The sequence below is a fragment of the Peromyscus leucopus genome, chromosome 12, assembly GCF_004664715.2.
Source record: "Peromyscus leucopus breed LL Stock chromosome 12, UCI_PerLeu_2.1, whole genome shotgun sequence".
NCBI classification, from domain to species: domain Eukaryota; kingdom Metazoa; phylum Chordata; class Mammalia; order Rodentia; family Cricetidae; genus Peromyscus; species Peromyscus leucopus.
Genome location: NC_051073.1, coordinates 46835556 through 46907400, shown reverse-complemented (window position 1 = coordinate 46907400; position 71845 = coordinate 46835556). Strand labels below are relative to the sequence as shown.

Here is a 71845-nt window from a genome sequence, read left to right as displayed (position 1 = left end):
GAACTTACCCTTATACGCTTTCCACCCATCATTATTAAAACATATCTCCTTAGTTTCTATTACCTAAAGACCCTAGCACATTCTCTTCTAAGCTGATAAACTCATTAGAGGCCAAATATTAATGAATAATAATGCCTCTACCGCCTGGAAAATAATTTGCATTTAAACAACTTTTAGTGCCTGAATGCAAAGGGGTAAGTGATGGGGGAATTCTCAGCAGGCTCTAGGCCTGGGCCAGCTAGGGCAGCCACAGAAAGGTCCCTGAAGAAAAATCAAATCACAGCCCATACCTAGCTATCCACCCTGTCTCGGCAAGATGAGCCTAGCCATGTATATTCCTCAGAGCATGCATGCCACAGCTAGGCAGGGAGCCAATTAGAGGTGCTGGGAACATCTTAACTTGCATAGAAATAAGCCTGTCATTTGTGATATATGTACACACTTACACATAGTACTATCGATTCCTCCCATTAGAGCTTTGATAGCTTTTCATCTAGCTTTCAATTCTGCTGGCGCAAAACACTTCTTGGGAGAGAAAAAGAAAACTGTATGGGCATAGGTTCAGTCAAAAAAAAAAGAAAGAAAGAAAGACTAGTTGGGTAGGGGGTCAGATATGGGGACACAAATGGTAAGCATAGTCCTCCAGCACTGTCAGACAAGAGTCATCTGAACAAATAAAAAGAAGAGGGATTTAGCCACTCACAAGCACAGATGGTAATCTAGATTATTCCGTCTCTAGGGGACCAATACTTACACTTGACCTGTCTAGAATGCTCCCAAACTTTCCAAGACAGCATGTTGGGCCAAACATTTTGCCTAGTTTCTCCGAACCAGCTCCAGGTGGTCTGGCCCCCATGATTGTTGAAAATGAACAAGTTTTCTTTCCAATTACAGGAGAGGATAGCTTTCTTCTGTTCTCATCCACACAATGCCACACGGGCTTCTGAGTTTGCCACCGGGTAGAATGGGTATTGATCTGCCATCCCTCCAGGGAACCCTGACTTTTATTTCTTTCATTCTCTGGACAAGGGTGTTGCCTACAGAAGCTTTACAAGTTTTATCAAAATGTCAGGAGACAGTTTCAGTGGAAACTCAGGAGACCGTTAGCACAGATTTCAGACACTCAGTTTCTTGCCAGATACATAAAAACGCACCTTGTAATTACCAAAAACCCTGCCTGCAAAACTGAGTCTAAACTGACTAGAGAGAGCCCCGAGACTCCTCATGCCACTTGGAAGTGCATGTTGGTGTCTGTCAGAACAGACAAGGGATCCCTCCTTCAGCATGAGGTGCTGGAGACCCAGCTGCCTATAGAGAGGCCTCACTGTGGCTGACGTGCTTCAACGACTGAGTTCTGTAAAAAAGCCCAGCTGACATCTGCAACCTGCAGAAGGAACCAGATACTCAGCAGATGAGGAGAGCTGAGGGTCTGCACCCACTGAGGAACTTTCCCGCCGAAACAAAGGGCAGAGAGAAGCCGAGGAGGACATCTGAACACTTCATATCCCGCCGAAGGCATGCACCTGCCTTCCTAGGTTCTACTCTAGGCCAGAGGCAGTCACGTGTTTCTATGGAGATCCCTTGGAAGACTCACCAAAACCAAAACCGCTGGGCCCTCCCAGATGCCCCCTTTAGGCGATTGGGTGCAGCAGAAGAATGGCATTTCAGGCAAACTCTCAGGGCTGCCGTTGACACAGGTGCCACCCTGGGGAACTACACTCTCAGGTCACACTGTGTCTAACTGGCTTCCTGTCCCACTGTGGTCAAGGAAGATGTGGTGGTGGAGAGAGGGGGACGTTTCAGTTTCTGCATGGCGTGTGGGGCCGCCATGTCCATGCTCCCTTCAATACAGATAGGAAAGGTTAAAGAGCCGTGGACCCACCAACCTTTCTCCCAATCCCAGATCTGAAGGAGTCGCATCGGGGAGAGTAGTCCTCCTTCATCCACATTGCTTTTTCATCCACATTGCTTTCACAGTGACTCTCTGACAAATCTTGTGTGACCTGGCCCACAGCCACAGCCACAGCCACTGGCCCAGAGTTAGAGATCAGTAGATATACCTGGGGAACTCATAGATGAGTCACCTTGGTGAGGTGCTGTTTTTGATAGGGTTTTTTTTTTTTTTTTTTTTTTTTTTTTTTTTTTTTTTTGCACAAGTGAACACAGCAGGGCAGGAAGGACATGCTCAGAAAGCCTTGATGCAGACAGGAAAAGGAGTCCTCTATTGCCTCTATTGACCTTCTTGGCTGCTGGTGGTGAGAATTCAGCAGGAACTGGAGACAGGACTATCAATCTAAAATGTAGACAACTACTCTATAGTCAATTACAATGAACACCTGTGGTGGTGTGAGTGACTGGGACTCCCATAGGCTCATAGGTTTGAATACTTGGTCCCAAGTTAGTGGAACTATTTGGGAAAGAATAGGAGGTGTGGACTTGTTGGAGAAGGTGTGTCCTGGAGGGTAGTGGGCTTTGAGCTTTCAATAGCCCATGCCATCCCCAGTTAATCACTTCCCTCCTGCCTCCAACCCTCAGATTAGATTTAAGCACCAGTTACTGTTCCAGAGTAATGCCTACCTGTCTGCTACCATGGTCCCCACCATGATGGTCATGGACTAACCACCTGAAACTGTAAGCCCCCAACAAATTTCTTTTATTATAAGTTGCCTTGACCACTATCTTAGTTAAGGTTTCTATTGCTATGAAGAGACACCATAACCACGACCACGGCAATTCTTACAAAGGAAAACATTTCATTGTGGTGGCTAGCTCACAGTTCAGAGGTTTAGTCCATTATCTTCATGATGGGAAGCAAGGCAGCATGCAGGAAGACATGGTGCTGGAGAAACATCTGAGAGTCCTTACATCTTGACTCACAGGCACATGGATGTGCTCTGTCTCACTGGGCATGGCTTGAGCATATATGAGACCTCAAAGCTCACCTCCACAGTGACACACTTCCTTCAACAAAACCACACCTACTCCAACAAGGCCACACCTCCTAATAGTGCCACTCCCTTTGGGGCCATCTGCTTTCAAGGCACCACAGTCAGGGTATCTCTTCACAGGAATAGTAAAGTAACCAAGACAACATCCATGCTGCTTGTCCTAGAAAACTTGACCCTCAGCAGTCTTTAAAGTCAGATTTTTTTCTATAGCTTAGCCTTAGAATAGGAGCATTAGTAAACTAAAAAGTTGCCATGGTTTGGGACCATTTGAGGATGTTTGCGTGTAAAAAGAAGGAATCAGGGAGTTTTATTCACCTGGGGATATCTCTGAAGAGCAGGACTGAGGTTGAACACTGCACAGGACATCTGTCAGGAAAGATGACATGTTTATTTATATTCTTGTGCTTCCTCAGGGGTCAGCTGGGGCTCCGTCTTCTGTTTCATCCTCATTCCAGGACCCAGCCTGAGGGAACAGCAATCCTCAGGGTCCTGCTGATTGCCACGGCAGAGGCACACTGCATGCTAGGGACTGAAGCTTCTCTTCAGAAATAACACATTTCACTGGCTATGACGAGCAGTTGTGCAAATTCGTATCCACCTGGTACCTTAGACTATGGCTTTAATTTGGGAACGGGTCCTTTGCAGTTGTGTATGGTTAAAGGTTTTGAGGTGATATTGGACTTAGAGTGATCCTAAAACCAGTGACTCGTGTCCTGATGTGAGGAAGAGAGGACATAGGGACAAAGGGCATGCACAGAGAGGGGCAGAGACTGGAGCGACGCAGCTTAAGTCAGGAAAAGCCAAGGCTGCCAAGGACCCCCTTCCGGCACCTAAGAAGAAGCAAGGGAGGGTTCCTCTCCAGCCCTCAGGAGGATCGGGGCCCAGTCAACACCTTGACTCTGGACCTCTGGCTTCCAGAACTGCACACAGTGGTCTCTGGCTTTAAACCTCTCATTTATGGTAATTTGTTTTGCCAGGCATAGGAATCAACATCCTTGCCAAAGTGAGTCTGTGACATCACCATTACCCAAAGAGTTGCTGCAGGGGTCGTCCCACAGGCATGATGGCTTCCTTCAAGTCCTTCCTCTATCCCTCTCTCCTGTGCCCTGGGCCAATGGAGAATTTCACCTGCACCAACAGCCCCTTTCCTCTGGTTTCTGTTTGAGATTCACCAGTAGTACGAGTTGGGGATGGAAAAGAAGTCAGAATCTTTCTTATACCCTTCCTCTGCAAAGCCAGGCTGGCTCTGTTTGCGGTGAAGGTCATGGTTCCTGCCACGCAACCCTGCCTGCAGTTTCTACATCTCCTCAGGTGTCTGCTGACTATTTCTTCCCTGTGTCCCTCCACAGCCAGGGTGCGACAGCTGGTGTCTACAAACGTAACTTGCCTGTCTTCTTGGGGTTCCGTAACTCCACCCACAGGCTTGTCAACGGGCCTGTTATTAATCTCCCAGCAACTTCATTGAAGCATGCCATCTGTTTTCTGCTGGGACACAGAAAACACAGGAACAATGTACGTCAGAGGTGACTGCGCATCTCCAGTGGACAGTGACAACCTTGTTGAGCAGTGTCATTGAAACAGAAGAGGTAAAATCAGAGTGGTAGGCCTGTAGATCCCCTGGATTTTGGTTCTCCCTCCTTCTGACTGAGGCAGGATCTAAGCTTTGGGACAGGGTTCAAAGGGCAGCTTACTAGCTGTGATACAGAACTCCCAGAACCTCACTTTCTGTTCATGAACAGTGGATATAACTATACTCTTTTGGGGGGCATGTTGTGAGAATTAATATAGGACCTATAAAAAAAGAACCTATCTATAATGAGCAGAATGATGTCCCCTAAAGACTCCTAAGCTCAAATCCCCAGGAGTATATGGGTGTGTTAGTGTTAGCTGGTAAAGAAACAGAGACTGTGTGGGTGAGAGATTGCTTGCAGATCTTAAAAAAGAGAGATTATCCTAGGTTACCAAGGGGGCTCCATCCAAGAAAAAGGAAGAAGGTGGGCTTAGAAATTAAAGACATGGGAAGAAGAGGGAAGGCAGAGGCAACAGGAGACCCTAAGGAATCAGTGCGCAGTGCTGAGTTCTGAGATGTTTAGAGATGGAAGAACTCCAGGCTGCAGTCAACAAGGCAGCAGAGACCCTGATCCCACACATGCTGAAGCCTGTCTGCCACCTAGATGAAGCTAGAAATAGATTCTTCCCTGGAGTCTCCAGAAGGGACAGCAGCCCAGCCAAGGCCTTGTTTCAGCCTTGTGAGACTCAAGCAGTGAGGCCAGCTGAGTCCTTGGATTTCTGTTCCTTGGATCCTCCAGATAATACGCGATTTTAAACCCTTGAGTTCATTGCTCTTTGCTACCACAGTAATGGAAAGATAAATACATACATCTTGCATACATCAACTACATGTGTGCTATCTACCCTCAAAACACAGCGTTAGATACCAAAGTGCGTCTAGACCCCAGACACCACCAGCTCTCAGAGCCTGTATGCACTTTGATTTTAAAGTCTACCTGGAAGGTGACTTTCTGGTGCTTTCACACTTCTATGGCTATAAGGGTCCCCACATGAATATTACCAGCGGCAGGAAAAGCAGAGGCAGGAGCAAGAATCACTACACTGCCATGGCCAAGGAAAAACCAAGCATCTGCTGGTGTCTGCCATGCAGAGGGAAGTGCACCGAAGCTCGGATCACCACCTCAATGGCAGGAGAGACCTCTCTCAGTCCTATGGCCCTGTGTTAAAGCAGCTTCTGCTCCAACTAGTTCCTCTTTTGAGACGAGACTGACATGGAAGTTGGTAGATAGAGTGGGCATCAGCTGGGGACCAAAATCCAGCAGAAAGGAAGAGAAGAGGGTTCTGTGTCTTTGAAACCAGGGTGCTCCACTGCTCCCACACTTGGATATCAGAACTCCATATCCACTGGCCTTCAGACTTTAGCAGAAGTCCACCAGATTCTCAGATCTTCAGTTTTGTACTGACAGTTACATCATTGGCTTCCCTAGTTCTGAGGAGTTCAGACTTGGGATGAGCTATGCTATCAGCTTCATGATTCTTACCTTGCAGATGGCCTATCAGGGGACTTCCCAGAATCTACAATGACATAATCCATCCCTCTAATAAATACCCCCATCTATCTGACCATCTATCCATCCATCATTCCAGACAGCTATTTTTCCTACCTACTTATCTATGTACCTACCTACATATACGCATACACAGAGTAGGCTCTATGTATCCATGGTTCTGCATTCACGTTTTCAATCAACATGTGTGGAACACTCAGAAAAAGTATTATGACTTTGTAACTAGGTACAGATATTTTTCTTCTCATTACTTTTCTAAAGAATACAGGATAACATCAATTTACATGTTATATCCATTGTATCTACTATTGTAATCAATCTAGAGATGATCAAATAAGTTACATGCAAATACATTATTTGTGTTGAGAAACCTGTTGCTGAGCAATCTATGAGGCTGGATGTCTCAGCAGTCCCAATTTGGCAATGAAAGCCTTGAGGATTCCTGGAGAGCTTCTGGTCTAGTTCATGTCGGAAGGTCAAAGAAGTGTGCTTCTGATGCAGTGAAGGTTGGCAGCAGCAGCAGCAGCAGCAGCAGCAACAGTAGATGCATTCACCAGAAAGGAGCAAAAGCAGGTGGGCAAAGAACCACTGTTTTTCCTGTGACCTGTCTATAAGTGGGCTGTAGTCTAAAGGTGTCACCCACTCTACAGGAGGGTCCTCCCTTCCTAGTTAGTCCTTCTTAGAAATACTCTCACAGATCTGCCCAGAGGTGTTTTTAGCTGATTCTAGATCTAGCTCAGATGAATCATCATAAATGGTATATTTTCATATAACTCATACACACTCTCCATTTTTGGCTACCCTGTCCCTATCATGTGAGCCATTCTAATAAATCTTCTTTGGAATATATTTATCCTGTTGGTTCTGTTCCTTTAGAGAACCTTGACTAATACATCATTCTATATAAAGGACCTGAGAACCTATAGGTTTTGAAATCCTGTAATCAATCTTCCACAAATACCAAGGGATAAGTGTATGACAGAGCCTGTCCGGTCTGCCTCTCTGCATAACCCTGGCTAATACAGAGATACAAACATACCTAGGACAAACTCCTCCAAGCTGATGTGGTGAAAGAAGAGACACACATATAGAAATAAATATCTATTGACAAGGTGAACAGAGAGTCAGGGGACAAGTAATTGAATCTGTAAAGAAATGGTGAGTTATGGAAAAGACAGTAAATAGGGATAAGAAAGACTTCTTGAAGGTAATGTTTAATCTCAGCCTTGAAGGATAGTTTGGAGTTCATTGGATGAGGAAGAACACACACGTAGAGGGAACAACCTGGCTAGAGCACAGAAGCTAGAAAGCAGAAGAGTGAGCCAGTGAGAAGTGCCTGATCCCAGAGGAGAAGTGAGCTGCGATGACACTGGCCAGGGTATTAAAAATGTAAACCTCCTTTGAAAAGATCAGATGGGTTATGTAGAAATCTCAGTCACTAAATCATCTCCGGAATCATCACGTGATGTCTAATCTTGGGTGTCAACTTGACTACCTCTGGAATCACCTAAAACCCAAGCGGCTGGGAATGCCCGTAGGGATTTTCTTGATTGCACCATTTGAACTATAAAGACCCACCCTAAATCTGGGCAACACCTTCTGGTAGCAGCCCACATAAAAGGACATGGAAGAAGAATGGTTTTGCTTTTCGCCTGCTGGACTTTACACTTGATGGCAAGTTCATGTATCCTGATGCTATTTCAGTAGGTCCAATACAGACTGAAGACCAGCATCTCTTTAGGACCTCCCCGGGACTCCAGCACCATATTGTGACTGCTGCCACATCCACTCTCCTGGACTAAACAACTACTAGAAGTTTGGCCTTTGTATTGGGAGACCACCATTTTTGGAATGGCTTATAATCAGTCATGACCTTCGTAAGTCATAACACATACACACATAACACTGACAACACACATATATGGGGGGGGTCTTTACAAACATCACAGCTAGTAGAGTAACCACCTGTGTGAAGCTAGAAGGAAGTCCAGTTCAACAGAACTCGGTAGTCAGTGTTGGTTCAAACTCTGAGAGTCTGACACTGGGCAGTTGATTTCAGGCATATTTAAGTACAATACAATCTGGAAAAAAGTTTCCTGGTGTAACACAATCCCATATGCACAATGGGGCATAATTACATTGAAACTCTTTTCAAAGAACATGTCACTTCTTCCACGAAGATGGGTTCTGTAGATAGGCTACATGTGTTATCTTAAGGGCCTGGGGGAGGATCTAGTGTGGTTTCATTCATACAGATAATGCAGAGGACACCTAGGGTGTTAGCCACCTCCGGTCCTGCTTGTGGGAACTTAGGTGAACAAAGTATGGCATGGTCCTACGGAGAGCACAGAGGTCACCTGGGCTACTGACCAACTCCATTTTTAGTCTTGTGGGTGGAAAATAGATTATAGATTCCTTTGGAGAGACAATCCTGCTTGTTTAACATTCCAGGTTTTCCTAGTGATTATCTGTGAGCACAAGGATCTTTAAATGATGTCTTGTAACCCTGGCACTGAGGAGGAGGAGACAGGAGGATCCCTGGAGTTCACTGACCAGCCATCCTGGCTTATGTAGCAAGTTCCAGGCCAGACATGTTAAATATATATATATCAATCTTCATTTGAAAAATAATCAGAATGTCTGGGAAGATGTCTCACCTATAAACTTTTTTTTTTTCAAAATAGTTTCTGAGAAATGACACCCAAGGTTGTTCTTTGGTCTCTACAGGTAGGCGCAAACATATGCACTTGCACCCATACGTGCACGAACATGCATCACCCACACACACATAAGTAATTAGAAGCATCAAGACTAAGAAGAAAGAGAACACAGCCAAGAGCTGCAAACAGCTGATAAGCAGATCACTAATGAGTTGAATGCAGGAACTCAATGATGCTACTAAGGTCTGGTGCCAGGTAGGCTTCAAGCATAGTGCAAGAATCGGTTCACAGTTGTTTATGAACACTTCTTTATTCTCTCAATTGCCCTTCCTTGAGCAGTAACTGTGTGTCCGGCAACAAGAATGACCCAAAAGAGCTCTTTTTGTCTAGGAATGAGTTTGCACTAGCCAAAAAGACAGCCACATAAACAGATCACTTCAGTGGTTAACAACACGGAAACTAAGACGGCCATTTGACTTATGCTGGCCTTCTCTTGGGCTTTGGGCTTCTATGAGATCCTAGTAGGGCCATCAGGGAAGAAAACTGCATCCTGTCCTGTCCAAAGGCAATGTCTTGCTAGGCACTCAAGAGTCTGCAGCTGGCTTTCAGGGGGACCTGAGACAGCCCTGTGTCTCCCATGCCACTGTGTGCCTCGCCTACATGGAGCAAGTAATTTGTTACATGAAAGGCAACAATAAGTATATTACTGTATCAGCATGAGATTTTAGACAGGGTCAGAGGCAGATGTAGTGCTGGCTGGGAGGTAAAGGAAAGGAGATGTGTGGTTGAGACAGAAAGTGAGGGAGGAGGAACTAGTCACAAACTGGAAAAGAAGGCTGTGACTATTCCATTGGCCTTGGAGTACCTAGATTTCTGATGATAGCCCCTTCTCTGACCTTGTAACCAAGCTCCACATTCCTCATCTGTAAGGACGGAAGTGATTTGTTGTGCACACCAAGGGGAAACCACAGGTCTGACGTTTAAAAGGAAATGCACAGGGTAGATCTCCAGAGAGCACCCCCAAATGTCATGTGCTCTTTACAGGACACGCGCCCATTGTGCCTCTGTCCCTGTTTCCTCCTCTAAACTGGACATGACAGCACCCTTTCCACAGCTTGTGTGGAGACTCATTTAGTTAATATAGTTTATGTGTACTGTGTTCAGAATTCCTAATGTGTACCATCCCTCTTCTGCCATGCCGAGCTCAAAGTCTGGGTAAATGCCTGGATCCATTAAAAGAGAACTTTCAAGGACTTGAGGTTCTGAAGTTGGAGTTTAAAGTTATTTCAGAGAGATGCTATCAAATCTGAGCAAGTTGCTATGGATTTTTTTTTCTGGGATATCTCCCACCCCAACCCTAACATGTCTCATCTTGAATGCCTGAGAAGGACAGTTATCACCCAGGAGGCTCTGATCCACCTGACTTAAGCCCCTTCCAATATCTGCAGAAAAAGACTTAAGCACATGGCCCCAGTAGCTCCTAGCATAACAGAGCATCACTGTATCTCCACCTGGGCAGGTTGGGCACAGTCCTTTCCAGTCACTCTTCAGCTTTACCCAGTTAGTTGCTTCCAGGGACAGCTGACAGCCTTTTTTAGCCAAGCAGCTGCTCTCTGATACACAGTGTCCCTAATGCTCGAAGTCTGGTGGGTGATGACTGTTTTGCATCCCTATCAGCAGTGGGTAGATTAGAATCAACCAGTTCCTTTGATAGCCTCAGGATGTCTAGGGTCCCGTTCAAATCATTGCCATCATAACTCTAACCCTCAAGTCACAACACATTCATTATACATTTATTATATAATAATTTCCATTGCCTAGATCAATGGAAAGAGAAGAACACCTTCTAGTTGTAAGGAATTGATAACGTGGAGAAAATCTCTCTCTCTCTCTCTCTCTCTCTCTCTCTCTCTCTCTCTCTCTTTCACACACACACACACACACACACCACCCACATGGAAAAGTTATATACTAAAGGATGGTTGTTGAGTGCTGTTCTCTGAGCGTAACAGCCATGGTCGTCTTCAGAGCAGCTGTGACTACTTGTGACTCTCCAGGTAGGGACCACTGGGTGTGGATGTTCCCTCGTGGAAGGGGACTGTGAGGAAGGTCATCGAACCCTCCCTTGAGATTCCAGCCACCCCTCCTGAGCCTCTCAGTCAACTCTAAGTAGGTGCTAGAGTACACAGACTACAGGAAGGTAACAGAAGAATGAGGAAGACATCCATGCTGCGGTGAAAAGTTCAGCTGTGGTTGCTTTGAGACCTTCCATGCTGCTGGACCGGAAGTAACCCCTTACAGTAAGCTCAATAAACATTTGGTTCAAGACTGAGTTCGTTGGAATCCTCCTTTAGTTTTGTTGTTGGTACCCTATCTAGAAGGAGCGGGTGTCTCTCTAGGAAAATATCATGAAATAAGGACACACTGTCAAGCATCATAGACAGTGGCTTTTTTTTTTTTTTTTAATCCTGAATTGTATTACTGTCACACTGGATATTTAGAAGATGGCTCTGGTAGATTTGAAGTGGAATAGTGTGATAGCCAATATTACCCAGAGGATGGGCAGGATGTGCACCCCTTATTACTTAGATAAAGGCAGCTGTCAAAAGACTTCTGCTTCAGGATGAAGGGTGTGGCTTCGACCCACATTTAATTTTTTTTTTTTTTTTTTTTTTTTTTACATTTTTGTTCAAGAATTGAACCCAAACAGGGCAGACGTCTATACAAAGATGCAGACATACGCCAGGTTCTCTACACTGTTGGTAGTGTCATGGATCTGTCTACTCACACTAGGTCCTGTCTGCTACAATCCTTGTGTGTGTGTGTGTGCGTGTGCGTGTGTGTCCGTGGTTTTTGCCCTTCACGTTTTAAACTACTCATCATGCATGGAACTTGTCTGTCTAGCCCTGAATGGAGGGGGATGAAAACATTAGCCAACAAAGTAAGAAGAACGGACGAGGACCGCTTCTGGACCAAGTCGGGCGGGGAGAGCCCAGGGCCAGGGGCAGCCAGAGGGATGGAGCTCCTCCTTGGGGGCCTGGACCTGATCACAGCTCCCCCGCCCTGGGGCTCCTGGGCCGCAGAAGAGAAGGCGGTGCCTTGGGAAGGGGGACGTGGTGAAAGCAGAAGCAGCGCCCACTCCCGGAGAGGAGGAGGACTGGGGTTGGGCGGCTCCGAGGTCAGGGTGAGCTGGCCGCGGGAGCGGGGGAGAGCCCGGCTGCGCAGGGGCGCATGTGTCCCGCGCTCCCCGCTCCGTCTTGCAGGCCGGCCCAGGACATCAAGCCGGAAGAGGACTGGCGGAGAGGGTGGTGAGCCGGGAGTCCAGCTCGCCCTGCTCCCGGGAGCAAGCTGGGTCTTGGCGCTCGCTCTCTCTTGCCGGAGCCTGCCCAGAGCTTGGGTGTGAGCCTGGCGTCACGTCAACGGAGCAGAGGCGGCCAGGCGGGGCGGAGTGCGCGTGCGCGGCTCGCGGGGCGTGGGAGCGGGCTCGGGGCGGCGGTGGGCACGCGCGCGCGCGCGTCCCCGGGCAGCCTGGGCGGCCGCTGCTGCCTGTAACTGCTCGCTGCGGCGCTGCTGCTCGCTGGTCGTTTCCCTGGAAGGCAGCGGCGGCGGCGGCGGCGGCGGCGGTTGCTCCAGACACCTGCGGCGGCGGCGACCCCCCGGCGGCGCGGAGATGTGGCCCTTGGTGGCGGCGCTGTTGCTGGGCTCCTGCTGCTGCGGTGAGTGGCTCGGGGATCCCGGCTCTCGGGCTGGTGCGCAGCACCCGGGCGCCCCCGCAGGAGTGTGGGCTGCACCCCCGCCGGTCAGGCGGCTCCGGGAGAAGAGCAGAGAGGAGAGGAGGAGAGAGAGAGAAAGAGAGGTTGGCGGGATGCGCGGGCCCTGCGCACCCCGAGCGCCACCGTGGGAGGGCCCCGCGGGGTATCGGCGCCCCTGCCTCCTCCCTCCCCTCCGCTGCTCTCCTTCCGTGGTCCCTTTTTTGTCCCCCCCGGGGAGAGCGGGCTGTAGCTCCTCACTCTCCAGTGCGCACACGTAGGAAGACTGGGAACAACTGCAACTGTGCAAACCTGAACTGCGAAGAAAGCGAGGGGGGCAGCTGCCAGGGACCCCCCCTCCCCTCGTACCCCTCTCCCTTCTCGGTGCTTCCACGCAGCGTTTGGGGCTGACGGACTGGAGTGGGAGGATCGGGCCTCTTGTGATGAAGTGCGCATTTTTGGTGAAGTCGACCAGAAAGGCTTTTGCCCTACCTTGTAAGCACTGGAACAGAGGGGACGCGAGGAACCTAAGTTACATTTCCCAACCAGCATTTTTCAAAGATTTTTTTTTTTTTCTGGCCACGTATTTTGGTGGTGGTTGTTTTGAATCCTAAAAACAAGCTTCCTGGAAATACTTTCTCTCCTGACACCCCCGCTGCCGCCACCCCCTCCGCCAGCACTTTAATATATTCCTTATTGTAGATTAAAGTTGTTTTTATTTTTATTTTTTTCTCCTTTGAGGAAACGTTTTTTTTTTTTTTTTTAGAATTTACTCAGATGTTGCCAGTGGTCTGAAGACAGTAATAACGAATCAAAACACATATGCAGCAGACTGGTCCTTAGATGCCAGAGATGCACCCCACCTCCCCATCGTTTGTAAAGTATTTTTGCTGTTTATAAACGTGTACCTCCCCTGTAAAAAGCTGAGGAAAGAATAGGAATTTATGTGACCATATACTGCCCGCCAAGCTTCATATGCGTAGATTCCTCTGCGAACTTTTTTTTGTAAGATTCAGAACAGGCTTGAAGCAAGGATAACAGTAAATGTTAAATTTGCCTTAGGATGGTAAATTAATTCAACGTGAAACTGATGGTTAATCTCAGTGTGCCACTCATAAAGGCCGGCATCTGAGAGCTGTTTCCAAGATGCCCTTAATTCCCTGCTCACCACTTGCCCCTCCCCAAGCATCCTGCATGTTGTAGCTGGTGATAATAAAGATCTATGCTATCTAAATGATCGGTGTTAGGTGTTCTCCGATTTCAGTCATCTTTACGGTGCTTGTTGCCATCGCTGTGATTGTAACATTGTTTTCAGGTACCTGTTGTATAATCAGAGAGCTTTCACATTGAGCCAGGTATAAATTTGTAACAAAATGCCACTAATTCAGACCATGGAGGATGAAGCTTGTTTGTCTGAAAAGTAAAAATGTAAGCCAAATACTATGTTGTTTTGTTTTGTTTTGTTTTTAAAGCCTGACTTTCAAGTAGATTAAAAAAACAAAACTGTTAGAAAGGTAGTTATGGTGATAGGAATTGTGTTAGGCCTTTGTTACCAATAGTTATGATTAATTAATGCTCATTTTGTCCAGTGTTAACTCATTTGAATCTACAAGGAGTTGCAAAATTCAGAACTTATACTAGGAAAAAAACCAAAAAACCCAGAAAACCCAAACCCAAAATACAGGCATTATGCTTTTGACTTGTTAGATATATGTAAATCGGGAAGTGAATGTTTGTCAAAGATAAAATAGACTTTTGTGTGTGTGTCATATGTAGTAGGTTCAGAAGCACATGCATGAAAACATGCTCACAGTCTGAGAACACAAGCAGTCATGAAGGGACCCGGGAGACTAGATTTAGAATCTAGAATGAGTATGAAAGTCGTGGATTTTGAACGTTCGTTCGTGCTGGAGTTGATTTTGTTTTCAGTTTCATTTATGATGAAATGGGCCGCCAGGGGCCATGTCTTTGTAATCTCTACAGTTTCAGTGACCTCTGTGGTAAAAGGGGAGTGTGTGTGTGGGGGGACTTCTAACACCCTCTTCAGCCAATTAAAACCCAGTGCAGCCCTCTGTAATGGTTTACAGGATATGAAATGAATGTCTATACCCCTCCCCTGTATGTCCAGTCACACTTCCTTTAAGAGGATAGCAGTTTCTCAGTAGTCACTAAATAGTAAATACAACCTTCAGTAAATAATGTCAGTCGTATCTATGAACCAATAATTTCTTTGATGGATGAATGATTTTTCTTTGTTCAAAGTGACTTCTAGAAGTCAGGCATGCACATGATTGGGTTAAAATGTTTTATTATCTAAATATAGCCATAATGTAGCTGCTCAGGTAAAAGTGTTTTCTTTCCTCTTGGAGAGCATGATTTTAAGGCAGAAGTTGCCATTTTAAAGGAATAAATGCCTCCGTGCATGCCCTTGTCTGTGGAGCTGCAGCAGCCTGGAGCAGCAACCTGCTCATGCACTGCATTAAATGTCTATATTGGGACCTTCCTACTGTCGTCTGGGTCTTGACAGATAGCTTAACTTCATCAGAAAAGTGCTCATAAAAGTTTGGAAGGCCATGTTCTGAAGGCAAAAGAGGGGTACCTCCCTCTCTCCATTGGTACATGTTCTAAACACAGAATCACTGAAATTCATGTTTTTTTTTTTTTTTCAGCAGTGTGCTACCATTTGTAAAGAACTATTTTACCTGTCTTTGAGGTTTCTGTTGTTGTAGATTTTTTAGTTAAAATACAAAATGCTGCATTTTCATAGCCTGTGTCTCAGTCTAATATAATGCATACTCGATTATAAAGTTACTTTCACTTTGCATATGAGTGCAGTTACTCCTTGGAAAAGGAACAAGAATAATTGTGGATTCAGTTTTGTTAAACTCGCTGTAGTGCAAAAGTAGGGAACAGAGCACCCAGCAAAAGTGGTTCTTACTTCCCTAGAGCAGTGGTTCTCAACCTTCCTCATGCTGCAACCCTTTAATACAGTTCCTCATATTGGGGTGACGCCCCCCCCCACCACCATAAAATTATTTTAGCTGCTACTTCCTAACTGTAATTTTTCTACTGTTAGGAATCATAATGCAAATATCTGATATGCAGAATATCTGATAAGTGCCCGCCCCCAAAGGCATCACGACCCACAGGTTGAAAACCGCTGTCCAAGACAGAGGCTCCAGATGTGGAGTTTTCCCTCCTTGTGGTTGGTTGCATGGAATTGAAATTGAAATGAGAGGCTCCACCCTTCTCTGAATATTTCACTCCATACCCATGGTGCACTGCACAGGATTTAGAGTCTGTTCAGCCTCCAGATTTTGAGGTGGGGGAGGTCAAGAGAATTCATGTGCAAAAAAAAAAAAAAAAAAAAAAAATTCTTTGTTCATTTTTAGCCAGTGTGAGCCTATGCTGCACTCCACTAAATACTCTACCAGACTCTTAAAGGCACATAGTCATATTTCAGGCTTCAAACTTGTGTGAATCTTGGTAACTTACTGTGTGGTTTATAGAAAGGAAAAAAATGTTTATCTTTCAGTGGCACTTGGCGCACTTCAGGTCATGATAAGGTCAGACTGCAGGATGTTACCAGCTTCAACCTGCCCTCACCCCTGTAATTCTAGGTTGACTAGTTCTGTTCTTGTAAGGACACTTGAAGGCCAGTGAATTGCTTTGAGTCAGGCTGAATTAAGCCGTGGGCTTTCCACTGGACCCCTGACCTTTATTTTTAGCATCTACCAAGGAGAGCTTGAACTCTACCCTTCTCCCCTCCTGACTTCATTTTAGTCTCAGACCCAAGTTTTTCCTGCCAGAGGCCGGTTCTAAGGGCAGAGTTGTAGGGTTCCTTGATGCCAGCTGGACATCCATCATGGATGCATCAGTTGCCTCAGCAGCCATTGGGGCTTCTCAACCCATTCGTGAGCATCACTCCAAGCTGACAGTTCACTTCTTACTCCTCTGTGAAAAATGGTAGGGTGGTGTTCACCTCGCAGCTGCCCTCTGAACACTACTAAACCTAGCTTCATGGCCCCTTCTTTCAAATCACCCCAAAGAAGCCCCGTTCACACCCCCAAGGGGATGACAGTCTCTCTACCCCTCCTTCATATCCACCACCTCGGAGACCTGTTCTCAGAGCTTATTCCTCACTCTTACAGTCTAGATCTTGCCCTGGCCATTGATTCCTTCCCCTTAGCTGGCAGCCATTACCAACTTTTACCTCATCATACAGAAGAAAAACCGAAGCCCGAGAAGATCCAAAAAATCCTTGCCCTTGTCCTCACCTCAACACTTGTTGGACGTTTCTCTCTGCTTTCTGACTGTGAGGTTTATTTAAAGGCTCGCAACTTCTGTCTCCTCTCACCTCCCAAGTGCAAGTTCCACGTGGTCCCACTGGTCCATTGGCATCCTTACATAGAAAGCAGCTGCTTTCCAGTCCTCGGCTGGTTTTTTGAGTGTTTAACATCCGGGGTAGCATCTCCTTTGTCTGTATGAACCCTAACCCTGCCTTGACATCTGCCATGTTAGCATGGTGGCTTGCTTTGTTTGCTTCTCTTGCTTCTCTCTCTCCCTTGCCTTAGTCTCTCTGATTATTATCCCCATGAATATTGCCATTCCCAGGCTTATGCTCTCTGCTGTTGGCTTTACAAGGACCCTGTGTGGTCCGTCTTCTTTATGCCAACGATTTCAACGACCAGCGATGCCCCTGCCGGATTCCCAAGTCTTTATAGCTCTGACCTTTCCTCTGAAACCCAAAGTCATAAATTCTGGGATCTGCTGGACATGGCCACTTCATTGACCCCCTGGCGCTTTTGATGCTTAGACTGAAACCCTGAAAGGATAACTCCCCTACATCTTCAGCCTCTTTTCCATATAATTAATCTACAACCAGCTAGCTCCACCGACTATTTTAGTTTCCAATTTTCATTTTTCCTTTTTTATCTCCTCACCTCCCACATCTGACTTCTGTTGATTTTGCTGCTTTGATTTTTAATGCCAATTTTTTAGGCCTCCTTTCTCCTTGTCACTTACCTGGACTGTTTCAGTTGGTTCTTAATGGGTCTCTCTTCTCCCCTTCCTACCCCCAGTCCCCCTTTCATGGTGCTGTCAAGTGTTATCTTTCTTAAAGTTAAAATAAACCCGAGTTGAACTTTCTCTTGTCAAGTCTAAACTGTTCAACCTGACATTCAAGGAAGCCTTCGTGGATTTTCTCAGCCATCTTCCCAGTTGCCTTTCCTAGAGCTCACCTGAATTGTTCTGTTTCAGTTATTTTGTCCTCCTCTACACACTGTCTAGGTGGTTTAAGTCACATGTCCTTCCTTTCCCAACACATTCCTGCTCATGCTTAGGTCCCAGCTTTGGGATCTCCCTCCTGAGGCCATTCTTAAGCACACTCATGGGGCTTGTTTTGAGGAATTTTTCTATCCATACATGCTGTTGACTTGAGCTTTTTCTATGATAACATGCAGCTTTACAAATCCACAAACAGGTTGATAGAAACATTGGGGATTCTTCTGACAGAAGAAATTCCTTTCCCTTATGACTTGTAAACTTCCCCTCCCTCCCTCCCTCCCTTCCTTTATTTTTTTTTTAATATTTGCTTTAAAGTTTATGTTCATAAGGAAGGTATTGAATCATTTCTGGATGCTTGCAAAGACCCTTAGGATACCAGTCAAGCCATCTTCCTGCCTTCTGAGAGTAATGGAAAGATATGTAAAGCAGTACAGTGAGAGCATTTGAATAGGGAGCAAAGAGCAGGAAAAACAGCACTTGAGTGATGGCTGGTAGCAGGCAGGGGGACAGGAATTGTCACCTCAATGATACTATGATAAGAAGAGCACAGCTAAGTATGCGAGAGGTAATCCAGTGAGAGCCTCATGTTCGTTTTCTCATGAACTCTTCACACAATCTACAGCGAGTACTGCTGTTGATGCTTTGTAGATGAGAACACCGAAGTCCAAGAGTTAAGCCACTTGCTTCGGGTTCTACAGCTATGATGTAGGATCTGGCTGCAAGGTGGACGTGTGCTCTTAACTGCACCACACACTCTATGCCCAGAGAAGGATGTGGCCCTCCCTATGCTGGGCATCAGTATGTACTAAGGCATGTTTATAAGAACACATTTGCCTATTCATGGGGTTGCAGGAAGGTCCTTGTTGATGGGAGATTGCTTTGGAAATGAGGGTACAAGATGTCAAGCTGGAAAGCATCTCAGAGGACCTTGTTTGTTTTCCATGCTAACGTCCTTAGAATTTGGCTTGAGAACGAGGGTGGTGGGGTGTCACTGGGCAAAGGAGTACACATTTGCATTTAGAACAGTTATTTTGAGGACCGTGGAAAATGCATTGGCATTGGCATGGAACAGTATGGAAGATAGAGGCAGGGAGCCAGCTTGGAGGCCTGGCAGTGGTTCAAGGGATAAGGGTGAGGGTGTAATTCATTCATTCATTTAAAACTATTGAATAGGTTAGCTTAACAAGATTCCTCTGTGGCTAAAGAAAGAGATAGGAATCTAACTTGATTTACGGGTCCAAGTCTGGTTGACTAGTAAAATATTTTCGGGAGGTGAAGATTGGGAAATATAGTGTTATATAATTTGGGACATCATTACTTTTTAACTGATTGCACAACAGACCATTGAGTAAAGTCTACAGTTTAGAAGAAAGGTGGGGACTGTCTGAGTAAGAAAGTGTGCTGATTGTTAAACCTGTTGGAGTGAGGGGGAATACTTGGCAAGGGATTCCTGTCCATGAAACTCGTATGTCTCAGTTACTCTTCTGTTGCTGTGATGGGGCACCATGACTAAGGCAGATAATTTTTAAAAAAAGAGTTTAGTTGGAGCTTGCTTATAGTTACAGAGGGTGATTCCATGGCCATCCTGGTGGGGAGCATGGTAGCAGTCTGCAGGCATGGCACTGGAGCAGCAGCTGAGAACTTGCATGCTGACATCAGGAGGTAGAGAAAGAATCAACTGGAATGATTTGGGTTTTTGAAACCTCAAAGCCCATCCCCAGTGACACATCTCCAATAAGGAGGCCACACCTTCTAGTCCTTCCCAAACAGTTCCACCAACTAGGGACCACGCTTTCAAACATAGGAGCCTATGGAGCCATTCTCATTAAAACCACCACACATTAGGAACACTAATATTTAGTAAGAGCCAAAGACTAGACTTTGAAAGGTAGAGCAGGGTGGAGGAAATTTTCTAATCAAAAGGATTATTAACGGCGGAGGGTCAAAGTAAGGAGAAAAAAAATGAGGAACTGCTCCCTGGATCGAGTATTGTAGAGAAGTCAAGACAAAATGAACCTTGTGAAGGAGATTATTCACATGAGGTCATTGGTAATTTGAGCAGGTATTGTAGTGATAGTAGAGTAATAGGGCACAGAGTGACGTCCTGTTGACACAGAGTTTGGGAGCGCAATGAAGTCAAGAAATGCACACAGATCATTATCTTAGGGTGCTGGGAAAGAGAGATGAGTATGTGGGGCTTTTTAAATTTGGTGCATATATGTACAGTTATTAAAAGATAACTTAAACACTCCATAAATGGAATTAGAGGGTGTGGAGGCTGGCAGCTTGTGAGTCTTCTAGATGAGGGACTAGAGGCAGCCATTGAAACACGCTCCAAGTGAAGGAATTCATTTCCAGAAGGGAGGAAAAAAAAAAAAAACCCTATGGATAATCGAGGCTGCAGGTAAGTGTATGTGGGAAGTGTTCTGAGCTTCTGGCTCCCTGGAAGGACTCAATTAAGGAGGAAGAGATGGCACCTGGAGAGTACAGGCTGAGAAGCAGAAGGCAAATCATTTCAGAGTCATCAAAAGGGGAGAGATTTTACAAGGGATGTCTGTGAACGTTAGGGGCCCAGATGAGCAGTGAGTATAGGAAAATCTCCTGTTCTCCAGTAGCAATGTGTATTTTCTTAGAAACCTGCTAGGCAGGTTCATTTTCTGCCCTCCATAGCACTCTGGTCATGCAAAAAGAGCCACACTTGTGACCTTGTGTTGTATAACCTGCATATAGTCCCCAATATGAGAATACTAAGCACCTCAAGATAAGTCCCACTTTCTTTTTTCATTATCATATCCCTCCATCCTGTCAGTGTCTCATCTGGGTCATTCTTAACAACGACTGATTGCATGTCTTAAGTTTCTGAGCTGAGCACGTGTACTGTAACACATGGATCAGACCTCTGCCGCTGCACAGCTGTGCTCGTTGGCGCTGTGTTCATGCAGGTTGTGACATCCAGTACTTTTGGCGTTTGATATAAGTTAATTTCCCAGATTATTTGGTAATTGGCCTGTAACTCTGGCGTCATCCTTGGCCAAGTCTCCATGCTCCGTAGAATAGACTGCTACAGTACAGCATCTCTTATCTATGTGAATTTTCTTATGTTCATTTTTTATGGCCATTTACTCCCCAGGTTAGCCGGTTTTTCCTCACTTTGCTATTCCATCAGGAGGCAATGGGCAATAGATAAAAGGCCCTATCAGATGATGTTACTTAGTGTTTTCAACAACGTGTTTTCACATAAAGAAGTTGAAGTTAACCTCTGGAGGGATATTTTGGGCTACTCTTGTTTACCAGTTCTTGGTGTGAAGGTTGCCTTGGTTAACCAGGTCAGATTTACTCTTCACTTTATTGACAGCAGTTATTCTGCATAAATTGCTTCAGCTAGAAAATGCTTTTACTGCAGGAAGTAATACAGTACAATTAATACCCTGTGTATTCCTTGAACTATTTCTAGTCCAACAAGTTACAAAATTGTAGAGTGTTTGCCAGCCACCTCATTCTTACCTGGGGTCTTCTGGACAAAAAAAAAAAAAAAATCTCACAGGATGACTGAGCCATTCACTTGTGTCTTCTGGTGAAGAATAATTTTGAAATGACTCATAGGAATATAATTTTTAAACTTTGAAATGATTCATGCTGCTATAAAATGGACATACATCAGAATTTTAATTTTAATCCTTAAGGAACAAATCAGAAATTAGACAGAATCACTTTTGAAGGCAAATTGGTAGAGCAGACACATTTATAGGCAAGCAAGAAAGCGGAAAGCGTTTATTAATGGAAGCAAAAATTGGTCAGTATTTTTGAAGTGATGTTGTTTGGAACTTTCTTCCATGAGGCATAACTTGGCTACAAAACAAAAGGTCTATCTCTTTAGAAAAATCTTGTCCGTGACCCTCAATTCCAATAACCTAGACAGTTGTGGATAGCCAAGTTGAAGTCAGTGGAAGCAAAGCCTGTCTTGAGTCTGAAGATTGCAGAAGATCTGTGACATAGCGGCCAGAACCCACGGACAGGGTACACTGGGGACTTTGTCCATTTTAAAATCCCCACAGGTATTTTCTGATACTTGCTTTCCTTTGTAGTTGTGACATCACCTGCCCCACCCCCATCTCTCTTTGTTCAATATGGCTCCTCGCCCCGATGGCTCTTTCTCCAGGGAAATAACTCAAAACTCCAAGGGTGTAGAAAACATAATTGGACATTCAGGTTTGCCTGGAGCTTCCTAATATTTGGGTGGCTAAAAATCTAGAGAACTGGGAAAGGTGAGCCTTGAATGCCCCAAGGCTGCTTCAAGTGGCACATTGCCAGGAACATTGGGAAGGCCGAAGTCATTGCAGTAGATGGCACAGTGTCCAGTTTTATGCTGTTGCCCTGTATTTGTGCAGCATGGTGTTGCTTAGGGAGCATTTCTTAGATGTTTTCTCCCATGGGGCTCCCCGGTATTCTAGGAAGCCACCCACCGTGTGCTCTGATCCTCCTTATTAAACCATGCTCTAGTAAAATGAATGACTACACCCCAGAGTGTGCCAGGCAGGGGACTGGTGCTTGAATTTTCTTCAACACAGCTCAGATTGTATTCCAGTGTATGCCCTTATATTCAACTGGGTGGGTATTTATTAATAATCACACTCTTACAGTAACATCTTATGCCCTTGATTTTATTTCTGGTTTACATAGAAGGAGGAAGTATTAAAGATTAACAGAGTTAATGTTTTATCTTCATTGGTACTTTGGGTTTTGAAGGAAAAGTCAACAAGCTACTTCGATAAGAGCTTTGATAACCGGCCAAGTTCTGTCATACAGTTGGAGTAACTCTGCATCTTGTTTCAGTTGAATGGTGAGCCATGCCTTTACTCTGGCCACTCAGGCACCCAGGACAAGGCTGCTCCTGGTGCCTTACGCCATTGAGAAGAACTGATGAGTGTGCTCTACGCGTTAGCAGCATCTGCTCCTGGTTTCTTCTTTCTTGGCTTTTTGAGTAGTTTATGGTTTATTGGAGGAAGAAATACCTGTAATCTACATTTCAGAATTGTTCTGTAGATTCAATGAAATGTCAGCGTAGGAAAATGCCATTCAATTGTGTGTAATCCGTTCTGAGACTTGCATACAAAATGTCTATCGCTCTTCCTTTTGCAGTGGGAAATAGCCACTGAGAACATTTTTTTTCCCCTCGTTAGTATTCTGAGACTTTCCATCCTCTTGGAAAGATAAGATTTGATTCATTCGAGTTGCTTTGTATATTAAAGTATAATAGAACTGGCCACTTTTTTTTTTTTTTGGTTATGCAGCCTGAGTGTAGAGATAAATTTCATATCACTTTAGCAAGTTCCATCTAGAAGTGTATAGAAGTTGAGCTTGAATATAATACTTAGTTTTTTCTTCAGAATGTTCCCACAGTAAGGCCAGCATTTTCCTACATATATCAGTAAGCAGATATGATTACTTGAGAACTTTCAATACTCCTTGCGTTTCCCAACACAGTTGGTGGATTTCTCCCTCAAAAGCACGGTGATGTATACCTTGTATTATTAAGACCGAATAAAGAAAAGTTCCAGTCTGCCAGCTGGTGTGCAAATAACTTGTGGCTGTTTTTCACCTTGTTCCTGTACTGCTTGTATAAATGAACAGTTGAAGTATTTTTCATTATCTTAAGGGTTTGTAATACACCTAATATGATATGATATAATATAATATAATATAATATATAAAGATTATAATGAAATAACTTTGTGTCTGTTTTCCAGGTTCAGCTCAACTACTGTTTAGAGAAGTCAGATCTGTAGAATACACCCCGTGCAACGAGACTGTCGTCATCCCCTGCATCGTCCGCAATGTGGAGACGCAAAGCACCGAAGAAATGTACGTCAGGTGGAAGTTAAACAAAACGTACATTTTCATCTATGACGGGAGCAAAAACAACTCGACTGTAGAGCCTAGCTTTGCCAGCGCGAAAATCTCCGTCTCAGGCTTACTGAAAGGCGATGCCTCTTTGAAAATGAGCAAGCATAACGCCGTCGTGGGAAACTACACGTGTGAAGTCACAGAGTTATCCAGAGAAGGCAAAACAGTGATAGAGTTGAAATACCGTATGGGTAAGTGATGCGGTCTGTCCGTTCGGAAGCCTGTGTTGAAGTTTGATGGCCACCGTGCGTGCGCGCGCGCGGGGGGTACTGTGAGGCGGGACCTTGTGGAAGTCACTGTGAGGGATTAAGGCATTTCTCAGGCGGGTTGGGTGTGTCATCCAGTGAGAAAGCAAGCCTGACAGTCGTGTTTTTTTGTCTCTTCCGGATACACACACACTCGCTCTTCATTCTGCCCTTCCACTGTGTTGTGAGGTAGCACAGAGACCCTTACCAGAGGCTGGGCAGGTGCTAACACCGTGCAGTGGAGCTTCTCGGTCCCAGAACTAGGAACCAAGTTATAACTGCTTATAGTTACAGCCAAGTTACAACTCCGTTACAGCAGGAGAAAGCAGACTGAGTAAAACAGTAGGAGTTACCTAAAGGCCTCCTGTGTCCTGATGAAACTGAAACTATTAGAAAAAGAGCACAATAGTAACCAGATGGCTTGGTTCACATCTACTAGCCCCATCACTCAGGAGCAAGGCCAGCATCAGCTATATAACAAGTTTGAGGCCAGCCTGGGTAACAGGAGACCTCTTTTTAAAAAGAGCAAAAAGTGGGGAGCAGAAAGAAGAAAAGTGAAATAGAAATTCTTTAGAACCGAAGAGCTGACCATTGATAAATGCTGACACACTGGTTGGTGGCTTCTAGGAGTTCTGTCTTGCTTACTTCTCTGCTCTTCCCAGAAACTCTGCTTGCTTCTCCTTCTCTTGTGTGTTGTGTGGCTCCCCATCTTGGTCGTACGACTCTTCTGTGGAGGTAATAGGCGGTTCTGTTTGTTGTCATCAAAGGTACTTCACCTGAGTCTGGTGGCCCAAGACTGATCTCAGCACTACAGAGGCTGAGGCAGGAGGATTGCTACAAATTTGAGGCCAGCCTGGACTATATAGTGAGTTTCAGACAACCCAGAGCTCCAGGTCATGACCCCGCATCACCAAACCAAGATAATTTTTTTGCAAAAAAAAAAAAAAATGTACTTTTTTAGTATTCGATGAATTTGTGTAGTTCCTCCTGGTTATTTCATCTTTTTGTGGTCTTATAGACGTCGACTGTTGCCAAGGATCAGACTGTTCTAACCACACTACCCCGGCAGGGGACGAGAAGGAGAGAGGAGGTTGCAAATTAGGTAATCATGCTGATTCCTGAGGGCTTCTGTGGCCCACCCTACCACACTTGCCAGCACACTGGGGAAGTGGGGATCCACCTAAGCGAACTGAATTCAGTCTTGGCGATAGAGCCATGAAAAGAGTCTCTTTTCATGAATGGTTTGGTGAGTCCTGGACAGCATCGCTGTTATCTGAAGTAAACATTCTCCTTTCTTTTTTATTTATTTATTTATTTTTTTGATGTGCTGGCTGATTTAAAAAAAAAAATACATACAGAGAGTCCAAACAGTTTTAAAGAGTGCACCTTGAACTCTATTTAAACCACCAGCTGTATTACTGATCTCAGGCTTGATGACACTTTGAGAACCAGCTCTGGGTGGGATCAGGGCGGCTAAATTAGGTCAGCCACTTTCCATCTGTTCTCGCTTTTCAAATGACAAACTGTCTGGTAGCAGATTGGGAGGGGAGGTTGGCTTGATTAACTATTCTGACGTAGGATTAGAGATCAGGCCGCCTGAGTTACACACCCTCTTCAGGACTCACTGTTCACCTGTACCACGGTGGATGATACTTCCCGGAGACCAAGCTGCGTGTCTCCAAAATGAGGATGGAAATCTTGTTTTCTTGGGGTGTTTATTCTGTGTGTTTTCATTGTGCTGCCTGGAAGTCTGCTCAGGAGGGAGGGGATGGCTTAGGAGGCAAGAAGAACTTGGAAGATCCTTCTGTCAGAATCTCACACATATTGTTACTTTGCAATTGATGTTAATTTGGGTTAAAGAGCTTTCTTTTTAAATGTCTGTCTTTCAGTCAGTCAGTCAGCAGTGTACATAGGAAGAGGTCATCCAATACCTAGTTGGAGGCTTTCTGAGAGAGTGGATAGGTTCGTGGGAGTAAAAGAGCCAGGCATAGAACAGCGACTTTTGAGGTAATGTGGGTCACTGAGAAGAAAATTGATAAAACCCATGAGCTTGAGACTGAAACAGCCAGAAATGGAATGAAGGGAAGTGGGAAGGGGATCCCAGCATCTGAGGTGGAGACAGAGTTTATTTTGTGTGTAATTGTCTTATCTTTGATTTCAATATACCCCCACAGAACATAGAGACGGGCTTTGTCTTGTGCCATTAAGGGGAGAAAATTTTGTTGTAGGGAATGTAAAAATTCTACCAGAAGCTTGATGTTTCTGATTTTTTTTTTTAACCTATTTTAAAAATACACACACACACACACACACACACACACACACACACACACACACATATATGTAAAGAGCTAGTATTACATGGGAAGAATCAGAGACAGAGAAGTTCTTGCACCCTCAATTCAGCCTCCCTCAGCGGTTGCATCTTAGGTAGCTGTGCCACGGTATCAGAACCAGGAAGTCCACAGTTATCCCGTGTACACAAGGTTTTTCTCTCCTTTCGTCACACTTTGCTAACCACTGATGTGATTGCAGTTTGGAGCTGGTCTGCCGGCACAGCACCCCAGGGCTAGCCCTTCGGTCTCTCACCACACTTTCCATCACTCCTGACTGGCAGGCACTAACGGTATCATCCACATCTATGACTTGGTCAGTTCAGTAAAAGTTCATCACTGGAATCGTTAAGCGATGATCTTTGAAGGTGCGCCCACTCGGCAGGATCCCCGTGAGACAGTGGGTTCCTTGTGCTGGACTGTGTTTTATTTGTTTGCTTGTCTGACAGTGTAGCACACATGTCCACAACACATCTGAACCCAGTGGGTTTTTCACTAAGGTGTAGTCTGTGGAATTCTCATAACCTGGTTCGTCCATCACCTCTGTGAGACATTGGGATCCTCTTCAGTTTGGGATTACCCATGCAGTGTATGCCTAGTTTTTAATGAAACCACGAACAGGTTTCCAGAGCTGGTGTTCCCTTCACGCTGTGGTCAGCAGCGTGAGTGGCCTCATGTCTCTGCATCTTTGCTGGGATCTGGTGCCGCTGTTTTGCAACATTTTCTCTTTTTTAAAAATTGTGGAGTTTCTTAGTTTTTAAATTAGCATACAAGATAATTAAATATCATCATGGCGCTTTCAAGAGTGTGTTTTAGTAGATTCTCTTACCCCCTCATATCCCTACCCCTATTACGTCTGATCTCTTTGTAACTGCCCCCCCCCAAGTCTCTTTACCTTTCTCATGTCCCCTGTGTCCTTTTGCCTACTCCCCATCCTTTCTAATCACCTATTTGTATCATTTTTTTTTTTTGGTCTCTTTTGTAGCATCTTAGGCTTTACCTACATTTATACCCATATACCCCACCACACACACAAATCATTCTAGGATCTGCATGGGAAAAAGAACGTGGTTTTTTTGTTTGTTTGTTTGTTTTTTTGTCTCTCCAGAACCATTGATTTTTCTATAAGCTTCTCTGTTTTATATTTTACAGCTGAATAAAATCCTATTGTGTATATGTACCGTGTTTTTATTATCTATTCATTATTCATTTAGGCTGGTTCCATTTCCTTGCTTTTGGGAGTAGTGCAGTAATAACAATATACAAGTGTCTCTGAGGTAGGATATGCAATCATTTGGATATATGTCTAAGAGGTACAGTATAGTTGGGTCATACAATAGTTCTTTATTCAAATACTTTGAGAAACTTCCGTGTTTATTTCCATAACGACCATACTTGTTCGAACCCCCACCAGAAGTGATTACGGTTTCCTCTTTCCTTGCATCCTTATGAGGATCTGTTGTGAGATAGCTTGATGATAGCCATTCTGACTAGGATGAGATGGTATCTCAGAGTAGCTTTAATTTGCAATTCCCTGATGACTAAGGATATTGGACACGTTTTAGAATACTGCTTGGCCATTTGTGTTTCTTCTTTTAAAAACCATTCATTTAATAACCTACTTATTGATTGGCAGGTTTTTAACTCTTTAGTTTTCACTCTGTAAATTTTGATATTGGCCCCCGACGTGAAGGATAACTGTTACAGATCTTCTCCCATCCTGTAGGCTGGCTGTTTCCTCGGCTGGTAGTTTCCTTGTACTGTACAGAAACTTTAATGGTCTGTAGTTCCATCTGTTGATTTTTGAGCTGCTTCTTGGACTATTAGGGATCTGTACAGAAAGTTCTTACCTAAACTTTTATCTTGAAATGTATCCCCTATATTTCCCTCTAACAGTTTCAGTGTTTTAGCTTTGAAATTAGGGTCTTCGATCCACTTCTAGCCAAATTTTGTTTCGGGTTAGTGAAGTGGATCTGAAGATTCTATAGGAAGATACCTGGTTTGCCGATCACCACTCTTTTGAATAGGCCGTCTGTCTTTCTTTCTTCTTTTCAGCTGCATATGTTGGCACCTTTGCTGGTTTCTTTGTTCTGCTCCACTGGTCTCCCTGTCCGCTGAGTCCGTTGTGTTTGTCACCATGTCTCTGTAGTAGGGTGTGAAGTCATAACCACAACCCCAGCTGTGCCCTCCTTCCTAGGACTGTGTGGCCGTTTGTAGTCTTCTGTAGCTCCGTGTGGACTCTCAGAGTGTTCTTTTCTAGTTCTTTGAAGAACAGCCTCAGGTTTTGATGGGAGTCGCATTGAATCTGTAAATTACTTTTGATAATACAGACATTTTCATGATACTAATTTCATCACGCCAAGAGTATGGAATGGTCTTTCCATCGTCTAGTCTTTTCTTTGATGTCCTTTGTCAATGTTTTGAAGTTTTCATTGTTGATGTTTTTCACTCTCTTGATTAGTTTTATTCCTAACCATATTGAATGACAGAGTGACATATTTTTCCTAATTTCTTTCTCTCTGAGTTCACTGTAGGAATTTGTTAAGGCTGCTGTTTTTTGTATATTTATTTTGTACCTTACAACTTTACTACAAGTGTTTATTAAATCTAACAATTTTATGATAGATTCTATAAGGCCTTTCGAATCTAGCTTCATCCCATCTGCAAATGGGGATAGACTGACCATGTTTATTCCTTTCATATCTTTCTCCTGTCTCATTGCTAAAACTCCTAGCACCACATTGAATTAGAACAGTGAAGTGGGCAATACTGTCTCGTTCCTGATTTTAGAGAAAAATGCTCTCAATTTTTCCTGTTTACTATAATGTTGGTTCTAGATTTGTATATGTGCCGTGTGTGTGTGTGTGTGTGTGTGTGTGTGTGTGTGTGTGTGTGTGTGTGTGTGTTCGTGTTCTTAATGTCTTCAGGACTTTTTACCATGAAAGCATGCTGAAATTAGATATCTTTCTGCATCTTTTGACATGATGATATAATCACCGTCCTTAAGTTTACTTATATACTGTACACTTACGATTTATGTGCATTGAACCACCCTTGCATCCCTTGGATGAAGCCCACTTGGTCATGATGTAGGAGCTTCTTAATGTGTTCTTGAATTTCAGAAATTTGAAGTTTTGTATTTAAGTTCCTCAGGGAAATTTTTCTGTAATTTTCTTTTTTCTTTTTTTTTATGTCTTTGATACCAGAATAATAATGACTTCGTAGGATGAATTTAGTAGTGTTCCTTCCCTTTCTATTCTGTGGAACAAATTGAGGACTATTGGAATTAGATCTTCTTTGAAAATTGATAGAATTCAGCAGTGACCCCAAGTTATCCTGGGCTTTTCTTTGTAGGGAGACTTTTGATTACAGTTTCAATCTCATTACTTGTAATGGGTCTATTTAAGTTACTTATATCTTCTGTCTTTAATCTTGACAGATAATATGCATTTAGAAATTCATCTATTTCTTTTAGATTTTTCTAGCTTTTTGGAGTATATGTTCTCAAAACATTCTTTAATGATGTTCTGGATTTCACTAGAATCTGTTTTAATATCTTTCTCCTATCTAATTTGATTGATATGGGTCTGCTCCCTCTTCATTATTGTCAGTTTTGCTAGAGGTTTATCAATTTCACTAACTTTTTCAAAGAACCACGACTTTGATTGACATTGGATATTGCTCTTTTAATCCCTATATCATTACCTTCTTCCACAATCTTCCTTGTTTTCTATCATCTTTGTGTTTGAGGTTATCCTCTTGCTTGTTTAGAGCCTTGAGGTGCATTGTTGTGTTTTTTTGAGATGTTTCTAGCTTGCTAATGTCAGTGCTTATCACTGTGTACAAGGTAGTCTTGGGACTGACTATCTTGTCTGTGTCTGAAGGTTCTGAGAGGTTGTATTTTCATTTTCATTTGACTGTAGGGATTTCTAAATTTCCTCCCTGGTCTGAAAATTCATTGTCTCTGACTATTTTTGTAGTTTCTCTTCCTGTTGATTATTACTTTTATTTCCTGGTTATCTGATAAGAAACAAGAATTATCACAGGTTTTGTTGTTGTTAAAAGTTTGATTTGTGACCTATTGTGTAATCATTTGGGGAGATAATTTCACGTGTTGCTGAGAATGTGCATTCCTTTTCTGTTGGATGGAATGGTCTGTGTGTGTCTGTTAAATCTGAAATTTCTGTGCTTAGTTTTAGTTTGGAAGACCTGTCTAACTATGACAATGTGATTTAAAGTCTACTGCTACTATATTAGGACTTATGTGGCCTTTTATGCCTTTTAGTGTTTGTCTTATGAAATTGGGGGTTCTGGTTTTTGATACATAAATGTGTATAATTGTTATAACTTCTTGATGGGTTGCCCCCTTCATTAATATGTATTTTTCTCTATCACTTCTGCTTAGTTTTTATTTGGAGTCCTCTTTATCATGTGTAAGGATAGCTGTGCTTCCTTGTTTCTAGATCCTGCTTGCCTGCTAATTTGTTCTCCATACTCTGATAATCTGTTTCTGACCTTTTTTGCGAGCTGTGTGCAGGCTTTTTTCCTCCCTTGGGATACAACAGATAATAGGTTCTTGTTTTTTAATCCATTTGGGTAGTCTGAATCTTTTTGTTAGTGAGTTGAGGCCATTAATAGTTAAAGTTATTACTGAAAAGAGGTCTCTATTTCCTAAGAAGTTGTTAGGTGATGTTCTGTGGTGCTCTATTATTGGCATTTCTTTCCTTTCCTCTTGTTAGTTTTGGGAGGTTGCTGTATTCCATGTAGTTAATTCTCTCCTCTTCCTTGCTCATCTTTTCCTTTCATAGAGCATGTATTTTCATGTGTTCTTTTAAAGGGAGGCTGCCTTTCTTATTTTTCCCTATGTAGTTTTCCTTTAAGAATATTCAGCAATACTGATATTGTTGGCATTAATTGCCTTAATTTATCTTATTTCTTCACAATTTCTTTTTTCTTCATTTTGTGTTTGAGGTTATCCCAACCTACCAATCATCTATAATGGGATCCATTTTTTTTAGATCTTGTTTTTTTTTTTGTCTTGAAATCTCTTTATCCATTGATTTTAAAATATAACTTTGCTAGGTATACGATTCTTGGTTCACAGTTACTTTTAGAACTTAAAATTTAGCATTTTTGCCCTTTTTGGCTCTTAGGGTTTCTGAGAAAAGGTCTGAGGTTGTTCCAGTATTCCCATCATCAGATTCTAGTTGGTCTTTTTCTCGTACTGCTTTTAGTGTTGCTTCATCACTTGTACTTTTGACATTGTGACCGCGATGCGTCATGGAGAGGCTCTTCACTGGTCATGTCTTCTTGGAATTCTACATGCCTCTTGTGTTTGGATGTTCATTCTCTAGGTTTCACAAATTTTCTTCTATAAAACCTTCTCCATTAACTAGTCTGCCTGTTACGTGTGGCTTTCTCTCTGTTCCTGCAAAGTTCACTGTGAACTTTGGGGGTGTGCTCTCTTAAATGTATCCCAGACTGCTTGGAAATATTAGTCATATTCCTTAATCTTTTCCCTTATGTGTCTTACCATGTTATTGCCTGTGCTTTGTCTTAATCTATGAGAATCATTCTTCTGAGTAATCTTGTCTGTCTGATGCTTTCTGGTGTGGTTTCTGTTGGACCATGTCTTTCTTTTCCATTGTTCAGTTTGGTGCTTTGTCAGTCTTTTGTTTCCTTGCTGAGTTTGTCCTTCATTTGTTGGACTTTCTCCTCCAATTTACTGTTTTGTTCACAGTAGAGATTATCTTGCAAAAGTCTTGGGTAGATTCCTTAGACTGTGCTGTAGTTTGTTTGTATTTTTATATCATAATTCATTCTTTTGAAAAGTAACTCTGAATTATTTTTAGACATTTCAAATGTCAATATGATTTTGGATCCCATTATAGATGATTGGTAGGTTGGGATGCATTGTGGTGGGTAGTTGTATAATGTTATTCTTCTTTGTTTGTCATATTTTGTTCATTGCTAGGATCGATTGGTCTTAAAGTTTTAATTATTTTTTCCAATTCTGTTTGGATGTTTTGCTTTCTGTGAGTCTTCCTAGAAGGAGGTCTGCATGAAATTCATCCATGGAGACTGGTCAGATTTGATGTTGATTCTCAGATGGCGTTGCTGAGATGATCTGGGATTGTCTGGATGATAGCAGGATCACTAATGGGGCCATACACTGATCACCAAGCTAACCACATCTATTAAACTTGCTTGTCTCAATGTGAACTCTGTAAACTGTTGGGGGCTGGAGTCAGAATCCCAGTTGTACATTATTGTAGTCAAAGGCTTAGAACTACTAGAGCCAAAGGCTTGGTCCCCTGATAAACACTGAAGCCAAAGATTCAGTCAGGAATGTTGAATTTAAAGCCTCAGCTATGCAATGAAATTTGGGCTTTTGGCATTGATATCCAGGTATCAGCAAATTTTATAGTTCATATACAGAACATTTTTTACTATAGCATTCTCATACTTTTATACTGTTGTTCCATTTTCTTTTTTTACTCTTCACTCTTTGGGGCCTGCCACCCAGCTCCCAAATAAATACAGGGAGTCTTATTCTTACTTATGAATGCCTGGCCTTAGCTTGGCTTGTTTCTAGCCAGCTTTTCTTAACTTAAATTATCCTGTCTGCTTTTTGCCTCTGGGCTTTTACCCTTTTCCATTTCTGTATATCTTTTCTTTTCTTCTTATTCCATGTCTGACTGTGTGGCTGGGTGGCTGGCCCCTCACATCCCCCTCTCCTTCTTTTCTTCGGTCCTCCCTCTTCTCTTTTTCTCCTATTTATTCTCTCTGCCTGCCAGCCCTGCCTGTCCCTCTCCTGCCTAGCTATTGGCCATTCGGCTCTTTATTAGATCAATCAGGTGTTTTAGTCAGGCAGAGTAACACAGCTTCTCAGAGCTAAACAAATGCAACATAAAGGAACGCAATACACCTTTGCATCATTAAACAAATATTCCACAGTATAAATGAATGTAACACATCTTAAGTTAATATTCCACAACATTATACTTTATTCTTATTTGCCCCCTTACTGTTCTCCCCTGACTTCAACCTCCTCTTGCTGGTGCATTTCCTCCCCGCAGCTGGTCTCTATTTCTGCTTTCATGTGACATGTAGTCCGTCATCCTCTTCTTTTCCTGCCTCTCTCTTCTTTTAAACCAATTTCTCCCTTCTCACCGTCTTCTGTTTTCTTGTTTTACATATACATATTTATTTATTTACAAATACATGTGAATCTATGCAAAGCAAAAGAGTATGGCTTTTTTCACTTAACAATGATCCCCAGTTCTAATTTCCCACAGATGTCATAATTTTATTCTTCCTTACAGCCGAATAAAACTCCCATTTTGTGTATGTGTATACACACACACACACACACACACACATGTTTCCATCTGTTGATGGACATGCAGATTACTTCCTCAGCTTGGTTATTGTGAGTAGTGCAACAATACACGAATCCTTCTTGCTTACTTAGAACTGGTATAGACAGATCTTATAGTTTTTGGAGGGACATAATTTACTGATTTCCATTGTGCCTGTGACAGGATTGTATGTCACCAGCCATGTATAAAGGCACTATTTTGCCTACATCCTTACCAGTATTTATTGTCTGTTTTCCTAATGGTAGCCATTGTAGCTAGAATGAGATGGAATCTCAAAGCTAAGGATATTTAACAATTCTTCAAGTGCTCTTTGATTTTTTTGGGGTGGGGGGTCATTCTTCCTCTGAAAACTGCTTGGGTCTGAAACTCATTTGCTAAGTGGTTGATTTGGGATGATTTGTTGATTGGATGATTTCTCTTTCTGAGAACTCTGTTCAGGTCAGTAGCCCCTTTGCTGACAAGCTGAATTGGGAACTTTTTAGTGTTTAATTTTTGGAATTATTTATAGGTTCTAGGCGATAATCCTCTGTCCAGTTTGTATCTGCAAAAGATATTCTCTCGTCCTGTGGGTTGACTCTGTGTTCTTGGAGCCATCTTTGAGTGGGAGAAAAAGTCAATAAAATAAACCCTGGCATACAAAATTATTTGGGGGAGAATATATATTTGTTATTACAGAGATGCTTGTTTTTGTGGATGTGGAGATTTAGGTATTAGAAATCATTTTTACTGTGTTGTGCTTTTTTTGCAAATGTAAGCATAAATGAGAAAGAGAAATTGTCTAGGATGTAATTGAATTCCACTCAGTAGAGCACAGGTAATGGTGACTATTTGTTGCTTTGGAGCACAGGGGCTGACTATCTGTAAACACTGGATGGCATTCATGTGTTTCTAGGCCAGTGCCTCAGGACTTGAGTTTAGAGACAGCTTTTTGTTTTCATCATTTGCCAACATACAAAAACTTAAGAGACTCAGCTTACCTGATCTTCCGGTTCTTTTAAAATATTTTTTTATTTATATATCTTAAATGTAGTAGTGGGTTTCATTATGATGTTTTCGTACATGTATCCCAGTGATCTCCATTCTTCTCCCCAAGTGGTCCCCCATCTACGTTCATGGCCTTTTTTAGTATGTGTATGCGCTACAATGGCTTTTATTAAGGTTGCTTCTAGAAACATTAGTGACTCGTTACTTACAAGAGCAGGACCGACCTACCAGTGTCTAAACTCTGAGGAGTGGTGCACACCTGAGTAATGAAGTCTTGAGTGAATGTGTGCTGTTGACATGGTCATGGCTGTATCAAGGTCCGTAGCCTCAGACCCATAGGAAAATGGCAAAGCCTTCCACCACCCTTGGGGGGTGAAGCCCAGAGTAATGGCAAAGCCTTCATCAGATGCGGGTGGTGTGTGCAGAAAATGCCCACCATAGCTTCCTCCTCTCCTCCTGATACATTACAGCCTGAAGACTGCTCTCCTTATGGAGACTGCTCCTACCCAGATTAGCTAAACCTACCTCCTTGTTTATCTGTGTGTAATAGCCCTGCCTCCTTGTTTAGTTGTGTGTAATAGCCCTGCCTCCTTGTTTAGTTGTGTGTAATAGCCCTGCCTCCTTGTTTATCTGTGTGTAATAGCCCTGCCTCCTTGTTTAGTTGTATGTAATAGCCCTGCCTCCTTGTTTAGTTGTATGTAATAGCCCTGCCTCCTTGTTTAGTTGTATGTAATAGCCCTGCCTCCTTGTTTGTCTGTATGTAATAGCCCTGCCTCCTTGTTTATCTGTATGTAATAGCCCTGCCTTTTTGTTTAGTTGCATAAAGTAAACATTCTGAGCTTCCAGAGTCCTGAGGTTTCTCCATCAGAGCCAGCCCATTCCACCCAACTCCAACTTGTCTGTCTTGTCTGTCTCTGTGTGTTTGTCTTTTCTTCATTCCCTTGACACCCCAGTCAGGTCAAATCCCTGAGATCATGCAAGGATGTGACACAGACCACTGAAGAAAGTGTCCCTCCCCCGACCCCAGCAGCCACTACCTGCCTGTAGGTTCTCCGAGAGGGCCGAGACCTTGTGAGTCCCTCTCCCCTCCACAACAGGACATTGACAGCTCCAGTCTTGTGTGGATCTTGTGCAGGGAATCATAGCCTCTGTGAGTTCAGTAGAACAATGGCTCTGTCATGCTTAGAAGACAGCACGCCACAATGCTAGGCCCTGTCCTCAGGCTCTTCAATTACTTTTATTCCCTCTTCTGAGATGGCATCTGAGCTTTGGAGATGATGCTACAGTGTCCCATTTATGGCTAAGCATTCAATAGTCACACACACTCTCGAAATCTTTGGTTCTTAATTTTTTTTCATCAGCAAAATGAGGGTGCTGTCTCCATCACAGGAATGTCTGAGTTAGAAATAAGGTTTTTCCTTAGCAAAGTTTTGTTGGGTACTGAGTGTGGGTTGGGTGCTGAGGAGGGCAGTATAGATTCAGTGATGAGAAAGATGCTTCTTCAAAGTCGTGGGTAGTGATTGACAGGAGAGGAGTGACCTCCCGTTTATCTGGGTGCATCCCAGATGCATTATTTATGTCATGTGCTTTGCCTGGAACTGCAGGACACAGATGTAGGTGTTCTGTACTCTTGTTAGTACAGAAAGCAAATGAGATTCAAGGAGTGTGGCCAAAGCTTGATCACACGTCCAGGATTTCAACCTCGATTTCCCTGGCTTGAAACATGCCATAATCTGTGATTACTATGAAAATATTTTATAAATATGCAAGCAATCATACTTAAAGTTAGCTGTTGATGCTTCTATTATCAGTGGGACAGAAAACTCAGAATAACTATTTGCGATAGGGACCTAAGTGATTTGGATTTTGTGTTTAAAGGTCAGCTTCACACTGTTGTCAATTCTGACCCCATCAACATGCTACAGACTTGGTTCACGGTGGTGACAGGAAGGTACCTCAGGGTTCTTTTGTTAGGTGCGTAGTGCTGGATAACAAATGGCCACAGGCCCTGAAGTTTCAAGCAACACACATTTATTAGTTAACAGTTCTGTACTTCTGATCCTAATGTGACCATGCCCTACGCTCAGTTCTATGACTAAAATCAAGATATTGGCCACAGTATGTTTTCATTGGCATTTGTGATCCTGTTCCGAGCTCACATAATTGTCACAGAAGTCAGGTCCTTGACATAGCAAGCCTGAGGTCCTGACTCGGCTGGGTGTCTGCCAGGGGTAGGTGTCTTCCCTCTGTTCCTGCAGCTTCACCTATTCTTTGCCGTGTGGCTGTGCTCATGTGCAAAGTCAGGGAAAGGGACTCCATCCCTTGAATCCCTCTACTATGTAGAACTTACCTTTCCAGGAAATGCCCAGGACCCTTTAAGAATCATCTGATTGGACCAATTTCTGGCCTTCAAGGATAACCTCCCATCCTTCATGTCAACCGACTGGCATCCTAATTGTCTCAGCAAACTTCCTTTTCTAGTTGTAATTGTCATAGGAAATCTGAGGTGCTCAGTCTTACATGCAGAGAGAGAGAGAGAATTGCATGGGCTAGTGCTGCCAGGGCTTTGGGAGCTCACCTTAGAATTTTGAGTTTGCTCAAATGACTGGTGAATTGCGGACACACCGGAAAAGCCATTCCAATCCTGAAGAATCGTCAAGACTTAGCTAGAATTTTAATGTTATAAAGTTTCTTAGGATCTTTTGCCAAAGCTCATTTTTCTATATCTTGGAGGTTTGAATATGTATATTTTATTTATATTATAATATATAATATTTATTAATATAATATTTATATTAAGCACGTTAATATAAATATTAAATAATTTATATTAAAATATTATATTTTCTTATTTCTTGAAATTATCTTATTTCCCCTTTCCTTTACTTCCTCTAGCTCCTACCATGTGTGCACCCCCCACTCTCTCAAATTCAAGGCCTCTTTATGTAATTGTTATAGTACGCACACACGCACGCACGCACGCGCGCACACACACACACACACACACACACACACACACACTTCTAAATACACAAACACAAACTGCTCGGTCCATATAATGTTACTTGTATGTATGTGTGAGATCTCAGGGTTGACCACTGGTGTTGGGTAACCATTTGAGGGGCCCTTCCCTGGGGAAGACTGTTTCTCCCATTCTCAACATTCTCCAGTTGCCAGTGGATCTTTGTCTGCAGTTGAGGTTCCATGAGCTTTTCTGTGAACTTTAACTTTGGGGTCAGCGTGTTCAGTGGTGGTATCATCGTTTAGGCGGCCGTGTTGAGGAGGCTTCATGGGTGTAGTCTCTTTGTAGTCTGTGTGACAATCTCACAGAAAACTTCCTGTTTCTCTGGCTTTAAAAAAAAAAAAAAAGTCTTTCCACACCCCACTTCAGCAATAATATGAGGCCTGCATGCAGGAATTGTGTTGTAGATGTACCTGTCGGGACTAGGCATCACGGGATCTCCTGTTTTCTGCATTTTGATCAGCTGTGATTTTCATTATGGTCTCTGTTGCAAAGAAAAGTTCTTTAATGAGGGGTGAGACCACTTACTTGTGTGCATAAGGGTAAGTGTTTAGAATGTTTTCAGAGCTTATACTGGTTTAGTAAAGTGGCTGTTGTAGATTCCCTCCGAGATCCATGGCTCCACTAACCCTGTGTAGTCGGCTAGGTTTATAGTACCAGGAAGCGTTTCCCTCTTGCTGAGCTGGCCTTAGGTACAGGTAAAGAGCTTTTGGTTACTACTGAGGTATACAGGCCTCTGTTGTACCCCTAGGATTATTTGCCATGCCCATTGTTATAGTGGTTCATAGGTATCAAGGATTGGTTGCTTCCCTCCTTTGGAAGCTTACGTGCCACCTTCTCCTACCGTGATAGTTATCCTCAGGGAGGAGGCTTTCAGGCCAGATCCAGCTCAGGTCCTCTAAGTCCTATGTCCGGAGTTCATGATGTCTTCAGCAGTAGGGTCTTACCTTCCACCTCTGGGAGGTAGCCACATGCAGCAGCCATAGCCCATAATGTTTTGGAGTCTCTTGGACAGCCTTTACCAACAACTCAAAAGGGGGATTCTCATGCCTGGTGTTGGTGTTTTTGATACACAGGCGGTGGCTTTCGTGGAGAGCACCGTCAGGCCAGAAGGGAAGATTCCATTTAAACTACATGTGTATGTATGTTGCAGACGTATGTGAAGAAGAGGAATGGTCCCCTCACCCTTTTGGCCAGGTCCATTTGGCAGAAATGGCATCCTGGGTGTCACTAAGAGTCAGATTCGAAGCAAGGGTTAAACCCTCACCCACAGACCACACGATCCTTAGTATCATCTCTGTCTTTTTAGTCATAGGTTCATTTTCCTGGGTGTCGTCTTCCTGAGGAGGAATGGGAACTTGGGAGCATGAGGGGAGAGTTGTTGGCCATAGCTTGGGTGGAACCAAAGTGAATGTCCTTGGAGTATCTTTCCCAATACTGAGATACTCTTCTTAGATCATTTTATGCTTAATTAATTTTCTTAATGCCATAGAAAGTCAGAGCTGAAATGGATCTTAGAGAAGTGCCTAGTCTTTCATTCCCCTTGGGGAAGAGGAGTTAATGGCACCTGACACTTCTGTAAATCAGCAGCTTAATGGACATCTAAATGGATTTATATATAAAACACTGGAGGTTTTCTCCCACATTTCCCCCCATCTCCCCTTTGGACAGGGTCTAGCTAAATAGTTCAGGCTGGCCTGGAACTCATGATCCTCCTGCCTCAGCCTCTTGAGTGTTGAGATTATAGAAGTGTACCGCCACGCCTAGCTCAAGTTGATCCAAGTCAGCTCAGTTGATTTTTTTTTAAAAAATGTCCAGTTCAGTGACTCAGCATTTCTCCAGCATAATAGACTAGAGAAAGACAGCACATTCGTGTCAGCGACAGGAGCTAGACTCCAGCAGAAATCCGCGGCGGTCATTTTAAACAGAGAGTGACAGACATCCCCCCGCCACACACACACACACACACACACACACACACACACACACACACACACACACACACACACACAGCACCAGGGAACACGCTAACATCCTGGTGTGGTGATGAGAGCAGAGTGTGTGAAGTTTTCATCCACCCCTGGGAGATCCTTATGTGTTCCGACTGAGAGCCTCAGACCGTCATATTTTTGGCTCTGTCTTGCTTGCTTTCTGTCATTCAACTGTCCTCTTCCATTTCTCATTATTCCTTCATAGAATCTTCTAGGCCTTGAGTAGTCATCGACTCCGTCGCGGCAACTCATTCCCGGTTTCTCTCACGCCAGGCAGCTTGCTTGTGACCATTCCAGCTTGCTACCTAACTGCTGGGCGCGCAGAGACCCCTCCCTTCCCCGGGATCTGCCTGAGGTCACAGTTCAGCCGGGACCTGCTGTGCTGTGGTTTCTCCCTTGCTGGGAGGGCTTCTGCTGTCCTCCCAACTGCCTCCATCCCGTTCACCCAGCCATCGCTGATGCTGTCACATCCTTGCTTTGTCACCTTCCGTTGGTCAGTCCTCTGTTTCAGCTTCAGATGTGACAAGTAAAACTGAACCCAGGGCGGTGCTTGTCGGTCACATGGTTCTCTCCCGTGCATCACTGAGGCCGTGACATTCTGATCACCGCTTCACTGTGATCCTGTACTCCATCCTGCAGGACCGACAGACATTTTAATTTAGTGTGGGGAATCGAGATGGCTCAGCAGGTAAAGACACTCACTGTCACATCTGACCGCATGAACTCGATCCCCAGGACACATGAGGTAGAAGGAGAGAACCAACTTCTGTAAGATGTTGTTTGACCTATTCTCTCTCTCTCTCTCTCTCTCTCTCTCTCTCTCTCTCTCTCTCTCTCTCTCTCACACACACACACACACACACACACACACACATACATACGCACACGCACGAGCGCACACACAGACACACACATACACACACACACACACACGGAATTAATTAATTAAATTTTCAAGAAAACAGAGTTATTTTCATTCACTAATTTGGAATACTTGTTATCTTCAACAGCAGATACATTGACTCTACTGTGGATAGGGCAGAGCATTAGATGCTGAAGTGCTGATATTTCCAAGATAGAATTTACAATTTTCTTATGTTATAAGGATTAATGTAAGCATTTTGCCAGTGTTTTGTTTGTAGGCTTAATATAAGAAACACATGACTGTCATTTTGAATGAAAGCCCATGAACTTCCACATTGACACCAAGGGCTACCTGGGATTGATCTCAAAGGAGTGCCAGTGCTCGCCTGGGACAGCAGCCAGGAGCAAAGGGGCCCTTTAGCTAGCACCTGTCCCGGGACAGGCAAACTCTGAAATTCTCGAAGTGCACGTACTCAGCTCTGCTGTCAGAGAAAAACAGATCTCATACATAAAACTTCAGCCTATAGGATTATCAATTGCAGTCAAACGTAACGTTTTAAAAGTTCTGAACAAGTCTTACTTGGAGTCTTGGCATGCACCTAAACCCCTTCCCTAATAACCTGAAGTCCCTCGTGTTTACACAAAACTATCCTTTTGAAGTCTGTGGCTTACAAGTTAAGTCTTCTCTCGGAGAGTCAGTTCGAGAAAAGGCCAGGGACACCTGTGTTTTTCGTAGTCACAGCCCGCAGAAGGACCTAGTGGTCCCGAGAGCTCCTTCATGTGGTTCCCCAAGTCAGGCTCTAAAGGAACATTTGGTGTTCCCTGATGATGATTTTGGCATTATGCATACACAAAGGCACTCAGCAACCAAACACATGATAACTGCAGTTCACGGTTACCGAGCACGTGCCTTAAGCCCTTTACATATATAACTTTCGTTAGTAGTAGAAATCCTCCAACAAACAGAGTCCATGTCATTCAAGGGTGCTGACAAACGGAGGTGTTCAGACATTGTCTGCAGTCACACAGATTCTGAGTCTGAGTTGGCTTTCCCACCTGGCAGTGTGGCCAGAGCCTGTTACCCACTGCCGCCTGCCCTTCCTCAGAACACAGGAGAGTGTGGTGAGATTCACCCAAATCCAGAGCTGTGGGCTTCCTACACACCGTGTTTTGTTCTGGGGGACTGGGGGACTAGATCAGTGGGTCAGATGGTTGTCATACAAGTTTGAGGGCCTGAGTTCAGATCCCCAGCATCCACACAAAAGGCCAGGGCATAGCCCTGGAGAGACAGAGACAGCTATGCCCCTGGAGCTCAATGGCCCCAGCCTGGTCTGGTCAGTGCCCTCCAGGTTTGGGAGAGACCCCGATTCAAAGAACGAGGTAGAAGGCTATCGAGGAAGACACCAGATGTTGACTTCGACTCCATACAGGTGCACACATTCTACATATAGTCAAAGAATTTGTTGCTAAGGAAGTTACACATGAAATGTGTTTTGCCTGTGTGTGTGTGTGTGTGTGTGTGTGTGTGTGTGTGTGTGTGTGTGTGTGTGTGTGTGTGTGTGTAAGCCATGGCCCACAGTTTGAATTGTTTCTATCTTCTACTAGAATAATAAGGATATATTGGAGACCATTAGCAGTGAGTATGGTAAACACTAATTACGATTTTTGTTTTTCTTTCTCCACAGCATCATGGTTTTCTCCAAATGAAAAGATCCTCATTGTTATTTTCCCAATTTTGGCTATACTCCTGTTCTGGGGAAAGTTTGGTATTTTAAGTAAGTATTCAAATGCATTTTTTCATTTATTCTTTTGTGGTTATTTCTAGGGCATTACTAGTGGAATAGTCTATCTAACTAGCCTGTATTGGGAAAAGTGCGGTTTCTTTAAAGCATATACTGTTACCCATATTTTGCTACAGCTTGTTATTTAAGTTTAAGGTGTTTGGTTGTGAGTGGTGTTTTGAGATCTCTGTGGGAGGGATGAGTAGAAATGTTAGTAACAACACCTTAAATCCTGTGACATGGTTGCTTACAAATGTTGTTTTACATGGTAAACAGATGGTCATAGGCTACTTAAGTGTCAAGACAGAATCCTATGCTGGGGGCCCTGGGATGCTCTGCCTCATTTCCTCCAGTTTAAGCTTGTCTATAGACAAAGGCCTGTTTGTGCCTGTTGTACAGCTCTGTGGCCCCTGATGGAAAGGAGCTGCTGTGCTCTGTGACACCTTGCTTTGACAGCCACGTAACCAAATCTCTGAAGGCCAAACCTGACGCTGCGTCTGATTTGCCTCAGTAGTGTAAATTTGGTCATCACAGGGTCATCTGTTATGTGCATCCTAGTTCAGGCTTATACTCAATAGTATCCACATACCGGCCCGTAACCATTCCACCAGGAACATGCCGATCTCTCCTCGGTATTTCCATACCAGCGTAGTCAGAGAAATTGACTACACTTGTGAAGTTCTGAGCGGACAGACTAAACTTTCAAACTTGTAAAATCTAAGATGTGCTCATCCTCTGAGCCTCCTGACACGGCCACCGAAGGCCAGGAAACACCTCTACAGGTAGCGAGGAAAGCGCGCTCATTAAATTTGCTCCCCAGCCTTTAGAGAGGTGAGCACTGGTGAATCACTGCAGAGGAGGCCTGCTGGGTAGTGAGTGGATGACGTTCTTTCCTAGGAAGGGCGAGGCTGTGCGTGTGACATGAAAACAGTGAGACATAAAAACTGACAGGACATGACTGGAGGTTTATTTGAAGAGCTTTTCCCAAAGCACGGGGCTCTGGAAATGCTCAGTGACTTCAGAAACGTTCCCAGGTTGTGTCTAAATGGGAAAAGATGGGAACTGGCGAGACACCATAGCCCTCGCCTCCAAGATGGGGAGATGCTGTTGGAAGTTATTTTAGAATTCAGAAAGCCTCTTATTTTAAGGAAAGAGCTGAAATAATGGCCTCAGGCCCTGCCCCGTGATCACTGGCGTTAAGGGAAGCTTTCAGCCACATTGGCAGACCCAGGCTTTTTCAGGGCGGTCATGTGACTCAGGCCAGAAACAGCCTTTTGAGGATCAGACAGTGATTTCTCAGCCGTGCCGTTGAATTCAAGTTGACAGAAATTTCCTGGTTATGACATTATCATCAGCAACACCATCTTCAGTGGAATGTATCAGAAATGAATCTGTTTCTGGTCAGCCATATTTATACCAAATAAAACTAAGGACTTTTTTTTTTCTGACTGTGGAATACATTATATAAGAAGTTGTAAAGAAAATAAGTTATCTTGTTGGCCCTGTGTCTAGAAATAAGGGTTGTTGGGGTTTTTCTTTGTTTGTTTGTTTTTTGATCCTAGTAACCTTCCGGCTTCCGTTTCTGTCCTTGACTGGTTTGGCTGGTTTTCTTCTACAAAGAGACTGTAAATGTGATCACACAGCTTATGTACTTATACATCCCTGGGTCCCAGCGTCTTTAGAGTGTCGCCCGGCTGCTTGTGCTCTCCTGTTAGGGCTATGTCCTGTTTTATTGGACTTTCATTTTAATGGGTATTAAGAGAGACTGTGGAACTCTGATGAAAGTGTATGCACCTTTGGCCATCAGTGGTATTTTAAGCCTACAGATCAACTCTACCAACATGTGTTCCAGATCCACCCTCTCAGTTACTGCTACCACTGATGAGAAATGTTCATTCTTCATCTCAGAGTCCTGACACTGTTAGAGTTCTAAAATCCTTCGCTAATTTGATGTGTGGAAGAGAAAAAAAAAAAAATTGTCCGTGTTGTATTAGTGAGTTTAGACATTCTTTTTAATGTCCTTATTATACCACTTGCATTTTTAAAGAGTGTATGTATGAACCTAAAGAAATATTTAAGGGGAATGCTTGGGTCATCTTAACAAGAGGGGAGCCTGAGGGAGGTAAGAGTAAGCGTGTGGAAGAGGAACCTCTGTATTTGCCTCACCCTGACAGGCCTCACACTTGAGTTGAGTTGTTTTCATAGCAGCTGGATATTTGTGGAGCTCTGGCTCCGAGGAGCGGCCACTCACTGTGTCCATGCTCTCCCCATGTATTTCCCACAGGGACTCTGCCAGTGCCCTGACTATCGTTGTTCCGGTTTTGAAGGTAAGAGGCAGGCAGTTTGTCCACAGTCACCCAGCGGTTGGTTTCCTGGTAATCCTGGATTTGGACAGTGCTGCTAACCACTGGATTGTCTGCCGTCCTTGAGTTTATCTGCAGGGAGGATGGGTGTGTGTCTAGTGTACCACTTTGAGCCTGTGAAACAGTTCGTAGCAGAGCAGATGTTGGTCTCACGTGTTGATTTTTTTTTCCCCACTAGTACCTACTGCAGGATGTCTGGTTGACCTCTGGGTACTGAGCTAAAGGTTGGAGGTGTGGAAGTGAGTGTCCCAGCCTGTTGGCTTTGAGGCCACCACATGTCAGTCTGTGCAGTCAGGATGGTGGAGCGGCCTATCTCGTACTTGGCCTGAATCAATCCATCAGTCAGTCAGTCAACCAGCCAGTCAGTCATTTCCACCCTGTAAAAGACTCCTTGGTTCTGACCTGCTGTCCCATCTGTGAGGTCATGCATTAATGGTAACATGGACCCGAGAGTTTTCTTTTCTGGTTATTTCATTCTTTTTAACTTTCCATATTGGTCTGTACTTGACCACAGGCCATTTCTCTCAGTGGTCTCTCTGGCTCTGCATGTGCATCTGTTATGCTGCGAGAAGAAACCTAAACCTTTCAGACAGTTTGTTTACAGAAAGCTGTGTCTTGAACCACAGCTCAGGACAATATAGCCCTTCCTCGGTGATGGAGTGTGACCTGAGAGTTCTAAGCTGAAATAAACCCTTTCCTTCACTGGTTGCTTTCGGTCTCAGCGGTAGAAACCTTAACACGGATCCCTTATCTTGTATCAACTCAGTCAGTCATGTCGTTGACATGCTCCTGGATGATTTTCACGGTTCTTCATCTGCACGGAGGTAACATAAGTTCTTTCCTACATTTAGATGGCTGATGGGTGCTTTCAAGAGCTGCGTGTGGTATTGTAGTTCTCTGAGGCTGAAGGCCCCGCTATATATAAAGAGCTGGCTATTGTCCAAGGTTCTTTGTCACAGGCATATCTGTTCTTTGTCTTCCCTTCCTTTAACCCCTGTCCTAGACGGGTGATCCTTTGCTCTGCACTCCGCTGCATGGCCATGAACCTGACCGTGGAAGCTGAGCTCTACAAAACCGTCCTGATAATAGACAGGGAAATTACTATCATTCGGTGGCCTTCAAAATACGTTGGGAAAACAAGCTGGGCTGGTGGAGCAGTCCTGTGATCCTGGCACGACAGAGCAAGTACCAGGCAAAACAGAGCTACACAGCAAGAACCTGTCTCATGCAAACGTCTTTGAAAAATATAAAAACTTTCCTTGTATAACTGCATTGGAAGGTGAAAATAATAGTCAAGTTAGTAATTACTGCATGGCAAGTCAGACTATTAAAAAGTCGGTATTTCAAGTGCCCTGGTCAGGTTTGGATGACCCTTTTGTTTTTGCTCTATAACTTTGGGAATGTAGCAAACATCCCCTGGTACATTGTCAGGCTCCCTTCTTAGTTCATATCAGCCTGCAACATTTCATCTTCATACTTGCAGTGAAACGTCTCAGAGTTCTATGGTGTGTTTTTTAAAATTGGATGTTTCTGTTGTCATTTGCTTGTTTGTTGGTTTCTTTACCAGAGTCACTTCCTCAGGGACGTTCTTATTGTCACATGGTCCTTACTTTTTCACTCATGTCCCTGAGCTGCTGGGCTGTCTCATGAGCTGCCTCCATGGTGGTTTGGTCACCATCCATCCCCACAGCGGCTTTTCTGGAACCCTGCTATGGTCTGCTTGAATTTCACGGCCAGCATTCACACGTGTCACTTTCTCTCTTATACCTCTCCTGCCCGGTTTCCTTTTTTGATCATTCGTTCTAGGGTGTCCTATGCGTTTATCACTGGGAGATGAGGAGATAGAGCTACCCACTTGGTTGTCAATGCATGAACTGAAGAATAAGCATGCAGTGACGTCACCAACAGTCTTCAATAGTTGTGACATGATGACCCTTCTGTTATCTATATTAGATTGTGGTCTTTGGATTAAAAACAGAGCATGAAGCATCCTTCATGTACTACTTACTCACTTGTTGCATTTTGGTAATGAAACTTCGAACTGTAATTGGAGGACCTGAGTTATACAAGTAAGCCATGGAATCCATGCATGTCAGAACTGTGAAAGTGAGAGCTTCTGGAATTTATTTCTGGGTATTCTAGACATCCTTCATTTCCTTTTCTGTCTCATCCCAACTTAAGGTTGCCCCATGGATATTTTGGTTATCACTTGGTGGTATTTGGGCAAATGTTGCTGTGAAGATCATTGTTGGAAAATTCAAAGAAAACAAGTGTCCATCACAAGAGCCTTGAGGTCTCACTAAGCCCTCTGGAGCCTAGCTTAATGAAAATGGCAAGACCTTGGAAGCACGTGGTAAACAAGTGATGGTACAGGGATTTTTTTCTCAGTAAATAGGAAAAATAATTCTCAAGACATGAGAAGAAATACTAAATAGAAGTGGAGAGTTCTATTCAAGCAAGAAACTAAAAATATCATTCTGATAAATACTACTACCAAAAGTCAGCCTGTGACCTGGTTGGTGGGCCCTAATTGTAAATGATGTTTAATTTTATTCAAGTGTTATACTTGATCCTTTCCCTATAGTGCTCATCAGATCCCTAAGCTGTGTAGTTACTCACTGTCCTCACTGTAAGAGGAACTGGCCCAAGCTGTATGTAGCACAGCATTTTACTCTTATAGAAGTGTAGTCGCCAGTTGCTCTATGCTTCCAAAATCCAGACACCACTGCTCTTGATTATACTCTGAAATTCTAGAACCTTCCATTGAAACAGGGTAATCTGTCATCAGTAGATGTCTGCTGGACATTCTCCTCTGTTGTGTTCAAATATTTGCCATTAAAAAAAAAAAAAAAGCTTTTTCCCCCCCTAGGTCCTATGGACGGGGAGTATGATCTTCAGTAGTATTCATCTTTATAAACTTATTTCATCAGAGAAGTTGGCTAGGATGTGGAATCTGTTACAGTTATCTTACGCACTTGTGGCAAGTAAACACTTTATACATGGCAGTTCATTTTTCTCCAGCACCATTTCCACAAGGCCTTCATCTATGTGTGTGTGTTTAAAAAATGAAATTTGACTTTGATTTTTTAAAGTAATCCTATGTACTTTATCAAATTATATTGAAAATAGTATTAGTTTACAGCCCAACAGACACCAAAGGATTCTAAATTACTTTGTCAGAGTTATCAGAAAAAAAAAACCACTATGATAATTAAATTGATGGTTTTGGCTCCCTTTATCATTTACTCTTAATCTGATATAAATTCAATCTCCATAGCCTACCTCCTGTCTCTTTACCCTACTCATGTGGCTAGGGACTGTGTGAATGTCATGTCTTTTGAGCAAGCGTTGGGTTTTTCTAGGTAGTGCACAGTCTGAGTGGGCCTTTGTGGGTGTTCTGTATCTCATTTTTAGAGGATCATAAAAGTTTAACATGATAGATTGTATTTTTAAGCCCAAATTGGCTTGGTTATTTTGCTAGATTTCATCAGCCACAACTCAGGTGCCATCTTAATATGTGCTGTGTGTCAGTGGCAGAGACCAGAAAAATTGTGTCTGTTCATAACATTAGCTCCTCTTTCGGGTCTCTGGCAGAGCATGTAGATTCTTCATTCACTGGAAGATTTAGTACACAAGAAACTAAGATTAGACTAGACTTCTGCCTTCCATGGGTTGGTTGAGTCAGAATCACACAGTCCTTGTCGAGTAAAGCAACCCACTATTTGTTCCTTGATATAGATTAATAAAAAGGCAGGAGGGATATTGATTCAAGGGTCATCGTGGGCTGCATAAGGAGACTGAATCACAAAACAAATGAAGTCACCTCATACGGTTTTCCCTGATACTTGGTTTTCTTGTATCTGGTAGCAGTAAAGTTAGAAACTCTTTGTTAAAACTGTGAATTCTGGCCGGAGTGTGATGGCACACACTGATCTCAGCCTGATCTGCAGAGTGAGTTCCAGGCCATCCAGGGCTGTTTGGTGAGACTCTGTCTCCAAAAACAAAATGTAAGTGCTATTATTTCTTAAGTATTTTAAGTATTGGTTTCAGTAGTTTTAGCTGAGAGGAATCTTTAAAAACATACACATTATTAAAACCGTGTGGATTATTTTGCTAAGATGCAAAATTATGCTAGGAAGTTTGATAAAAGCCTGCTGTGAAGAATATATTAAATTAACCCAGGTGTAGGGGTGTGTGCCTTTAATCTTAGCACTCGGAAGGCAGAGACAGGTGGTCTTAGTGAGTGTGAAGTCAACTTGGTCTACATAGAGAGGTTCATCCAGGACAGCCCGGGCTACATAGAGAGACCCTGTCTTTAAAAAAACAAATAAACAAAAAAACCTAAAATAATTTTTATCCCACGCATTTTGGAAATTCTTGCATCCATGTTGTCTTTGTTGTGTTTAATGGCTTAATAAATTGGGTAAATAAAGATAAATCCACTTTTTAAAGAACAAGAAGAAATCACCAGTAAAGACCCTTGAAATTGTTGAGTTCTATGGAATCTCATTGTCCCCGAGAACACTGATAACTGGACTAACCAGATACCTTCTCCGCCTGCTGTGGGGCCTGGCTGAATGCAGCCATTGTGAGCAAAGAATATGAGCCAGAAGAGATGCCCTCTGAATGTTTGCTCAAGAAAACACAGATGTTCTTCCACTGCTTGGGATTACTTAAGACCCAGTAATATATTTGCTACAATAGCTGTTTAAGAAAAAGTAAGTAGCCTGGAAAATAGTAGTTGAACCAGTCACCAAGAACTAAGGCTGACTCCAACACGTAGATTACTTGAAAGACCTATTGATGTAATATTTTTTGGGCATTGTTGTTGTTGTTGTTGCTATTGTTGATGATATTTCCCTTTCGGCAGCTCTGTCTGCTCAGCCTGAAAGGGATGGAGTTTATGTGTTGTTCAAACTCTTATTTTCACTTTTAATGGTTCGTATTTTTTTTAATTAAACCTGGATTGATTGTGTGATACATTTAAAGCGGCTTTTATGTCACAACTTTTGCTGCATTTTCATGCTCTATTTAGATAGCAATATATATGGTACTAAATGGAAAATGAACCATATGCCTAGAGAAATATTGTGTTTCTGCCTTTCCGAAATAGGTCTTTGTCTTTTGTGACCCAAACACTCAGTTTCTTTCTAGTTGGTATTTGAGATCTGAAAGTCGGGAAGCGGTGAAGACTCCTCCTTCTGAGGAGGCAGGGGTGGGACCCAACAGATGTCATGTGAGCTCCAAGACTGGAGAGAGGTGACCCACCAAACCGAAGCCCAGGGATCTTGCCACATGATGCACTCTGGTTCCTAAGAGTGTCAGTTACTCAGCTTTGTGGACTCTCATTGCTTAGACCACTGGCTCCTCCTGGATTGACTAGAAAACTGAGGTTGTAATCAAAAGAATGGGTAGGAGGCTGTGCTAGTTAGCATTAACTGTCAGCTTGACACACAGCCCAGCGCGTCATCTGAGAAGGGACAGTTGAAGGATTGCCCAGATCAGATTGGCCTATGGTGAATTGTCTTGATTGACAATTCATGCCCAACCCACTGTGGGCAGCACTGTGCCCAGTACAGATAGGTGCTCCTGGGCTGTGTAAGAACTCTAGCTAAGCGTGAGCCAGCAAGCAGTGTTCCTCCGTGGTTTCTGCTTCGAGTTTCTGCCCTGATATCCCTCAATGATAGACTGTAACCAGTAGGCTGAAATAAGCCCTTCCCTCTCCCAAGTCATTTACAGAAAGAGTGTTTTTCACAACAGGAAAGAGGCTAGAACGGGAAGAGCAATAAAAGTCTTCAGGTGTCTTCATGATAGATTTTTATTACGGTCATTAAGTACTTTTCCAATTTTGTTATGTTTAATCTGTTCATCATTTCGGTAGAAGAAAATTAAAAGCAAATACAACATTTAAAACAATTCCCCACTGTATTAGTTACTTTTTTGTTGCTGTGGTAAAATATCATGACCAAAAGCAATTTAAAGAAGAGATATTTATCTTTGGCTTATGGTTCTGAAGGGAAAGTCCATAATGGCAGAAATACATGGCAGCCATGGAGCAGAGAGATCCTATCTTCAGCTTTAAACACAAAGCAGAGAGAGAGAGAACTGGAAAAAGAGTCTATAAACTCCTAAAGCCTGCTTTTAATGACCTATTTCCTCCAACAAGGCTCCATGACCTAAAAGTTCCATTATCCTCCCACCCCACCCCCCTGGCCAGGCAGCACCACCAAGTGTCCAAATGTATGAGCCTAAGGGCCATTTCTCATTCAAACCAGCACACGCCCATGGTCGCCAGCAAGCAGGACATCAGTGTGTAGGTGGCACCACCAGCATGCCAGTCTCACATCTGGCAGTTCTCTTCTCTTCAGTCTGACCTCAGATGGCCTTTAATGGTCCATTCTCATTCATTCTCTCTCTCTCTCTCTCTCTCTCTCTCTCTCTCTCTCTCTCTCTCTCTCTGTCTGTCTCTCTCTCTCAGTGAAAAAAATAATTTCAACATTAATCAAACAAAAAAGCCAAAGGAGATCAAAAGAAAATGTTGTGATGCTCATCACTCAGTATCTGTGGTCTCAGGGAGGGTAGCAGTACCTGAGGGTGGACCTGCATCAGGACCAGTGGTGTCTGCCATGAAACCTCTTGAATGCTGGCGGTGCTTTTATTTCAATGTCTTAGTTGAAAGTTTAGGCATTTTTTTCCCATAGAGATTTTACAAGGATGTGATTTGTTTAATGTTTATTCTGTTTCCATCTTCAAATTAAATTGCCCCAACTTCTAGATGTCCTACTAAGTTTTAAAAAAATGGATATTTGTTTTCTCAGTGTTGTTCTTTAAGTAGTTATGTCTTATCAGCATTGTGTAGCCTCTGATGTGTTACTTGGGTGATTTTGCCCCTCTGGGGACATTGACAATGCCTGAAAACACGGTCATTGATAAGTAGGGAAGTGGGGGAACTCTTAATGGCATCTAGTATGTGGGGTTCAGGAATTCTGCCATATTGTATGCACAGATCCACTGCTGGGGGAAAATGTGAAAAGGGCTTAATGATGCTTCGATTTAGAAAGCCTACTATATGTAGTTTTATTGTATCAGGGGATAAAATGTCACCTACACCTTCAACATCCACATTTACAGGGCCATCCCTTATAAAAATGCAGGGGTAGGAGGAGACTTGATGGTAAGGAGTTATGCTCCTGAGGTTAGTCACATATGGGGAGTTATCACTTTCTCTCTCACATTCTGTGTTATAAAAATGGCATCCCTTGTGACTGAGTTATGTAATTCTTTGTTTTTCCTTTAAGCACTGAAATATAAATCCACTCGCACGAATAAGAGAATCATTCTGCTGCTCATCACCGGGACTGTGCTCACTATCATCGTCATTGTCGGGGCCATCCTCCTCATCCCGGGTAAGATGCACGGGCTCTGGGATCCGGGCTGCCGCGGGGCTGATGGGAGAGGCACCCCGAGGGGCCGTGTGTTGGTTTATAGGGCTGCTGTGACAGCTTTGTGGCAAATGATGTGGTCTCAAGCAATAGAAATTCTCTGGAGGACCTGCAGTCTCTTTCAAGGGCTGTAGACCCTTCTGGGGAAGAACCCTTGCCATGCCTCTTCTAGCTTCTCCTGTTTGCAGGCAGTGCTTAGAATTCCCCAGCTAGTAGAGCAGCCCTGTCACTGCCTCCTCCTGCCCTGGGTCTGCTGTGTGTGTGTGTGAGGTCTCTCTCTCCCTTCTCCTATCTCCACCGACACTCAGGAAGTAGGTACTCAGGCGCTCACACAATTTACGTCCTTAATTTAGTAGCATATCTTTTCCCATTCAGTATTTTTTTCTGCCACGTGAGGTGGTACTCATAGTTTTCTAGGAACGGGAAGGTGGGAATATAACCAGGGCCCCCATTAAATCCGCTCTGGAGGCAGGCCTCACTGGCTAAGACGTGGAAATGGGCCTGCACATGGGAACCGTGTCTTTCTGAAGTGGTCATTGCAGCCGAGAGAATATGAGTAGAAAAGAGTGGCAAGGGGCAGAGGGGGAGAAAAGCAAAGGCCGGGACCCACCATGGCAGACCACAGAACCCCACTGCCATCCCGCACAGGCGGAGCTTTAGAACACGGATTTGGTAGCCCTGTTTGCATCCAGGGCTGGCGAGGGCCTGGGAACGTGATAGAGTCAGGAAACAATATGAAGGAGCACTTGATTTGGCCTGGGGACAGGCTGAATACTGAATGAATGGATGGTGGACAGTGAGGGCAAGTTTATCATCTGGAACTATGAAGACAGTAAAAGAGTTAAAACCAAATAATGGATTCAGTATGTTGAGATACAAATCCTTCAGCTTGGCCTTAAATGTTAAAATAAGAATTACTTATTTTGTATGAACTCAGGGAAAACATTTTAAGCCTTTTACAGTGTATAAGATAGCACTGAAATTAAAATATTTAATAAACGAAGTGTGTAACTTCATAAAGAGATACATCAGAAAATATTTTAAATATATTTATTTACAACAGGAGAAAACCCTGTAAAGAGTGCTTCTGGACTTGGGCTCATTGTCATCTCTATAGGAGTATTAATACCACTGCAGTACAATGTGTTTATGACGGGTGAGTATTTGCTCTTACAGCCTGGTTTTGGCTTTTTCCCTTAAAAAAAAAATAGTACTTTGGTGGAAATATCCCTGTATGGTTTTAACAGTTCAGTACAAGTTGTTTTATTAGATTGTCCATTGTATTCTTAGTGACATTTCCCATACAGATTGATTTTTCAGCTTGCTAGGTCTTCTCAACCATTGTTTTATGAAAAGCCATCTTCTTGCATATTTGATGAAATTGGTGTAATTTTAAAGTGTGCTGTATAATTTTAATGGCTATTTGCATATTCTAATTTTAGTTTTTTTGTAGCTATAAGTCAGTATTCGAAGCATTCTTTTTACTAGCCCTTTGCAGTAAAAAGACTGGTTCTATAAGATGGAGTTATAAGTCACAAATTTTAGAAACCCAGTTTCCTATTTTTGGCGACACTGAAAAGTATGGCTGTTCCAACTATAATCAATGTAATTTCTGTGATTTAGGTCATGTTTTGTTATTGTTCAAGAGTCTCTTTTGGCACTGATTCTTAGGTCCTCTAGATGTATCCAAAGGTTAGTTAGGAAAGCACAGATCTTGTCCACACACACAGCACAGAGGTTATATTTGTGTGGTGGTGTGTTCCCCCCAAGCAGTGGTGTGCATGTGGGTAAGCCAGGCATAACAAGCCATTCATACCGTACAGTTTACAACTGTAACAAGGACCTTGTTTCGAGAATTTGGTAAAAGCTGCCAGTCCCCCTCACACGGCCGACAAGAAAAGCTTGCAGAATGTGTGAGTCTGGAACGGACACTCCGGCGGAAAAGTTAGCTAGAAAACATGTCGTCTGATGAGGAACTACAGTCCCATCTTTGAGCGTGTCAAATGCCAGGCCGAGTAATTGCTTCCTCGGTGTTCTCGACACGTCCCTATTATGTCTTCTTCCTCCCTCAGCTTTTGGAATGACCTCCTTCACTGTCCCCATATTGATCACTCAAGTGCTGGGCTATGTCCTTGCTTTGGTTGGACTGTGTCTCTGCATCATGGGTGAGTCACACTCTTCTATGTTTCTGGTTTTCATTTCAGTTAAGTTAGAGCTCTCATTTCTTCCCTGTTGTCTTCTTTTTTTTTTTTTTTTCTTTTTTTAACTGTATGGCCTTTTCTTTTAGAACAGTTGTGGATTCATAGAAAAACCTAGTGGAAAGTACAGAGACTTACCCTGTACCCCACCCATTTTTCTAGTCCCCATCCAGCCACAGCTTCCCACAGCATTTCACACCCGTACAGCAGATGAACCGACATGGAGGCATTCTTACCAACCCAAATTAGTAGCTTACATCATGGTTGGTTGCTGGGGTTGTACAATACATTCTGGAGCTGTGACGCATGTGCAGTGGCGTGTATGCCCATTGTGGTATCACGTGGAATTACCCCCCATGTTCTGCTTGTTCATCTGTCCCTCTCCCTAACCCCTGACATCACGTAGTTTTTTTTATTTTAACTTGCCACGTAGTTTTTGCATTTCCCAAAAGGCCTTAGAGCTAGATTTATACTGTGAGAAAAGCACAGATCTTGTCTATACACAGCACAGAGGTTACGATTGTGCCTTTTCCCAAGGGTTTCCTTCCTTTTTAAGTTTCATCCATGTCTTTTTTTTTTTATAGCTTGATAGCTCATTAGTGCTGAAAAAAAATATTGTTGCCATAATGTGTTTAGTATTTTGCGTGCACCTACTGAGGGGCCATCCTGGTGGCTTCTCTCTGTTTGTGACAGATGAATAAAGCTACTGTAAACATCACTGAGCATGTGTTTGTGTGGATATAAATTTTCAGCTTTAGTTGGCTAAATACCAAGGGCTGTAATTTTTGCATTGTGTGGTAAGGTACAGCTAATTTTTGTAGCAAACTGGCAAACTCTGTTTGGTAACACCATCAGGGAGGGATGATTTCGCTTCTCCGTGTATTTTTCAGCATTTGGAATTGTGACCCTTTCTTTTTCAACACCCCCGCCCCGAGACACACACACACACACACACACACACACACACACACACACACACACACACACACACATACACTCACACGTGCACCAGTGCAAATAGTGTCTTTCCCTTTGCTACAGAAATGTTGCCTATATATGGTTTGTGGGATGACTGTTTCTAGCCCAACAAGGGTGCCCATATTTGAGGGAGAACTTGTCAAATAACCAGACTGCCCTTGCTGGACACCTTGGACTTTACGCACTATTTTTCACTAATCTTGATATGATAACAGTACACTATGTTTAATTTTTTTTAATAATTAGGCTATTTTGCTGAGTTGGTAATAAAGATATTCTTATACTGCATACTTGCAGGTCATGTTTTTGCTGATCATTGGCAGATGCTGAGGTGTGCTTAGTGCTAGCATGATTTGCCTAGTATAAATCTACAGAGGTGGGAATCTGGCACCACCAAACACACCAAAAGAAAAAAAAAACCTTTATATTATTAGTTATTGATGATCCCTTTAAATTAAAGTTTGTTTACTTTATCTACATTTCTAACAAAATTCCATTTGTCCTACAGCTTGTGAACCAGTGCACGGCCCCCTTTTGATTTCAGGTTTGGGTATCATAGCTTTACCAGAATTACTTGGACTAGTTTATATGAAATTTGTCGGTAAGTTAATCTCACTACTTTTTAAGCCTCTGTGGTGAATTTCAGATCTGTAACTTAGAAAATGAGTTGAGTCAGTTTCTCCAGCTGAGGATAGAAATCGACTGATGTCTCCAAAAATGAGAAAAATATCATTGGAGAGACGGCAGTTAAAGAGGGGGAGCGGGGGGAAGGCATGTGAATTCACACAGTTTGAGTTACCAGTGAAGAGAGGAGGTGGCTTTGTGTACTAGAAATATGGAATTTATTTTTATAAGCCAATGAAGACACCTTCAAAGGCTCCATTTGAAATGACTATGAAAGGTTCATTCCTTGTTCCAGGGTCCTCTTGTGGAGCTCTTGGTGTGTCTGCCCTTTGTATACACTGCTTACACACCCAGACACTCCAGCAGAGACAGGAACTGGGAATTAAAACCTGTCACGTCTTTAATTGAGTGCGCCATGGCTTCCAGTGCACTACTTAAAAACGCTTCTAGTCACAACCCAGTATAGTAAGAGATCTTTAAATTCAAGATTTGACTGCCTTTTCCATCAGCTTCTGGTCAGTTTTTGGTACTTGCCCTCACTGTTTGGTGATTAGCCTGCCAATCTCAGCTATCTCTGCAGACGGAAACATGGACACGTGTACACAGAGGCAGGTGCTTTTCACGGTGCCTGAATGAGAGTATGCCTTACCTAAGCCATACCTGTCCCCAGCCACCCGATTTATGACAGTCCCCCTTAAAAGAGGTCATTTGTCATCTGAATGAAATACAGTGAACATATCATTGTGTAACAAGAAAATCAAATGTTAAAAGTCATTGAAACAAATCAGCGTTTCCAATGTGTTCTCAGATGAACGTTTTCTAAAAATTAATGCAAGAGTTGAATCATTATAGGCAATAAATTTTTCATGTTATTTACATAAGACTTTCAAAGAAAATTTGCCTTTATTTCTGAACTTCATTTCTTAATCTCTGATCATGAAGTCTGGTCTATTGCATACATATAATATATATTCTTTTCTCTTAGTTAATGTTTTTACATAAACAGTTAAAATACTCCAAAGTCTACCTGCCTTTAGTTTTTGTGTTCATAAATATTAGTTGTTGCTTACTGAATTGTCCTGATACTATGCTGCATAACCCCATGAAACACAAAACTAAGACATCTGTAGCAGGCTGGCGCTCAGGAGCTGCCTCTGGTGCCTTGAATTCTGATGCATATTCTATTTTTGTTAGTCTCCCAATCAGCCTGTGTCTGGACTTGAAGGCTGACACTGCTGATTTTTGTTGCTCCCATGAATGCTGAGAACAGTATGTGACCTGCAGTATTCATATAACTCCAACGCAGCGGGACTAGGTGTCTCTGACTGATGGTCAACTCTCCGCTCTTATTTTTTCCGCTCTATCTGGAATGCATCCTTTTGTTCCTTGGCTTCCATATCTGGTCATGAGTGATGTGCAGCATAGCTGCCATGAGAATTGCCATCACCCAGTGGCTGGTTTCTGCCTCGGCTCTCGCATTTCCTCCATGGCTTATGTCCCTGTGAAGCCCGGAAAGCCGCTGGAATTGCACATTACTGTGATACGAGTGAAATCAAAGTACCCAGAGATATTTTTTTCTTTATGATTTGCTAGATAATTATATTGTTTGTAAGTTAAGAATTTAGTCCAGTTTTATTGACACTTTGAGACTATCCTAAATTAACTTTTCAAATCAACTTGTCTGACCCCAGAGTGGAGAGAGACACCTTCGGTCAGTTGAAAGGCAAGAAAAAAGGTACAGGATGGCTGCTTTTTAGATACTGTAGTAGACTAGGACAATGAATGTTTTGCTTATGTGTTCTGACTGCATAAATCTGAATGTATATAGCATTAAGGTTGCAAATTTGAGCATTTTTATTAGGAAGTGAAAGCTGTATTTCCAAAATAATTCCTGCTTGTTGCATACAACATTGTAGAAATGGGTGACATTTGATTGAAATGTAATAAAATTCTCACATACTTTAAAAAAAAAGTTCTCTTTCTAAAGTGAGTTAATATCCCTGTGAGAATCATAGCTTTTATATTTTTCATTATTTCTGAGTTTAAATTTGTAGCCTTAATTGCAATTTTAAGGGATGTGATTTTAACTTTTGCTTTCTATGGCAAAATATAATTTTTAAATTATATTGTTTTTTTCTTATGAGAAGGATTTTAATTTTATGAAGTCGGAAAATTATAATAACTTAATATGAGCACATAAGAAATATGAAAGGGAACTAACCGTACTTCCTAAAGCAGAGCTTGTTTTTGGGTAGGGCACCTGAAATCATTATTTTATGTGGTACAGGAGTTGTTTTTAAAGCCATTATCATTCAGTACAGTTAGAGGAGCAAGTACAGCCATGCTGGTTCAAATCAACTTGGTGGTAGTCAGAACAATGCCTGCTGCAACATCTCAGGTGTTCCGAAATGCTACAGAAACACACATAGATTGTGTGTGTATTTATTCAGATCTATTTTCTTGTCCATTGTTTACAAGCTATATATAAATCACTAGAAAAATGGTTCCTAGGGAATTGAAAGCCTGAAAATATATTTATGGCATGTAGTCAGGTATTTCAGAGTGAGAGCAACATACCAAGAATCATTATAAGACTGCAAGTAAACATGTGTGGAATGCTTAAAGCTTTTGATTTAAAAAAAAAAACAAACAAACAAACCTACCAGTGCCCAGGTTCATGACACGTGATAGCAACAGACCAATCATCCCCGTTCTTTATCACATGGCTTACATCCCCACTAGAGAGCATTAACTCAGGTAACATTAAGTCTCATACAGCTAGTTCTATGATAGCCGAGGATCGGGACTGACTAGTGGCCATCATAGCGTATGGCGTTCCTATAGTTCTGTTTCAGAGTGAGCTAGGCAAATCAGACTTGAAAGTGAGAACCTAGCAGCCACCATGTGCTGGTGGAGAGGCGGGGAGAAGCTCAGCAGAGCACTTCTTAGTATTACTTACAATGAACGTGTTTATGAGCTTCAATATAATTTTAAAATATTATGCAGTATTCCTGGGGAGATGGGAAATCTTTCCTCTTCCCAGGTAGAAAAACAGTGGCAGATTAAAGCATGGTAAACCTCAAAGTCCAATTGAGTGAACCAATGAGTTTTATTGGGGTTACTTTCAGGAACAGGAATGTCTCAAAAACCAAAAGCCCACATGTGCATGGGCAATATTTTTTGCCAATAATAATGATGATGATAATGATAGTCTCCTGAGTCCAATTAGTGGAGCCCATCACCAGAGAAAACTGATTTCCCCTCCCTCAGTGACCATCAGCTGCCAATAACTCTTCACCTAGGGGTGAAGGTCCCGTGAGCCCCTCCCCGACCATGCTGGAATTTTGGTTGGCCTGAACTGGTGCAGTTCCTGTGTAAGCAGCTGCCTCTACTGTGAGATGGTGTGTCCGTCAGTGACGTCATGTCCAGACATCGTTTCACAGCTCTCCTCTCCATCCTCCTGCTCTCAGACTCTTCCTGGTCACTCTTCCGATCTGGTCGCTGAGCCTTGGGTGGAGAGAGGTTGACTGGGCTGGGCAGTCACAGTCACTGATTCTCAGCACTCTGACTTGTTTTGAGTCTGTACTAACCACTAATGAACAACTGCAGAAAGAAACTTCTCTGCCCGAGGTTGAGAGTGGCACCAATATGGCTTCTGCGTGTACTCTCAGCTAAGCATCCTTTTTTTTTACTCCTGTTTTTGAATATATGCATACACTATGGTGCTATCTCAATCTTTTATATTTTATTATTAAATGTGTCTTTTGATGTTTTGATGTTTTCACACACACACACACACACACACACACACACACACACACACACACACTCTCAGTGCATTCTGATTACTATCGCCTGCCCTCATCAGCCCACTCTCCTCCCTGCAAGTCTCTTAGCCATATTCATGAGTTACTGTTTTGTTTGAAGATCCAGTGAGTTTGACCAGGGCCATCTGTGTGACCGTTATTTTGAAACTCGGTTGGAGCCTGGGTGGGTTCATGAGTATTTACTCAACTGAGGGAGTAATTCTCCAGTTCTCAGAATCTGCCATTGGCCATCTGTTTGATGGTGGGGACTCAGACCCTCCTTGGGTCCCTCTCCCATCAATGTCTGGCTTCTGACAGGCCCATTCTTGTTAGGGTGCATTGTAGGCAAGTATAGTTGCATTGAGTTTCTGATGAGAATGTGCGTTATCCTGTCCAGAAGATAGCATTCTGTAGCTCTGCCTCGTGTCTCCCAGCCCTTAGATTCTTTCTGTCCTCTCTTGCCCAGTGTCCCCTGAGCCTTGGTGGGGAAGGTGTAAAAGCCTTTTACAGCTGAGCATTTACCATCCCTGTGATTGAGTTCAGTTTACATAACTGAAGAGCATTGCATTTTGCTTCCATCCCTTGCTTCATTCACTGTGATGGTTCCTAGCTCCTCTCTTCCTGTAAGCACTTTCCTGCCTGTGGCTCTACATCCCAAGCTCTTCCTTGCTTCCTTTCTGTTTAGTCTTTTTTTTTTTTTTTTTTTTTTTTTTTTTTTTTACCTGCCCTTCCCATCACCAAGTCTCTAGTTGTTTTTATTTGTCCTCTTCTAATTCTTGCGGTAGCTGCAGTTTTCCTGTTTGAGACAGCCTGGTCCTTGTCAGCGTTAGAAGCTTGCTGAGTCTGCATGGGCAGGGTGGGGGAATTTGGCTGTCCTGGGCCCGCCTTTGTCTGCTAGCCAGCAGGGTTTCACTGGAACCCTACAAGCCCTAACCCTGTTTCTCAGCATTCCACATGACTCGGAAATGATTCTGCTCCACGCTTATCTTAAAACTACATTGTGCATTCAGGGTTGTTCTCTGAATGCTTGTACTGTAAAAGTTATTTTGAGAAGTTTAGATTTCTTGAACTGAGATAGATGGGTGTGGTAGGAAATTATGGCTAGCCAAAGAGTATTGAGTCATTGAGAGAGTGTTGCTGGTCATGTTTTCCTGGCTTTGGGGCACTGGCCATGTGTGAAAGAATGGCTTTGGTCACTCTAGGGTTTCCTGGCCCGGTTTCATATGGAAGTTTTCTTTCTTACCAATCCAAAGTTGTTCTTTTCCCTCTTGTCATTTAGTGCGTGCTCCCTATTCTTGCATCTTCAATGGCTAATCTGTTCAGAAGCAATGAAGGGAGCAACCCAGAATGCCAAGGACAAATCCACAGAGCAGGCCCTGCTTGGTCCGAAGCTGGCTGTCCGGGATAGCTCTCAGCTCAGTGGGATCGTCATGTTTTTTGTTTTTTCTTTTACTTTGTTAGCTGTTGAGAGCTTTGAAGACTGGACAGAAGGGAGAAAGGGAGGGAAGGCCACTAGACTAGGGACGAGAACAGTGCTAAGGAAGATGCTCTGGAGGGGAAGTGACTCATTGCCACATTCTGTCCAAGCCATCGGAGCAACAGGCAGAGACGGGACCCTGGTGGGAGAGAGTAGTTGACAGCATCTTTCAACATGATGTAGAGTAAGTAACTGACATGCCAGAGACACATGCACGTGAGCAAAGCTGCCGTAGGCATCTTATTTGCTTCCTTTTCTCCCATCAGTGTATATAGTCAAGAGTCTTCTGTAGTTCTCAAATAGACCATCAAAACCAGAACTCCTAGCCGGGCGGTGGTGGCGCACGCCTTTAATCCTAGCACTTGGGAGGCAGAGGCAGGCGGATCTCTATGAGTTCGAGGCCAGCCTTGTCTCCAAAGTGAGTACCAGGAAAGGTGCAAAGCTACACAGAGAAACCCTGTCAAAAAAAAAAAAAAAAACAGAACTCCTTCATTGGAGTATCTAGCACCTTCTGGTTTTAGCCCTGAACATGTTATCTTAAAATTAAGTACTGTATTGCTTCATTTATTTTAATTATTGAATTTATATTTTTTATTTATACCAGCTTCCAACCAGAGGACTATACAACCTCCTAGGGTAAGTTCAAGTTTATTAAATGAATTAAGAATGATTGTTTGGTGGATTAAAATGAGGGGTTGATAATTGGAATATTGAACGGTTTTGCTCTCCGCTTAATGTGACATCCAATTAAGATAATGCAGAAATCATTTCAGGGCCTGGGTATGAATGGGTCTGATTCTATTGTAAGACTTACCTTGGAACATTTAAATACCTATGAGATAGGAGAAGTGATCCTGTAAAGTTGTACTCAATTTATATATCCAGAATTGGACAGTCTTTGAGAAGGAATGTGGTTATCTCTTCCATCAGAAGGAAGCTGATTCCAATATGTCTCCCCCACCTGCTGGATTTTTTTTTTTTTTTTTTGATGTGAGTTCATAGAATGACAGTTTCAAGCATGACATTAAGGAAGAGAAGTTTGTGCTAAACTGACTTCACTTAAAAATACAGTCTATATGGTATCTCTTGTTGAAAAAAAAAAATCTGTCCCAAATTTTATCATTTTATCAGCACTTTTCTTTCCTGAAAGTATACTACAGGTCTCATTGTGTTTGTCTACCTTCATAAGCTCTTTGGGGAAATTCTAAGAAAAAGAACAGATTCAGAAGGAGATGTATGAGCGGGAGAAAAAAAAAAAAAAAAAAAACTACCATATTGACTCACCATGGCGACAGGCCTGAGAGTTCTTACATGGAATTAAGATCTGAAGGGGACTGTCTTGTACTCAGCTTCCTGTAAATGATGACTGACAGATAAATGTGGCAGCCTCAAAGAACACACCCGAAGGGCAGGCAGGGGCCGAGTGTGTTAATTTACTTCAGCCTTTTATTCTGAAGAGGCTGGTGTCATAGCCGTGATAGTCACAAGCAGCCAGAAGTTTTCCTAGCGCCTCTCATAGATAACTTGACCAATGGACCATTAAATCCCAACAATTTCTTGCTGTTACTGAGTTCAATTTGCATGATGTGACGATGATTCCGCTCCGCTACCATCTCTTATTTAACTGTATTTTCTGTCTCTTGCTGCAATTTGCATGTTTGTGCATTAATACTTTCATGAGATTTCTTGAACTGAGAATGGTGGGTGGTGTGGGAAATTTTGCACAGGAAAAAATACTAAGAGAATAATTTGGTTATTATTAAACCATTAACTAACCTTGGGAAGCCTTGTTTCATTAGCTTTTGCTATCTTATTTTGCTTTTAAACCATAGGAGTCTCCATTTATAATACAGGTTCAATGGTAGTGTAAGTTTTAGCATAAAAGTTATGAAATAACGTTTATTTTATATAAATATATTTTAAATATTTTCCAGAAAGCTGTAGAGGAACCCCTTAACGGTATGTGATTATTATAAACTTAGTAGTCTTGGTCCATTAGCAGATCGTAATTTGAACTGATCCACAAAGACATTAGCATGCCCAGCTCTGCCTTGGGGAAGAATCTAGTTTGGGAATGTTGTTTGTTTGCTTGCTATTTTGTTCACGTGTCCTCTTGCCTTGACCTCTCGATTCTTTCTTGATCGTTCATCAGAAATTGGTAGTGTTGCTTCTGCGATGTTCTCACTGTGCTGTGCTGTAGCAGTTGCTTACTTTAGCAAAGGGACATTTGGGCAAGGGGACCATTGACGTTTTTTATAGCGGACAAGGTGACGTGTCCCACCCTCGGTGGAGAAAAATCTCAGTGGCTTCCAATTCCTAATTTGTCAGTTTTAGAAAAAACACAGGTTGCCACCGTGGAGTGACACCCACGTGTTTCACTTCCTTTCTGTGTTCCCCAGTAAGTCCGTTTGCCTTTGTGGATGCCGTGGGAGTGAAGCATTAGAAATGCGTCCCCTGAATGATAGCCTCAAATGAGTCTAGCTGTCTGGTTGAGGACTAGCTGGCATCGTGTTGTTTCGTATTTGTTTATTTTGAGACTATTTCTAGCTGTGAAGTCTTACTAACTTGCCTTCTCACTAATTGCCTGCTTGTTACTAATCCTCAGCATTTAAAGAATCAAAAGGAATGATGAATGATGGTAAGTATGAAATTCACCTGTCATTGTGCCCTGATTGATGCATGGACATTAAAGAGACAGCAGAGCTGCCTGCAATTACAACTTTTGAAAAAATAACAGGGACACTGTCAATCATGAATGTCCACATTTCTTGATGTTTAAAGCCCAGACCGGGTTTGATACTCCTTTCTTTCTTTTACCTACGTGGTGTCATTTTTTTCTGTAGGTGGATAAGAACAAAAACTTGTTGGGTCTCACAAACCCTGGAACCTCCTGGTTCCTCAGCCGAGCAGCTGCTGCTTTTGATAAACATGTCTCCAAGTCATGCGCCTGTTTATTGAACCTTTAAAAATGCTTTTATGAAGTGTGCAGACACCCTGGCATGAGTTTGTCTCCCCTTGACAGGGCTTCTCTTATCCTCCTGGAGATGATTGTGCTGCCTGTGACACTGGGGGTGATCTATCCATAACTTCAACCTTGTGGGAAAGGACTGAAGAGAAAGAGAGAGCCTTGCTTACTCGCCCGGCCTCTCTGTCTTTTCTGAACACCAGATCAATAGCAACACACGTTTCCATGACCAACACATGTACTTGTTAATTCTAACCGAAGAAGGCTGATTCTTCCCCCTAATGCATACATTTCTTTTTAACCTTAACATGCTGTGATTCTCTAGCTCCATGGGCATTTAGGAACTACATTTGTACTTTCATCCTGTTTTCAAAACAACGTCCTCACACCATTAGTACCTGAAACCCTTCCAGGCTCCTTAGTTGCTGTTGTAAGGCCTGTGACTTGCTGGTACACCTCCCTAACAAAGAACTGCAGGTAACGCAGGAGGCCATCTTCCCCAGAGCACAATTAACTTCTGCATGAGATTAAAAACACTTCCATCATGCGTTGGGTGAGCTAAATTTAAAACAGGGCGCTCAGGCGTGTGTTTAACGGGAAATCCAGAATGGCCCCCTAGTTACAGGCTTTGTTGTGGCTTTCAAATGTGTGTTGTGTACGCAAGCCACTGCTACCTAAAAATAGTGGTTTTAGTGGGAATAAGTGTACAGAATGCCAGCATTCCTGGCATGGTTTTATCACATTTGCCCTCTGTGTCTTGTTTTTCAAATATTCTGTTTCTTCTCTTTTACCTGTCGTGGTGTTATTTTTCTGTAAGTGGATAAAAAAACGTAAACTCTTCTCCAATTGCAGAAAACCATTGTAAAAAACCTTCAGTGCCTCTTTGTTAATTTTCTTTAAAATGTGACTTTTTTTCTTAAAGTCACCATGTCAGGAGATAGCATAAAGAACTATTGTTTGGTTTTCTTGTTTGTGTAGCACATGAGGTCTATAATGACCTTGGAAGCGCCCTGAATTTTGGCCACATTTAGCTGATTACAATTTGTTTAAATATCTGTTGATGGGTTCAATCTTCTGGCATCCACTCTGGCTCCTGGTGGGCCTGTCACACTGACTGAGGCTCAAGGTGCCATCTGCTTTACCGACGACAGATCACAAGTCTGTTTCATGTGTATTAACTGAATGGTGTCAATCTAAAGTGAATGCAATAGAATATTATTCTTGGATCAATAACTTCTGCTTTGGAAAAATCAACATCTCTCGCCTTTGGTCCGAGCTAACCCAGCAAACCAAGATAATCAGTCTGTGTTGATTTTATTTTCATTTGTCATTGGCATTTTGCTTAGCAAACTGAAAAGGCTCGTGATTTGCCTGATTTCTCTCTGTGACCTTTACGGATATGTTCTCATTATTTTTGATATATCTGAAACAGTCTTCACGTTTAGAACCAGATCATGTCTTAATGCATAGAAGTAGACATGTGAGTAGTGATGACATGTGGATGTTTCTATTTTCCAGAATAAGTGAGGGGAAGTAATGGACTGTAACTGGAGCGTTCAAAGTGGAGGAATACATGTGTGTTTAAGCATCATGACCTTGAGGACTCATGGCTGGCAAGAAGAATACAAGCAACAGTAACTGATTGTCATCTATGAAAGAACATGTCATTGACCCATAGATGATTATCCCAGTTCAGTTTATATTCAGAGCAGCTGTAATTTACTTAATAAAAGAATTATGACTGTGTCGTGTAACCAATTGAAATCCATTTTTCTATTGTTTCTACTCAACTAGGGGCAAAAGTATCAGGGGCAACTTCCAAGAATAATGTTGGCTAGATCCTTGAGTCTCTGGACACAGGGTTTAAATCAGTTCTGGATGAGACTTGCCTAGCATTAACCTGATGGTTACCCAGAGATACCTGTGAAAAACAGTGGTATCCAGCAAGCCTTAGTAAACTCAGGTTCCCAGCAGCTTTGTCATGTATGCTGCTAGCTGAATAATGTGACGGCCACTTCTGGGTCCTAGGGATAGAGACGGAAGTAGAAACATTCATTTGGCCAGGCAGATCCTGTATGCCCCCAGTGTGTGCTATGATATTGATGGCACTAGTGTTTTCATTCTTGGGCGTTGCCTCCAATTCACACACACACACACACACACACACACACACACACACCCCTTTGACATAAAGTGCACCCAGATTTTGGATACTTTATTTTTTCCTTATAGATGTGGTTTTCTTCCTTTGCACACAACCCTTTGCCCCCTGTCCTGTCCTGCTGCCTGCATTTACGGTACAAGATGGAGTACCTTTTCCCCCTCTTCAAACGTGGTCCTGTGACACAGTAGTGTCCGTTGCAGAAAGGAGCCAGACTTCTTCCCAAAGCACTGTGCTCACTCATACTCTTCAGCAAAAAAAAAAAAAAAAAAAAAAAAAGAAGGAAAAAAATAGCTACGGTTGTAACATATGTATTCCAGACCTCTGGTTTGAAGGCAAAAATCGACAGTGTTTCTTCCCATGTTTTCTGATGGGAGGCATGACAAAGCAAGACTGAAATCTGAACTATGCGTCTCCTGCATGGCAACATGTGTCTCCATCAGGCCCTGGCCGGGCCGGGGAGGAGGTTTTACGCCTGTTGTCTCTTTGTTGCATGATGGACACTCATCACCTTCCTCCTGTCTCCTGCCTCCTCCTCCTCCTCTTCCCCTAAGTTTGAAAAGGAAAACAAAATGACCACATCCCCTACCCGGTTAGAAGACAACCAACGTCCTGACAGTTGTGATCGCATGGAGTACCTTTAGATTATTAGCACTTGTTTTTACCTCGTTTTGTGGGCGTGTTTGTATGTGCACATGTAAAAGGTAGGCACATGCATCTTCTGTACAGACAAAAGTGAGGCATCTACAGAAGTGCAAATGCTAACTTTGTGCTGTTAGTAAATACATTTAAAAACCAAGGTCCTTATTGGGTGGAATTATATTTGATGCAAATATTTGATCACTTTAAAACTAGGTAATGTGCCAAGCTTTTTTGACTGCTCACCAGTGCCCTCTAAAAAAAAAAAAAATACCAGTAATTTTTCCTGTTTGTGTAATAAGGCATTCGTATTTGTGTTTGCATTACTAATGGTTTCTTCTTAGTCCACTGAATGTTTCCATGTGCCTCTTGTATGCCAAATTTATTGTCATCTTTCATGTGGGGACCAAGTGGTTTGTCCATGGCAAACCTAAACTTACGACCTGCTGAGGCCTCTCAGAAAACCGACCACGCTATGAAAATAGTACTTCTAAAGAAAAGTAGGTTTCCTCTCTGATTTGGTAGCTGTTCAAAATATCCCTGTATAGAGAGGGAGCTGAATGCCTTTATACCAATCAGATGGCTCCTGATGCTTTTCCATCTCCTTCTGAAAATATTTATACTTTGCTCATATCGTTGGTTACTTTGAAATCAGTTTTGATGAAGAGAGCAGAAAGCAGATGGACTTGGAAGATACCCAAATTTTCCTTTTCTCCATTAAGAGTCAGATGTGAAAATCTTTATAGTCAATTAATTTTTTGTTTTGTTTTTATGAACTAAAGTTGTACCTTTTAATGCGTAGTCACTACCCCTCTGCTCGGGGTTCAGTCTTGGGTCTTAACCAGCTGTCATGTCCTCTTTGCTGCCCGCCATTTGAGGCATTGAGTACCCTAGACAGTGCCACCAGTGGTAGCCTGGGAAATACAAGATGAACTTGACTGTTGCTCGTAGTTATCAACTTCTCTGTATAAGGGACCACAGCAGCAAGAGTCCTTCTGCCTGGGCATTATTGGGCCAGTTCACCCTCTTTAAATCAATCCCACAATGGCTCCCGGCTCCCATCCTAGCAGATTTAAATTGCTAACAGTATTGTGGGCAGCATGCATCTGTTTTGCCCCACAATGTGCTTTTTTCTCCCTGATCCCAGTTTCTGCTGTCATATCTGCTATTCAATTTTTATTTATTGTCTGCTCTCCATTTATACAATAGTACGGAGTGATGCCATTTGTCATTTTCCGAAACACTTTTTTCCAGCCTTTATGGCTGAAGCCCATTTTTCTTCTCTTTCAAATCGTTGCGCTTCAGCCCTCATCCGTCAATGGCTGTTCTCTGCGCTCTGTCCCCATCTGTCTGGGGGCCCCTTTCATCTCTCACTTACCCTCCCCGGGGCTTCATGTATCTACGCTTAGCTCTGTTGGGTTTTTTGTCTTCTTCTTCTCACTGGACTTTAAAAATTTCCTTTGGCAGCAAAAGCGTGGCTTCCTGTTTCTCCTTTTCTTCCTGCAGTGTTCTGCATAAATTAGCAGGCACTCAGTGTAGAAGTTTGGTGGCAAGAGTTGCCTGTACTTAGATTTCTCATTTTAATAGGGTGAGCTAGAGAGTTTTCTTTTTCTTTTCTTTTGGACAAGTTTCACATGCTTTGAAAACCGTAAGAGGTGATGCTTCACCTGAAAATTCCAAGTCTGGTCTGTTGAAACCATTGGAATTTCAAACTAAAAGTCATGGGGCAGCATCATACATAATAGGCTTTCTTTCAGGATGCTGTAGTCAATATAGTGGCCAAATTGTATTTGCATTAATAAAGCTCAAAAAGTGATGCGTTCACTCTGCTAGTATCTCATTAATAAGAGTTCAGCTGTATATCATCATCTTGGTTTATCTTGTCTTATAATGGGTATTCAAAAATGGCCGCCAGAGGATGTGTGTAAATACAAGCGCGTGTATTTGCCTGGTATTGGGAACTAGAGGAAAAAAAAACATGTCTGGCAACCCTTTGGTTTTTTTTTTTTTTTTTTTTTTTTTTTTTTTTTTTTTTTTTTTTTACTGTACTTAACTGAGGGTTTATTTCGAGATGAGCATTTCCAAAAATCTCTTAATCGCCACACCCACAAGGGTCTCATTAAGTCATCTTCTGTGGCTAAAAAGGATGATCCAAGTTAACTTTAAAGAGATGAGCAGTACCCAGGATATTGTCCTGTCTATAACTTTGATCGTCCTTAATTATGACTGTTTAATACTGAGTTTTCCATGAATCTACTATTTGGAGGAAAAGAAAGGGCATTTTTAATAAGCGTTTCTATAAGATGACATCAGGGGCGTCTTTAGAGTGTTGTTATCATAATGGATGAAAGAGGAAAATACTTTTGATTTTTATTAAACAGAGCATTATTTACAGAAAGCCATTACTGAGAATTAGTTCCCACGTCATATAAATATCCATTAACCATTCTGAATTGTAAGAGGACTCCAGTGTTGTTATGTGCAAGGTTCTCTCCTGGGGGCCTTTTTACATAGCAATTAAAGGTGTGCTATTTGTCAGTAGCCATTTTTTTGCAGTAATTTAAAGACCAAAGTTGTTTTACAGCTGTGTTACCCTTAAAGTTTTTTTTTATATGTATTAAATCAATTTATCACTGTTTGAAGCTTTGAATACCTGCAATCTTTGCCAAGATACTTTTTTATTTAAAAAAATAACTGTGTAAATATTACCCTGTAATATTATATATACTTAATAAAACATTTTAAGCTATTTTGTTGGGCTATTTATGTTCCTGCGACCACAGACCACGGGCACCTTTCTGAGAAATTTTGTTTTTATACATTTTTCTAGTTTTCAAAATTCTATGTAATGGAAAGGATGATTTTTAAAAAGATTTTTTACTTAATGGTTTAAATATAATCAATACGGGAAACTTCAGAGTTTTAATTAGAAGTTTGAAACACATGCAGTGTGTGTTACAGGTAACTTTCCATAATTTTTTTTCCCCTCAATGGAGTGTGAACATCATGAGAAAACGGGGGTCCTGGGTTCTAGTCCTGGCAGTACCACTTCCTAGCAAAAGAGTCCAACAAAGCACTTAGCCTATACCTCTGAAGGGTGAGACTAGCCCCTGCCCAAACTGAAATGTATGGTTTCCATTCATTTCTCCTCCGTTAAGCTACTTTGACTGCAATTGAAGAAAACTCAAAATCTGAAGTGGCCAATGTAACCTGAAAATTAAGCTGTAACAGCTAGATTCTGGGCCTCTGAGCTAGTCAAGGAGTTGGGACCCTGCCTGCCGTCTTTCAGCTCTTCTCTTTGTGGACTGACTGCCTTCCCAGTTCCATGTGCCACCAAAGGGCCTACAGCCAGTTGAATGTACCTATCAGCTGCCTTTCTCATTGCTGTGAGGCAGTTACCTGGACAAACTCTGTTTAAGGAAGAGAGGGATGAATTTGATTCACCGTTCGAGGTTTACAGTCCATCAAGGTGTGGAAGTCATGGCGTCAAGGTCTTGAGGGAGCTGGTGTGTTGCATCCACAGTCAGGAAGCAGAGTTGTAGGTGAATGCTATTGCTCAGCTTCCTTTCTCCTTATTCTTCACTCAACGGTTAGGATGGGTCTGCCAATCTTAGCCTAATCTAGATAATTCCTCCAGCACAGACACGCCCAGAATCCTGTCTGCCTATCTACTGGGTGGTGTTAGATCCTGTCAAACTGGTGTCGTTAGCTATCACACTGTACATGTCTCTGAGTCACTAAGACCAAACGTCTCTTGCTCTCGATGGCCAGACCCACGTCCACATCCAGCCTGGAACAGAGGTTGTGGCCTGTATCCACAGTGCATTAACCCAGCTGGGAGCTGGAGAACGGAGGGTAACTTCTCTTGAAGCAGAACTGGGTAGTTAGCAGACAATTGAAGTCATTAGATGTGAGGCACAGGTTCCCAGTCAGTACCACATCCCTTCAGGTGCTTCTTATGAGTCTACATTCTGTGTGTGATTGTCGGCTATTTAGACGGGAAATCATATTTGGCAGCAAAGCACCATCTTGTTCCCTACATCATAGGCAATTTAATTTTTATGCACTTAGGAGGACTTTTTCATTCTCAGCAGGAGTAACTAATGGAATTCAGAAAGCATTTAATGGCCTACCTCCTGCATTGAACGCTGCTCCGTGTAGCCCAGAACTGTACTCAACCTGATTAGAACTCCCACTGAGGTGTAGGCTTCAAGTACGACTGGGTTTCACTTTTGTGTGGCACCTTTCCACCCAAGGCCTCCGGTTTGACAACTTTACAAAACAATGGATTAGGGTAATATCTGAGGTTGCCCACTTGGCGGTGTTTGCCTTGCGGGAACTCCCACAGCAGGCTGTTGGTAAGCTAGAGGTTCGGGCACTCACCTCCCACATCAGAGGGCAATGAAGTGTTCAACCAGAAGGTACAGATAATCGGGCTGCTTATTTAATGTTAAAGACAGCACTATAGACCATGTAGAGCATACTTAGTCAATGAATGGAAGGCGACAGCCTTTCAACTCGGCAGTAGCCAGGTGTAAGGCACCAGATAGCTTTACCCAGTTTGGGTGATAGTAAATATTTTTCAGATTAATGTTCTGCAAATCTGAGACTGAAGTGTGATGTCAGTCTTGGTGACAGCATGCTAATTTTGCGGGTTTTGTAAGAAGTGCACTTGCTCTCTGTGGGCAGATGGTGAACACTGGAGCATGGTAATAGGCTTTCTAAGAGCCTCTACTTAAAACAAGCTTATTGCATCATAGACCCGTCTTCCAAACACCACACACACACACACACACACACACACACACACGCAACGCACACGCACACAATTTGTTCTTTGATGCACACTCTCACCATCAAACTTGCTGTGTAGACCAGGCTGCCCTTGACCCTCATGATCTCCCTGCTTCAGCATCCCGTGTGCTAAGAACTGTGTACCCACACCCAGCTAAATCACTGTAGA

At 42.9% G+C, this 71845-nt stretch overlaps 1 protein-coding gene across 6 annotated transcripts; it reads left to right on the top strand.

Annotated features, from left to right (window-relative positions):
* The first annotated feature begins 12091 nt into the window (after positions 1-12091).
* Positions 12092-67153, top strand: Cd47 (CD47 molecule). 6 transcript variants are annotated; one of them, XM_028867472.1, is made up of 12 exons: positions 12092-12404; positions 23471-23818; positions 24891-24974; positions 42134-42223; positions 51891-51998; positions 53098-53190; positions 54107-54199; positions 55719-55811; positions 61722-61753; positions 63052-63076; positions 63723-63755; positions 65601-67153. In XM_028867472.1, the coding sequence occupies exons 1-12, from the start codon at positions 12359-12361 to the stop codon at positions 65603-65605; spliced, it is 1050 nt and encodes a 349-aa protein (XP_028723305.1). In that variant the 5' UTR covers positions 12092-12358; the 3' UTR covers positions 65606-67153. The 6 variants fall into 6 exon arrangements, 5 of the variants coding, with proteins under 5 accessions (XP_028723305.1, XP_028723301.1, XP_028723303.1 ...); XR_005092512.1 differs by lacking the exon at positions 63723-63755 and adding an exon at positions 57526-57569 and having other exon boundaries at positions 12182-12404; XM_028867468.2 differs by lacking the exon at positions 63723-63755 and having other exon boundaries at positions 12182-12404.
* Positions 67154-71845: the final 4692 nt, after the last annotated feature.

What these genes read in the sequence shown, in the direction of transcription:
- Cd47 (XM_028867472.1), top strand. Translation starts at nt 12,359, where the DNA reads ATGTGGCCCTTGGTGGCGGCGCTGTTGCTGGGCTCCTGCTGCTGCG. An exon ending in GGGAAAGTTTGGTATTTTAA is followed by an intron (nt 42,224 to 51,890) that starts GTAAGTATTCAA and finishes TTTTCCTTTAAG; the next exon opens with CACTGAAATATAAATCCACT. An exon ending in TGTAGAGGAACCCCTTAACG is followed by an intron (nt 63,077 to 63,722) that starts GTATGTGATTAT and finishes ACTAATCCTCAG; the next exon opens with CATTTAAAGAATCAAAAGGA.